At 33.8% G+C, this 60,899-nt stretch overlaps 3 protein-coding genes across 8 annotated transcripts; 1 reads left to right on the forward strand and 2 right to left on the reverse strand.

Annotated features, from left to right (window-relative positions):
- The first annotated feature begins 213 nt into the window (after positions 1 to 213).
- On the forward strand, positions 214 to 14,338 carry LOC18434851 (chromatin-remodeling complex subunit). Of its 3 annotated transcripts, none has more exons than XM_088873268.1 (5): positions 216 to 556; positions 5,357 to 5,552; positions 12,181 to 12,410; positions 12,839 to 12,906; positions 13,959 to 14,338. In XM_088873268.1, exons 3-5 carry the CDS (start codon positions 12,236 to 12,238, stop codon positions 14,088 to 14,090), a joined length of 375 nt encoding a protein of 124 aa, XP_088729394.1. In that variant the 5' UTR covers positions 216 to 556; positions 5,357 to 5,552; positions 12,181 to 12,235; the 3' UTR covers positions 14,091 to 14,338. The 3 variants fall into 3 exon arrangements, with proteins under 3 accessions (XP_006844977.1, XP_088729394.1, XP_020523137.1); XM_020667478.2 differs by having other exon boundaries at positions 355 to 556; positions 5,495 to 5,552; XM_006844914.4 differs by lacking the exon at positions 5,357 to 5,552 and having other exon boundaries at positions 214 to 556.
- A 3,672-nt stretch (positions 14,339 to 18,010) lies between these two features.
- LOC18434850 (serine/threonine/tyrosine-protein kinase HT1) lies at positions 18,011 to 26,022 on the reverse strand. 2 transcript variants are annotated; one of them, XM_020667526.2, is made up of 4 exons: positions 25,640 to 26,022; positions 24,538 to 24,993; positions 20,238 to 20,505; positions 18,011 to 18,457 (listed from the first exon to the last, which is right to left on the reverse strand). In XM_020667526.2, the coding sequence occupies exons 1-3, from the start codon at positions 26,000 to 26,002 to the stop codon at positions 20,260 to 20,262; spliced, it is 1,065 nt and encodes a 354-aa protein (XP_020523185.1). In that variant the 5' UTR covers positions 26,003 to 26,022; the 3' UTR covers positions 18,011 to 18,457; positions 20,238 to 20,259. The 2 variants fall into 2 exon arrangements, with proteins under 2 accessions (XP_020523185.1, XP_006844976.1); XM_006844913.4 differs by lacking the exon at positions 18,011 to 18,457 and adding an exon at positions 18,876 to 19,214.
- A 12,426-nt stretch (positions 26,023 to 38,448) lies between these two features.
- On the reverse strand, positions 38,449 to 44,559 carry LOC18434849 (uncharacterized). 3 transcript variants are annotated; one of them, XM_088873295.1, is made up of 6 exons: positions 44,295 to 44,462; positions 44,088 to 44,180; positions 40,706 to 40,902; positions 40,394 to 40,600; positions 39,407 to 39,487; positions 38,449 to 39,049 (listed from the first exon to the last, which is right to left on the reverse strand). In XM_088873295.1, the coding sequence occupies exons 3-6, from the start codon at positions 40,885 to 40,887 to the stop codon at positions 38,806 to 38,808; spliced, it is 714 nt and encodes a 237-aa protein (XP_088729421.1). In that variant the 5' UTR covers positions 40,888 to 40,902; positions 44,088 to 44,180; positions 44,295 to 44,462; the 3' UTR covers positions 38,449 to 38,805. The 3 variants fall into 3 exon arrangements, with proteins under 3 accessions (XP_088729421.1, XP_020523245.2, XP_088729422.1); XM_020667586.2 differs by lacking the exon at positions 44,088 to 44,180 and having other exon boundaries at positions 44,295 to 44,559; XM_088873296.1 differs by lacking the exons at positions 39,407 to 39,487; positions 44,088 to 44,180 and having other exon boundaries at positions 44,295 to 44,535.
- Between the last annotated feature and the right edge of the window lie 16,340 nt (positions 44,560 to 60,899).

The following is a 60,899-nucleotide window of genomic DNA, read 5'->3' on the forward strand; positions in this document are numbered from 1 at the left end:
TTGAAAACCTTTTGATTGATCATCTCGACATTGAGATGTATGACTATGAAAAATAAAATTTTTTAAAGTCTCAATAGTGTATTTTACGATATATTATCTCCACCATCTACTTTCAAAATTTTCATATGTTTATAATCTGCTTGATTTTAATCCTTTTTGAAATTTAAAATTTGATAGTTGATATAAAAATAGATTTTTGCCGACGAACATTTTACATCAAAATTATATAGCATGTTAAAATTTGAAGGTGCACCTTACCTGCGTCCCCCGCTAAGTCTCGCTCCTTCGATAACTTTGTTGGTGACTCTTTCTCTTGTTGTACCTTTTATGTGTGACCCTCTCCATGGAAAAGTCATTTGCTCTCTCTCATCTGTGCCCCAAAAACCAGTCCCCAAACGAAATAACCGCAAACCCTAGTTTCCATAGAATCGAAAGCTCCGAAATGCCCTAACCTGGCACGAATGGTCTCTGCAGCTCCATGACTTTGAAGAAACCCTAAACCCAAAATCTCCATTCTTGAAGGGAAAGAGGCATGAAGTAGAAAGAGAAAGAGAAGGTACTTTTTTCCCTCTCTATTTCCAATTATTCGAGCTCTGTTTTTCTGTTTGTCTATCTCAATGAGAAGGAGAGGCGTGCATTGTGTCTTTTTAATCATCGCTTGTGAGGTTCCTTCCTTTGTGAATTTATAATCTATATGTTGGATTTATTTGGCTTTGGATCTCTCTCATGGTTAGTGGTTTCATCTTCCATTGCAAGGTTATTGAAATATTTAATCTAACGTAGCTTATTCCTTTTTCTGTTTTTACCTTTCATTTAATTTATCCATACGAATTTATCTTCTTCTTCTTCTTGTTTTTTTTTTTTTTTTTCTGTTTTGCTATTTATTGGCTTTTTAATTGAATTGGATTATTGATATTGCAAATTCACATCAGGGGCAGGTGATTTTCTATTTTCATTAGTTGTTTCGGGTGTTTACTTCAATTTCCATGTGAAAAGTGAGATTTTTTTTGGGATTCTCTGCATGCTATTAGTTTCCCATCCTTTTTCTGATTTCTTAGAAGTTTTCTCTATATTCCAGGCTCTATGTTTTCTTTAATTGGTTTTATATGAAGGAGATAGTGTGTTCATCTGGTACATTTATCTGTTTGGTTGGGGTATTAGGAGAGTTATATGAGTCTAGGATCCTGTACCCAGTTGTTAAGTGTATAAAGAAAACTATGCTTTGGAACCAGTGGTTTAAAAAATGGATCGGTGCCTAGGATCGGGCACTCCAAAAACCCATCCGGATCGGTGAATAGGCGGTTCGCATTGGAAATCCGCCGAATCGGTCAGATTCGGCAATAAAAAAAAAAAAAACAATTATTAAAAATCATTATAAATATTGTTTTTTATGAATCCAATAAAAAATGGGGGTACTACATTATTAACTTTCATCTTTTTTCATCAATATGCCAATATTGAGATGTTTTTTCCCTGTATAAACTTAGGTTAACCATTAAATTTACATCACACAATCATAGAATTATCATGGATTAAGTATCTTATAATATCATCTAATTTAAAATATATTACTGACAACTTTAAGAAAAAATAGTACATTGCATCAAGGTTTAAAAAAACGGATCGGTGATTTTTTAAACACTGACCGAATTCAAAAAATAAGTACAAATCTACAATGTCTTATAATATCATCGAATTCAAAAAATCTTATTTACAACAATAAGAAAAACTATACATTACAAAATTTATAGTACAAATAAATTAATAAATAAAATACAAATATTTGATTACCAATATATAATTATTAATTATAACATTACAATAAAAATAAAAATAAAACCCCCTATAAATTTTAATATTATGAAATTAAAATATTTCAAAAAAAAATTATCCTAAAAATTGAAAAATAAAGATACCAAAATTCAACGAAAAAAAAAAAAAGCCTCTTGGCAATACGCACAACAGCTATAAAAAAAAAAAAAATTGGTAACAAAACTTTGAGTAAGCTTTAAACCTCTTTCAAACATTCAATATAATTATAAATTATATATTTACAAGTTTATTTTTTTAGGCAATGATGATTAAGTTTCAAAGTTTTAAATTCTACCTTGTATATATGGTTTTTCCAAATTTAGCTTTAAAAATAAGTAAATGATAAAATGTTGTCACATTCTATGTAACAATAATAATTTATTAAATAACATAGCAATTTAATATATTAAATTATGTGATATTTTAATATATTTATAACAATAAAAATTTCAATATAGCGATAACAATTTTAGCATAATTATAATAAATAATTATAGTTTGTTAAAATTTTTGACATAATTATATTCATTCAACATAATAATATTAATGTCATTTTAATATTCATATTCACTTAATTACAGTGACATAAGTTTAACATAATTATATTGAGTTATTAACATAAATAAAAAAAATTCATATAATTATATTAATTCTTGTAAATTTATTATGTGTAATTTGTTTTTTTGTATTTATGCGTAATTCAAACTTAGCTATATGTACTTTATTTTTGTAAATTATAAAAATAAAAATGGATATAATTAATTAAAAAAGGAAAATAATTTTTTTATTTTGTAGACTGTTTATTTTATAGATGATAGTTTCCTTATATAAGAGAGAGCTATTAATGAAAACGTCTCCTTTAATTGTAGACTCTATTGCCAAGGCAAAAAAATATCCCACATCGATAGATGGTGGGAAGAAATATGCTTATATAACTTAGAAATGTATAGCATTTGGTTGTCAATGTGACATGCGGGAGGTTGACCTTGCATGTGCATTGTACATGGTCATGTAGTTGGTCTTTTGTACCATCAGTTTTCAAAGTTGATGACGTCATCGCTCTGTTTTAAAAAAACTACGTGGGTTTCAAAAAAATTTGTTTGGCAGTTTTCAAAACCGATGATGTCATCAGGGCGAACCGGTGACGTGTCCGCTTTATTACGTCATCAGGGCGATATCTTGACAAAAACGGCCGGATCCCGTTTTATTAACAGATCCAAAACGGTGTCACCGATACCTGATCCGGATCGACGATTTTTTAAACACCGATTGGAATTATGGCTCGAAAGCAAAGAAGCAACAGCTAGCCTAGCGCAAAAGCCGTTGCACTAATGCGTATCCATTTTCTTGCAAGAAGCAACGGCTAGCCTAGCGAGAAAGCCGTTGCGTTTTTCTCTTAGGGAAAAATATTGTCATATTTTTGAAGAAAACTCATACACTGGGGCCAATGCAAGGGAAAACACATTCTGAAGAGGAGGGGGATGTGAAAGATATGTTGCTTACTTGACATTGATCTTGAATGGAGTATCAAATGTCTTCTTGTTTGTGAGATGCATTTGAGAGATCAGCCCTTACATATACCTTTTCGTGTGACGTGTTTGAATCTTTATCCTCAAGGCCCACGCACTGGCCATGATCTTGTTGAATCAAAACAGAGCTTATTTTACATTTTAGTATACTAACTAGTGGATAGTTGAAGGCATTAGAGGCTTGGCTGCATAGAAATACCATCTTTAATATCTCTGTTAAGAAGGCATTCTTAATTTCCATCTTGTTAAGGCTAGTGTCTTGCAACCAGTGTTTAAAAAATCGCCGATCCGATCCGGGATTGAGTGATTCGGATTGGGTATTGGTGACACCGTTTTGGATCCACTAATAAAATGGGTTCCGGCCGTTTTTGTCAAGAAATCGCCCTGATGATGTCATAAAGCAAACACGTCACCGCATAGGTTCGCTCTGATGATGTCATAAAGCGAACATGTCACCGGTTTGCCCTGATGATGTCATCGATTTTGAAAACTGCCAAACTATGTGGCCACGTACAATGCACAGGTAAGGTCAACCTCCCACGTGTCACATTGACAACCAAATGCTGTACATTTCTAAGTTATATAAGCATATTTCTTCCCACCATCTATCGATGTGGGATATTTCTTCTGCCTTGGCAATAGAGTCTACAATTAAAGGAGACGTTTTCATTAATAGCTCTCTCTTATATAAGGAAACTATCATCTATAAAATTAATGGTCTGCAAAATGAAAATTTTATTTTTCTTTTTTAATTAATTATATTCATTTTTAGTTTTATAATTTACAAAAATAAAGTACATATAACTAAGTTTGAATTACACATAAATACAAAAAACAAACCACACATAATAAATTTTCAAGAATTAATATAATTATACGATTTTTTTTATTTATGTTAATAACTCAATGTAATTATGTTAAACTTATGTCACTGTAATTAAGTGAATATGAATATTAAAATGACATTAATATTATTATGTTGAATGAATATAATAATGTCAAAATTTTTAAAAAACTATAATTATTTATTATAATTATGTTAAAATTGTTCTTGTTGTATTGAAATTTTTATTGTTTTGAATATCACGTAATATAATATATTAAATTGCTGTTTTATTTAATAAATTATTATTGTTACATAGAATGTGACAACATTCTATCATTTACTTATTTTTAATGGTAAATTTTGAAAAACCATATATACAAGGTAGAATTTAAAAATTTGAACCTTAATCATCATTGTCTAAAAAAATACACTTGTAAATATATCATTTATATTTGTATTGAATGTTTGAAAGATGTTTAAAGCTTACTCAAAGTTTTGTTATCATTTTTTTTTTTTGTTTTTTTTGTTTATAGCTGTTGTGCGTATTGCCAAGAGGCTTTTTTTTGCTTTGAAAATTGGTATCTTTATTTTCCAATTTTCAGGATAATTTTTTTTAAAAATATTTTAATTTCATAATATTAAAATTTATAGGGGGTTTTATTTTTATTCTTATTATAATGTTATAATTAATAATTATGTATTGATAATCAAATCTTGTATTTTATTTATTAATTTATTTGTATTATAAATTTTGCAATGTATTGTTTTTTCTTATTGTTGTAAATAAGATTTTTTGAATTTGATGATAGTATAAGACATTGTAGAATTGTTCTTATTTTTAAATAATGTCTTATTTTTTGAATTCGGTCAGTGTTTAAAAAATCACCGATCCGTTTTTTTAAACCATGATGTATTGTACTATTTTTTCTTACAGTTGTCAATAATATATTTTAAATTAGATGAAATTATAAGATACTTCATCCATGATAATTTTATGGTTGTGTGATGTTAATTTAATGGTTAACATAAGTTCATTGAGGGAAGGAACATTTCAATATTCGCATATTGATGAAAAAAATGAAAGTTAATAATGTAGTACCCCCATTTTTTATTGGATTCATAGAAAATAACATTTTTAATGTTTTTTAATAATTTTTTTTTTTATTGCCGAATTTGATCAATTTGGCAGATTCCTTATCCAAAACGCCAGTTCACTGATCCAGATGGGTTTTTGGGGTGCCCGATCCGGGGCATCAATCCGTTTTTTAAACCACTGCTTGCAACTAAACAAAGGAGAGAACTCATATAATACTTACTTTTGCACTAGGCATAAATGAGTCCTCTTAATCTGCGCATTACTCTTATTTGGAGTCCTCAATTATCAAGTAAGTATCATTCATAATTTCATAACCTTATAAATTCACATTCTCATTGTGTGTCTTAATGATTGTATGTGATATTGTATCCCATGTATTATTTTTACTCCTTTTTATCAGATATACCCTCTCTTTAGAGTTATCCAATTATAATTCTGTTCGCATATGTGGAGTTCTATCACTTGATGAGCATAAATACTAGTAGATCATACAAGTTCATTATATACAGTCACTGTTAAAGGAGAAAAAGAAATAAGCTTATTTTTTCATCCTCATGTTCCCAAATTGATGGCCTACAATTCATTCTTGAAGCTAACCCACTTCTTGAAAGTTGGCCGTATTGAATGGCTTCCTCCCTTGTTGGATAGTAATGATGAAATGAAAACTATATCTGGCTCTTACACCGATGTAAGATGGGTCCAAAGAGGACCTTGATAAATTTCATGTTTTGACTTAGAGATCTGAGAAATATGTCTTGTTTTCCTTTATTAATCAACTTCCAACCTCAGAACTCAGATGAGAAATATGACCAATATTTTTTACTTGGAATTTTCTAAGTGTGTACTCAAGGTTGGCATCAAGAAATCTTATTTTGCTTGTAGTTATTGTACTACTGAGCTTACTGCCATTATATACCATAGTTAGCAAGTCGGAGACTATCAATAAATCGGCTCACTAGAAAATCGGAAACAAATCGTTTTTATTTTAAAAAGTCGGATGAAAAAATCAGGTAAAAAATACAGATCGGCAAAAATAGTTCATATAAAAATATCGCTAATATATCGAATTAGGCCCAAAAAATCGGAGTAAAAAAATTGGATAAATTTATAATATTAGAAATTTTGAAATTCTAAAAAATAAAAATTATGTCAAAGCCATCAATAACTAATTCATAAATAAAAACTTTACTAGACTAATATAATTAAGTTAATTAATTTAGATGCCTCGTGACTCTCATCCAATTATCCAATATTAAATATATAATGAAGTAGTATATACCAAAAAAAATGTATCATATAAAATCTACTCATTAAATACTTTAAGAAACATCACACTTACTTATTACATACCAAAAACAAATATACTATATATGAATACTTTTAACTATGGTATGGTAACAAATATACTCTATAAATTTATTCATTAAATACTTAAAACATCACACCTACTTAGCAAGTACCAAAAAAATACACGATTTTTGTTTTCTCATTATAGGGATTTTACTATGGTATGGTGACCATGGTCACTCCATAACTAGGGTTAAAGTTTTATGAATTTCTTTAATTGAAAGGAGGCTCGTAGAAATTTGGGTTTCACATCTCAGTGTTTACGATTTAGAGAGAGAAGAAGGAAGAAGGAAGAGAAGAAAATAGGGCTGGGCTCATAGCGATTAGGGTTTATAGATAGAGAAGAAGGAAGAAGGAAGAGATCATCAGCTTCACAAACCCTAATGGAAGAGGCACTAAATGATTTTTGGAGAGAGAAAAGGAAGATAGGATGCTGATTTGGGATATAGTTTGAAGAGGGTTTTTCTCTTTCATTTGGGATGTTGTTCGAGAGAAAGACCTAACGATTTGTGAGGAGGCCCTAATTGATTTTTAGGGAGAGAAAAGGAAGAGGGTTTTTCATTTTCTTGGGGAAACAGCAAGCAGAGCTGAAGGATTAGGTTTGGGGAACTATTCCTATATGTAAAATTGCTTGCTCTTGTAAGTTTACAGTTTACACTATATTGTTTATCTTTGTTATCACATAATCAAAATAAAATATTGATTACTTGGTCTTGTAGTCACACTCTCTACTTCTCATTCATCAGTAAAAGACTATGTTTTGAGCTCTGATTTGTGCCATAAATAGTATTTTCATAAAAACAATTATCACAAATAATCACAGAAATCTGCATGTATATGATTTTCTTTCACAATGATTTACTGTACAAAATGATTTGCTAGAAACAATATTTCATTTACACAATGATTTTCCATAATAACAACTGAAATTTGCATCTATTTGTTTAAGTTTTTTTAAAAAGAGGGAAAAAAAAAATTTAATCTGCAATTGTCGCTTTGAAGAACACATAGTGGGTATAGCAATTTCTATTTTAGGTTTTATTTTTGAAATAAGAATATTTTTTTCAAAAGCATGAAAGTAGCAATGGCTGTAATAGGACAAAACAGGGAAAAAAAAGTATTTTTTTTAAAAAAATTATATGTAGAAAAGATACAATTTTTGGCCTGATTTAAATCGTATTATGAAAAAGCACGTTTTAAACGTTTTTATGAAAACTACGTGATTTTTTGCCGACCTTTTCAAAAAATCGCCGTATAAAACTGTTTCTATAAAAATGCTGTTTTTTTAAAAAAATTGGCGATTTAACTGTGATTTGCTAATGGTATATACTGGCTGTGCTTTCTTTTATTTGAGCATGCACTTTTTTACCCTAATATTATAAGGAAATGTATACAGTGACACCATTTACTTTTGATATAAGGATGTCACAATTATCATTGACTGTTAGATTTGAAATCAGGTGGTTGAGGATGTGTCATTGTTTGGGCAGAAAGTCTAAAATTGAATTTCTCGAATGTTGTGATGAACTTTCATTTATAGGATTCAATGTTCCAAAAAGCGGATCGCCTATTGCTTGGGCAGCCGCCTAGGCGGATCTGGGGGCCTAGGTGCATCGCCTAGGCCTAGGCACCCGCCCAACGCCCAGACTTGGGCGGCCCCCCAGGTCCAGCGCCCTGCCCAGAGGCGGAAATGCTTTCGGTGGGGGCATTTTTTGTCCATTTTTTTGATACTAAAGGGCCAAAATGGAGAACTTGTTGGAGTCCATTTTATAGAGAGAAATGTTTTTAGAAGATTTTGAGTCCTTAGAAGCATCTTTGAGGTGGAAGTTTGGAGATTGAGCAGTCAAACTCAAAGTAAGTAATTTTTTTATTGCTTATATAAATTGCATTATTTTGAGATGTATTATTTAGGATTTAATAGGAGTGGTGATCCCGGTTGGAAATATGGCTATAACCCAGATCCTAATGATAAAAATTGCATAAGATGCAATTTTTGTGAGAAGGATACAAAAGGCGGCATAAACCGGTTCAAGAAACATCTTGCAGGTATCAGGGGGATGTTGCCCCATGTAAAAAGACTCTTGATGCTGTTAAAGAGGAAATAATCAATTTTTTGAATATGGTAAAAATGAAAAAAGATGAGAGATTTGCCTCCATAGCGGAGATTATGTCTGGGGTTCGGGTCATTTATGATGATGATGATGATAGTGATGAGGATGGGATTGGAGAGAGATGTCAAGAAGTAGAAGTAGAACAATCCATTATTAGGGGAAAGGGAAAGGGAGTTGTAATTGCTTCTGGTTCTGGTTTTGGAAGTATGAAGCCTCGTGTTAGAGGCCCTATGGATAGTTTTTTGCCTCAGTCTGACCTTGAGGTTGCAGGAGAGAAAACAAAGAAGCAAACTACCATTGAAAATAAAATGAAGGTAGAGAGAGATAGAGCTGCTTAATATCTTGCTACATGGTTTTATAAGGCGAACATTCCTTTCAATACCGCTCACTTAAGCATCTTCTATGCCGCGGTAGAGGCAATTGGCCAATTTGGGCTTGGGATGAAACCCCCAACCCCATATGAGCTTTCAGAGCCTCTTTTGAAAAAGGCTGTGAGTGTCATGAAGGAAGCTGTAGAAGTTAAGAGGGGAGCTGTAGAAGTATGGTGTTTCTATTATGACTGATGCTTGGAGTGATAGGAAGAGAAGAAGTCAGATGAATTTGCTTGTGAATTGTCCTTTAGGGATTTTTTTTTTGAGGTCTATTGATGCCTTTGATCGTATCCATGATGCCCATTACATATTCCAAGTTTTAGAGAAGAAAATTAAAGAGGTTGGGGAGCATCATGTTGTACAGGTTGTCACAGACAATGCTGTTCTTAATGTTGCTGCAGCTAATTTGTTGCGCATAGCTTATCCTAGAATCTTTTTGACACCATGTGCAACACATTGTATAGACCTCATGCTTGAGGCTCTTGGTGGTTTAATCGAGATATCAGGTGCAGTGAAGAAGGCAAAGTCAATTACAAATTTCATTTATGGCCACCATCTCACCTTCAGCATGATACGTAGATTTACAAAGAAAAAAGAGATTGTGAGGCTTGGGGTCACGAGATTTGCGATCTGGTACTTATGCCTAGATAGCATACATTCGAGGAGAGTGCAGTTGAGGCAGATTGGAGAGCATGCAAGTAGTCCAAGGATCAGGTTGGGAAGAAGGTGAGAGATATTATCCTTTGTAAGGCTTTTTGGCGAGGGGTGAAGGGTGCTCTTAAGGTAGTTTTTCCTCTTGTCAAAGTCCTTCGCATGGTTTATAATGACAAGTCTTTTATGGGCTATATATACGAGTCTATGGAGAAATGCAAAAAAGATATGGCCCAAAATTTTGATGATGATGAGAATTGCTACAAGCCTGTTTGAGAGATTATTGATGAGAAGTGGGATAGGCAGCTACGTCGGCCATTGCATGCAGCTAGTTATTATTTGAACCCAGCTTTTTTCTATTTTGACAAGGATATACACACAAATGACTGGATTTAATGTGTGTAGATGTGCTAGTCCTTGATCCTGATATCCAGGATATTATATGCGCTGATAAGCTGATAAATTACAAGTGCTTATTAAAGTCTTTTGGGGCTCTAAGGGCGATGAGGCAAATGTCCAAAATTGATCTAGGTAGTAATAATATTCTTAAGTTCATCAAGTTCAAGTAATCAAATTTCATTTTTATAATTTTATTTTTTATTTATGATTTTATTTTATATCTTTGTAGCCAAATTGATGGAGCCAACATGGGTGTAGTTCTCCAAATTTACAAAAGTTGGCCATTCAGATCTTAAACCTAACTACTTCCTCATCTGGTTGTGGGTGCAATTGGAGTACTTTTGAAGGGGTAAGGCCGTAAGGGTAATTTGTATAATTGTATTAATAATACATGAACCATAGATTTTAATTAGTTTCATTTGATTTTGTTAAATTCATACAAAGAGAAGGAACATGTTTGAATCAAAGAGGCTCAATGACCTAGTCTATGTCAAGTATAATCGATTCTTGAAGGACAAGCTTGCTAAGAGAGATAAGAGAGACCCCCATCAGAGAAAAAAATATGGACAATGCTATGGAGTGGTTAGTTGATGATGATGAGGTCAAGGGGCATGAAGGATTGACATGAGATATGGATATGAATGCTTCTGAAACATCAGCTGACCCTTCTTGGGCCACTAGATCTTCTCCACAGAGAACGAGGGTGGAGGAGGAAGAAGAGGCAGATTAAGAAGAGACGGATGAGGACGACCAATATGTCGGGGAGGGTGACGACTCTGATGAATATGATGCCAATGCAGCTTACCCGAATTTTTCTGATGATGAATGATGAATGTCGAATAATTATTAAACTTTGAACTTTGATTGAACTATGAATGGTAAATTTTAATTGGATATGGATTATGGACCCACTTATAGTTATGCTTATGGAGTGTGTGCTAATGTGTAGTATATTTTGAATTCTGATATGCCCTAAATACCTAATTCTTATATTTTATACAATATATAATTGTAGAATCCTTTTTGGATTCAACTGGGCCGCCCAGGTTTTTGGCGCCCAGCTGGGCACCCTCCTAGGTGCTGGGCGACCTGGACCCCTTGGGCCGCCTAGGACCCGCCTAGCGCTTTTTGAAACACTGATTGGATTTCACATCTAGTGGCTAAAAGTGATTTTGACCTGCTTGTACTAAAAATAAATGGTTTCATAGTATACAATCCCATATCATAGTTGTTTCATACCCCTCGTAAAATAGAAAATACTCGCCTTCAATAAATCATTTGTCTATATCAATTCAGTTCACATAGGTAATGGCAATTGATTGGGTCTTGCTTGCTTATAGTGATGCCTACGATGGTTTCTCTAATATTTATTCCAGCGTTTCCTTGTCCAAACGCAATAACCTCTTTGCTGAACCAGGGATGGTTCCTTAAATCTAAAGGACTAGTATGTAAATCATGTTCCCTTGGTCAATTTTATATAATCAGGCATCGCGTTTACATGTGATACTTTGGTGCATGTTTGTCATTATGGCAATGATAGAGAGCTTGATATTATCAAATTCCAACTTTGAAAGAAAAAAGTATGAATGTATGATGTTGCATTATATCGGTCTTCTAATTCTTTCTTATATAATTATATTCAGTGGAATCAGAAATGTTTCACTTTTCCATTGTAAACAGTCCAAACGATGGTTTATTTGTAATTTTACATGTAACAATTAGCTATCAGTGGTGTTGCTTTCTATTTACATGAAGCTGAAAGTTACATTGACTTTTGTATATTGACTTTTAACATATGATTGAATAACTTTGTATATTGATTGTTTGACATATGATTGATTAATAAGTAGCTCATTTATGGTTCCTTTTATTTATTTTTTGATGGTGCAATTTTTCTTTACAAATCCTTTTTGATTTTGATTTCCTTTTTGATAGAGCCCTATATGTTCGTTATTTGGGATCCCGTTCTTTTGCACAATAAATATACTTTTGGCTTGCCATTAAATAGTACATCTTTTTTTCTCATTAAATTTTGTAGGAAAGAATTAGTTTCCTGTGAAGAGGAATTCAAAAGCTATTGATGCTCATATCCAATGGAACCGGAAGTCTTAGATGCAGATATTCTCTTACCCCCTGTTCTCCCTTTTAAGAGGGTGCAGATGTCCGATAAGTACCCAAAAGGAGCGAATAGAGGCAGGCAATGGAAACACCTGAAGCATATCCTTCAAGCTGAGAACTATCAAAACTATCCTCCAGATGAGCCCAACTGTTAGTGCTTTTGTAGCCTTAATGTTGGTGCAATTGTTAATTTTTTGCTTTGTGCTTTTCAAAGAGGAACTATGAATGACTGCCACTCTTTGAATTTTTAAAACAAGTTGGTGTGTAATTTTCTCATAATATATCAGTTTTTGGGTCCACATTCACAAATCTCGAAATTGGTGGACACAACTATGAACTGAATGATTTGGTAATGATTGTGGCAAACACATTATTGTTCATCATGAACTATTAAAAAGACAACCAGCAATAATTTCAAATTGGTATGTTTATTTTGAGGCCTGAATCCTCCAATCTCCTTTTTCAATAGAAATCCCTCTCTCTCTCGCACGCACATACACGTATTTTATTGTTCAAGGTAAATGATCTATATTATGTGAAAGGATGGGCTTGTAACTCAATTTCCTTTCTTTTTATAGATGTTAACATTGAGGCTCCACCTTCGATTTACCCTGCCAAGAAGTTTTGCGATATAACTGGATTTGAGGTGCATGTGCTATATCTTGTACTGTCTAATCGAAAATTTACTTATAGAGTTGTGTTTAACTGGTGATTCATCTTTATATTCTTTCACAAATATTATTTATCATCTTTATTATTTGCAGTCATGATTTTCTTTGGTTCTATCTCATTACACTGCCATACTTTGTACAGTTGTCTTTTCCTTTAAATACTCGAAAATGGGCAAGTTTTTTCTTATCATTGGTATTTCATTGATGCACCCAATGGAGGTTAAGATGCTCTTTCTTGTTGATTTAAACCAATTTTGGCATGGTGTGGGAGGTCTATTTCTCATAATTTTTCCATATCATTAGAATAAAATTGATTCCCTTGGTAGAGGACTTCTAAATACATGCACCTGTTCTATTTTATGACAAGATTGAAAAGGACTTAGGGAGTCACATTAAGCCCGATGGCACTTAACCTCAAACACTTCTAACCAAAAAAGGGTCCTCTTAAACATGTATGTCGTTTGCCTCCAAGTGGGTTTCTAAGCAGTGTCAATTTTAACATTAGTACTACATTCTCAATTTTGTTTTTAACATGAATACTATGAAAATGTCAACTAGTAATATTGGAGGACGGAGGGGGCCTTTTGCTTGCTGCCTTGCTGGGCATCTGTCCTCAAAGACTCCCCCATTATTGGGTGTGAGGAGTGTGTTAGAACTAATGTCCTTTTTCTTTTTCCTTTTTGACAAATGTGTTGAACAAATTTCTAGATATATCTATATATTTTTTCCAACCTGTCCTTATTGTTCTTGTAATTTTTCTTCCTCTTCTTTTTTGAAGAAGACATGATTGTAAAATATCCACCCCAGTCTAGTACAAAGTTGAGTAGGTGGGGTGTATTTCTCTCCCCCCCCCCCACTCTCTCTCTCTCAGCATTTCTCCAGACCAACCAGATCTGGACCATCTGTTGACCATGGTATTCTTATTTTGTGGACAATCTCTACTTCCATAGGTTACGAACGCCACTTTGGTGTACAGAAACCAAAAAAAGGTTTCATGGTTGATACTGAAATTGGTTTGTGATTGCAGACTCACTACACGGACCCAAAAACGAAGCTCCGCTATGTAAACACTGATGTGTTCAAGCGCATCAGATATCTGCCAAATGATTATGTCCAGAGGTATTTATCCATAAGGAATGCAGCCGTGGTTCTAAAGTAACCATCACTATATATGTATTTTTATATGATTATAGACTTGTCACAGAGATATGGTCATAAACACAGTGACAGCCTTGAATCAATGTTTAATCTAATGTTTACCCAAACTTGCCATGAGTCTAAATCCTGGAAGGGTCATGGGTGGTTGACTGGTTTAGACATGGTTCGGCTCATTTTTGAGAACGTATATATTTAGATGTAATGTATAGATTAACCCTGCCTGTATTTTGATATATTTAGATTGATTTCTTTTGTGTGTGTCTGAGAGGGAGGGAGAGGGAGACAGAGAGGGGGAGAGAGAGGCTTGCTGGAGTGGACTTGCTGGGTGGTCCAGTATTAGTAAGACTGGTATAGGTCTACATTCAGCTGTGGGAGATGTAGAGATGGACCAAAAATTAATTTGTTCTTGCAAGAATTATGAGAACAGCCGGTATGGTTCCTCTTTTCCCCAATGTGGGTTCCTTGTGGTTCTGCCGTCATGTTTATCGGGTGCAGTCTTTTTTTTGGGAATCTGATGCAGTCGTTTTGGAGCCATTTGATGCTTCCAAGAATTACGAAAGATCAGAAAAGTGATGGCCCATGCTCATTCGGCTATGACTGTTCTGATCTGTCGCAACCATCCAATATTTAATCGGGGGATAATTGGGTATATTGCTTGATGAGATATAATAAGTCAAGATAGTTTATCACTGCCCATGTTTTAACTTTGAACATGACATTGGCCAATTCTCTCTCGCACAAAAGGTTTCTGCTGATTGAAAATCAGGTTCGATATCTCTCCCTGTCAACAGCTTGCCTACGCCTCCCGCTGCCCCTGTTCTCCTCTCACGGAGGAAAAACACAAATGAATTGAAATATGGAATTGGCATTTGACAAATTCCAATCGCTTGAGAAAACCAATTTCAGAGCCGTGAAGTTGGGAATTCATATACAGATTTGAAATAGTATATTTTAATCTTGCAGGTGCTTGAATTCTTGAATCGGTTTTAAATAGTAAAAACAAAGTCCGTTGAACTATGCCTTTCGACCATACTTGAAATGTTCATTTTTGCAAAATCATGGATCTAAAGTGAAAATCCGTTTAGTATGATTAAGGATGCGTTTTAAATTCTAAATCCATCTGTAACATGGATTTTGAAGGGACTGTATTTCAGCGGTATAGTTATACTTTTCCCTTGAATTTACTGAGTTAGAAGTGATGGAGAACAGGGTGGAGGCAGGATACATGTATGTTCGTCAATTTTTGTTTTAAAATCTATGATGGAAAGTAAAGAGTGAGGAATGAAGATGTTACATTCACACACTCCGTTTAAAATAATAGACTTTGGCGATCAATCCAAACATATAGTCGTGTGGTGGTCATTCAAGGGTGTCGTTTGCATAAGGCATCAATCATAAACAATCCAATTAAGGCGCAAGTCCAAAGTTTAATGAAAGATGTAAAGAAATTTCAAAGATGACATGAAAAGAAATTTAAAACTCAAAAAAAGGTAACAGATCGACGAACTTAGGAAAATTCCTGGAGTGTATCATGAAAATTTCAAAGAGGATATGAAAAGCTACTTCACATCTATTTGGTATTGTACGTTTTCCAAAATAGAATGCTAAGTAACTCTTTCAAAAAAAAAAAAAGAAAAAGAAAAGGAAAAAGAAAAAGAAAAAGAAAAAAATGTTTGAGTACCTTTATTTTTGCTTAACATTCATAACTATTGGAGTCTAAGAATGGGTTGAATGATAGGTAGACAGGATGCTACAAGGTGATGTCCTTGAGTTCTATTCCTATCAAAAAGTTGGGGGACTTTTTTTTTGATGAACTAAATAAGAAAAAAAAAAAATTTGTGAGGGGAGAAGCATCAACCTTAAATAATCAAAATAAGGTGCACATCAACCTTATAATTTTCTGATGGGTTTTGAGGTGCGTCTTACTTGAATAGTATAAGGTAGACACCTTATAAAATATTTTTCCTTATGACCTTCGCCCTAACTATGGGCTTTCTTCGAAATACTCTTTCAATAGAAATGCTTGTGCATGCCAGTGCTTAACTATTCGGTTGAGTCCCGTTGCCGAGCTAAGTACGGGGCACAACTCAGGCATATTAAAAACACAAAAATTGAAAGTTATAATTCCGTTGGATAAATGTATAAAAATTAGGAAAAATATCCTATTATCATTTATTTTTAACTTCTATATCTCATCAGACTTAAAAATTGAAAATATTGTTTGTAAGCAAAAAGATTCTATCTTTTCTATCTTCCAACCCCTTCAACCCGTTTGACCATGTATTATTGACCTCAACAACTTATGAAATGACTCTATCTTTTTCTCTATAAAACTCTATCTCGCTCTTAAAACTCCATCTCTCTCTCACATCATCGTCTCCCTCTATCTCTCAAAACTCCATCTCTCTCGTAAAACTCCATCTCTTCTCATACCATCATATCTCTCTTTCAAAACTCCATTTCTCTCCTTAAAACTCAAACTCTATCTCTCTCTCTCTCTCTCTCTAAAACTCCATCTCTCACACACACATAAGAAGATGTGCTTGTGTTCGAGCTCTAAATCCCTTGGCTAGTAAACTCATCGAGAAGTGGAGAGAGAGAGATGGAGTTTTAGAGAGAGAAATGAAGTTTGAATAGGGTGTCATTTTAGTATTTGTTTGGGTAAAAATTTATGGTCAAAGGGGTCTACGGAGTTGTAAGATAGAAAAGATAGAGACCTTTTGTTTACAGGTAATATTTTTAATTATTGGGTCTCATGATATATGGAAGTTAAAAATAATAGATAAGGAGATATTTTCCCAAATTATATATGTAATTTTGATTTTTTTATAATGATTGGAGTTTTTTTTGTCATGTACCCCATTTTTATATTTTTTTCTTTTTCTCTGGATTTTTTTTGAAATATCTGTAACCCTAAATCAATTTTTCATGGGTGTGGTTTGTATAGAGGCTAGGCTCTAAACAATCAAATTAGAGCCTACTTTCAAACAGTATCGAGAAATATAATTTTAATATTAAAAATCTTTGGGATAGCCTTAACATATATTTTCATATTTATTTATAAAGTTTAAAGCTTCAAAAATAGCATAGATTGATAGATCTATGAAAACTTGAAAATCTTAAAACTTGATGGTCCAAAAATGAATTTCAAAATACATCGTTTCCAAAACTTGAAATCCATTTTTTTCTCATATCCATGTATCTTGATGTCGAAATGATCAATTAAAGACACTTAAGCATCAGAACAACAAATTTTTTGAGATAGACTCTAATTTGATTGTTTAGACCTCGGCTCTATATAAGCTTTTCCCATTTTTTCTAGATTCACGTTTTGGATGTTTTTGTTCTTTGAGTTTTTTGGGCGTTGTAAAGTACTCGCGCGGAGTACAGTGGAAGACCGAGTTATTAATTGGCCCAGGCTAGGGAATCCTGGTTTAAAGGTATTGGTTTTACAGTATACTATTGCTCGGAAGTCCATTAAAGCAGTAGAATTTCTTTTTGCATGATATCACTTGCGAATTCAGGAACTTCAAGATCTTTATTGAATAATTCGCAGGAAAATGATTTTTCAGGATCTTCCAAAGATATTCTCCACCCATTCGGGTGTGCCCGTAGCCCTTTTATTAGTCTGTTTGTTAACTCTCTTGTTATCGGTCACTTATCCAAGCACGCAGGCGGAAGGGGAAATGGAAACATTCTATGTAAGGGTGGCAATGGACCTGACTAGACTTGAGATCCGAGGGGTATACCCAACATCGGGTCCAAATTTGGACCCAAATGCCATTCTAGTCTGTGTTTGAGTTCAGCTGGACCCAACCCATACCCATAATCATAGGGTATATGATGGCAATCATGTGCCTTTAAACGCATGCTAAGTGTTCATTTGTGACAATATTTATATTATTGTTGGCAAAAAAAAAGGAAAGAAAAAAAAACTCATAGTTATAGGGTATATGATGGTAAAAAAAGTTCAATTTTTTTTTTTTGGACCCTTTGGGTCTAGGTACAGGTCCAAATTTTGGACCAGAATACTATTTGAGTCTGAGTCTAGTTGGACCCAATCCGTGCTTGACCCGTTGTCCACCCCAATGCTATGCTATCTTGGAGCCACCACCATTACTTGGACTATTTTGAACTGGCAGTGCACTGCTAGTAGGAGTGGGCTCAAGGCAAGGTGATCAGGGTGGCGGGGGCATCACAATGTCGCATATTATTGCGGTCCATTCCTACCATAGGTTGGAGGTCCCTTCCACACATAAGTACCCAAAAGAAATGGGTACTACGAGCACTCAACAACTCCCATAAACACATTTGGATCTGAAAGTTTTCAAGATCAGCTTTGGTGCTTTCATATCAATTCCATATGATCTGGAGGAAAAAACATAGAAAAAATTCTTTAAAAATTGCAAAGTTCCACTAAAATATTAGGAACAATGTAGATCATAACTTGGAGCATATAGGTAAGGTGCTATTTTGAAATTTCCACTTGAGAACGAGGAAGTGCCTAACAGAAATGTTTGAAACGACAATCTTCTTTCACATTTAAATTTACAAACACCTTTTTATTTTGCTTTTTGACTTCTTTGGCAGAAACAAGAACAAAAGGTACAAGGCAGAAACAAAAACAAAAGGAAAATCATCAGTGAAGTTTATGGTTACAATTGAATCAGTACAAAAGAGTGAACGACAAAAGCTCCATGCATAACAATGGTCACCCAATCCGACAATTGCAATCCATAAAATACTATGTGCACTCACCATCAATTTCATTTAATAAAAATGGATATTTGAAAGAAATAGCAGCGACATACTCCCATTAATGGGCAGTTGTGCTCCTCTTCATTTTCTTTTCAGCACTTTCCAAGAGTTTTCATGTTTCAAAACATGGACATCAGCCAGAAAGAGTGTACTCAATGACCTTATTCTAATATATAACAGTTAACATTATCGGATAAAAAAAGAAAAAAAAAACATCAGCCAGAAAGACTTTTACAATAACATGAGGAAAGGCAAAAAGGAAAAAATCACAGACAACTTTCAGATCCAGCTGCAATACAACTTACGGATCCAGCTGCAATACAATCCAAGAAGAACAGGATAACATATGGTACACACCAGCCGTACACTGAAAACATTCAGAATAAGAAGTGAATACTATGTACTAAAATTACATAAAAAAATAATATGCAACCTCTATATTTGGCATCAACAAGAATTGGCCATAAAATTATTGAAAAGAGAAGAAACTCAAAAGGAAAGGGCATATTAATTGGGTGCAGTTGGTATAAGACACTGTGCTGGGACTTGGCTAAGTTTAATGTGGGGATATTAAATTTTCTTAAAATTCCAAAAAAACCCATAAAAAATGTGGGATTGATGTATAATTTTTTGTGTAGGATTTATATGTTTTTGGCAAAGATTTGTGAGCTCGTTTTTTCCATAAATCCCTATTTTTTATATCTTCCCCGTTTTTCTTTTTTCTTTTTGTAAAATGCCCCCAACTATAAATACACCTTTTCAAAATCCATTGTTTCCAATACCTTTTTAAGTTTATCAGGGCTCCTTAAGGTCTTTTGTTTTTTGCTTTCTTTTGATTTTAATGCATTTTCTATTTTTTTGAATTTTTCCTATTTTTTCAATTTATTGAGGGCTTTTCAGCCTTGTTCAGCCTCGGCCGTGTCACTTGCCTTGGCCAGGTGATGATTTCCTTGGCAGCGCAGAGTCTCAAGACACTGGTATGAGGTGTCAAACCTTAAACAATCAAAGTAAGGCGCACTTCTATATCTCGCTAAAATGGAGTTCCGATACTGAAAACCCCTTACAATGGCCTAAAATTCTATTTTCACTGTAATTATGAAATTTAAAGCTCCAAAATGATGGAGATAGAGAAAATCAATAAACAATTGAATTTTTTGAGAATGAACAGTCTATAGATAACACAAGATGCACTATTTTTAGAACTTGAAATCCAATTTTTGTCATATTCATGCATCTTGAGGTCAAAGTGCTAAATTTTAGGATTTTTCGACATGAGAACAACCTTTTAGATGGATTTTTGGGTTGCATCTTACTTCAATAATATGACACAAAAGAAATAAGGGGTAAGAACAAACCGAACATGTATATAAATGTAATTAAAAAGACATACCTTTCACTAAAGTCATGGAAAGCTAGGCTGGTGAGGAAGCAGTCCTGTGTATAGCAATGCAACTAGGGAAACAGAGAGTCATTGTTTGGGGATCTGAGGATGCATATGAAAAGAAGGTAGGGTCTTGCTCAAGGGACTCGTTATAGCTCTCTAGGATTGATACAATCTCCTCAAAGTCGGGCCTCTTGTCAGGGTTCGATGACCAGCATCTTCTAATGAAACGGCCCAGAGCTAGTGGACAATTAGCAGGCAAAGGCGGGCGTGCATTCTGCACAAATGCTCAACCACAAAACCGAAATGGAAGAATTTATCAGGAGTGAAATGAAGCTCAAATTTGCTTTAAATTCACTGTTTCGATTGTCGCCATCTCACATTGCTAAAATGTTTTTTTTGTAAAAGTTCACTTGATTTCATGTTTATGTTGTTGATCTTTGTGTCAGAAAAACCGGCCGGTTAGATCAGAACCGCTAAGGAACCTGGTCAGGGCCGGTTTTGAGTGTCTACTAGCCGAGGGTACACCCCAAAAAATTGTTTGGCCCAAAACCAGCCGGTTAGTGGTCAAAATGGCCATTTTTAGTCAAACCGGCCAGTTTTATGATAACCGGACTGGTTAAACGAAGGGATGTTTTTACGAAATAATGGTAATATACCCATTACTGCCGTTATTTTGAAATCGGGGCCATTACTTGTAGCAGGCATTCTTGAATCCAAAATTTCACTTTTTTTTATTCATTTTGGTGCCTTTTTTTTTTGTGATGTATTGCTGCATATCACTATCTAGAATCTATAAAACAAGAAATTTGGATTGAAACATCGAAAAATAAAAAGTTTCTTGGATCGAAATGGCGGATTTTTTAGGTTTTGAAAATTTCCGCCATTCTTTCAATAATTTCTTTAATACCTATTGGTTCTTGAAGAAATTTAGTGGGTTTGATAGATAATCGAAGTATTTATCAGATTCATGTTTCAATTTGTTCAAAAAACCAAAGATCACGGGTTGATTTTGACCCGAAAAGTTGCTGCTCAAAGAACATGTGTTTGATCCAAAAACACATATTTTTTATCAATTTATTGGTCTTTTTTATCAAATTGAGTTGTGGATTTTGATCATCAAGGCTTAATCTCTCAAATAAAATAGGTATGTCTATTTATGATTGATTAAATGTTTTTATATGAATTTTTTATTGCACCATATCATAAAAATTTCATAGATATAAAATTTCTGCCATTTTTTCAATTAAATTAAAAATACTGAATATTTTTTGATGAAATTTAGTGTGTTTAAAAGATGATCAAAGCCTTTATAGTGCACGTATGTTGATTTGTTCGATTATCCAAACATTGAGGGTCATTTCTTGCTCGAAATGTTGCTCGATTTTAGGGGTTTTTGAAAAATTGATTTTTCTATAACAAATATTTTTCTTAATAAAATTATGTTTTTTTTATGAATATGGGAACTATTTTTCTATTTTGTTTAATAAAATTATTTTTAATAGAATTATGATTTTTAATAAAATTATGTTTTTTGATGAATATGGGAAGTGTTTTTCTATTTTGCTTAAAAAAATTATTCTTTTTGATAAAATTACTTTTTGATGAAATTGATTCTTCTTTTTGATAACTGCATGATACTGTCGCTCAATCTTTTGCTCGATTTTATTTAATTATATTTTTTTAAGTGAATGATTTAGTTATATTTGTAATATTTGTAATAATGGAAATGAGACATTTTGTTTTTCTAAGTGTATGCAAAAATTTTGGTTGCCTTATGTTCAATGAAACACTACACAATCGTCTTGTATGTTCTTGCTTCTTCTCTTTCCTTTCTTATTTTTTTCCATTTTCTATCAAGGTTTTTGGAATGTTATGGAAAGAGTCTTTAAAAGATTAGCCGGTTTTTAAAAAATTGGCCGAGTAACTAGCGATCGGTCACTGGACGATCCCGATTTGGCCCAATTCGACAGAGAAAGAGAGAGAGAGACTTTTACAAAAGTGGTCTTAATTTCAAATCATACCTCGCATTTGGCAAATATGAATTGGGTCATTAATATCAAAACACACCCAAGAAGTCTAGGTTAATCTATTGAATGGAACCCATCTTTGGAGGGTTGAACTTGAAAAGTACCTCTACTAGAATTGTTTTAATTTTTTTTTGGGTATTTTTGACCTATTTTAAAAAATAAAATCTACCTGACTGGTTAGTCCGGCTCCGGTTCTAACCGCTCCAGGCCCATGTCCAGTTAACCGTTCCGATTTTAAACACTGGTTGATCTACACCCCATTCTCTCTGTGCAAATAATGTCAGTCTAATTCGCATGCAATTGAATAGGCAGGCGGTTGTTTTTTCATATGAAACTTGGAGAACCCTATATGGTAGCCTAGCCGTGCAGGTAATTGAGAACTAATATTGATTATTGGTGAAACTTTTCTCTAAAGAGTATTAATGGATCTACATGTTAGGCACCTTAATGATTATCCATCATATTTTTCATATGCCTTCAGAGACTCTATCACAACTCTACAGAAAGGAACCAGTGGGCTATATGTGCCTGGCTGAACTAAGCGGGCTTGGCAGGTTCCGATCTGGCCCATGGGTTATCAAGCGATTATTTTCTGAAAAAAAGAAAAAGAAAAATAAAATAACCACTGGGAGCACTAGGGGTCTTTAGACCTGGTCCACCAACCCATGGTTCCGAGCCAGGGCTCCTGAGAAGGCTGGGGCATTACAATATTTTTTATTAGGGTTTTGTAATTTTTGTGCAAAATGTATTTTAATTTGTTATTCCTTCCTTTTTTTTGTTTTCTCTCTCTCTCTCTCTCTCTCTCTCTCTCTATATATATATTGCATGAGTTATGATTTTTAATGATGAGTAGGTTTTGCCTTGATATTATTTGTGATTTTTTTATTCAGAAATAAGATCAATGGAAAAAATCTATCGCTCACAAACCATTTTGTAATTTGTCTTTTCAGTTTTGTGCTTTATATCATTGCAATATTGATGTGTAGATTTTATCTTGAGTTTTTAATATTGTTTTAGGTTATTTTCTCGAGCATGAAACTCCACCTCATATTTGTTATCTTGTAGACTACATTAATTAGTTTATGCCCTCCAAGTTGTGAGTTGACTTTTTTTGTGGTAGTTGTTTGTTGTGAGATGTAATGGATATAGTAAGCTTTGGGATAAGTGTAATGGACAATTAATATTTGCTAGTTAAGGCTTCTAATTCATTCCTTTCATGGTACTTTTAGCTATGCAATTGACAATTTAAAGTCATGTATGTTTAAGTTTGATATGTAATTCTGTACAATAAAATTATACAAAAAAAACTACAAAACTATGTTTATTAAACAAAAAAAGATACTTCAAGACCCAAAAACCTGGGGGCGGGGACCCCTCCATTTTGCAGGCCACCTAGGTATCTGGGCGCCCGCCTAGGTCGTTGCCTCCACCTTTTTGAACGTTGGGACATAGTGTTGCCATCGTCAATACTTAACTAATCAAGACCTTGCCCTAATCTTGCTTTGTAGGTTTTTCCTCCACGGCTTTTCAAGAAATGCATTGATGAAAAACATATATAGTGACTACGTAAGCTAAATTCCATAAGAACATCTCCTTCCATTTCCATTTTTTCCTTTGTTATAGCACAAAGTTATACAAAAGCATGTATCTGTATTATTTGACAGTGCATGGACATCCTGAAGTCTAAACCATCGTGTCGTTTGGAAACTGCTCTATATATCGCACTCCTGCTCTAACTACCATTTCATGCTTCTGAGCTTTATATAAAATTCATTGTGGTGGATTATATATCAATAGGGAGAATAAATAAGGTAATTTACAACACAAGAAAAAGATTCTAAGTTATTTGGAGGTATTCATTGTTCTTTCCTTATTTAGAATTTATCTTCTTCAGTCTAATATTCAGTATAGCTGGTCTCAGGAAAAGAGGAAATGTAATCATTTTTGTTCAATAGTAACAAAGGATCAAGCTTTTCATTCCGGACTTTATGGGAAAGAAATTCCTGATATTCATGAGTATGCCCCTTATATGAGCAATATGTCAAATCGGACAGAGCGATTCACTCTTAGATCTTTTCACTTATCTCCTATATGATCTCAACTGTTCACTGAATAAGAGTCAATTTTTTTAAAGTGTTAGTGAGAATGGAGGTCATAACCTTGAACTGGGCTCAGGTGATACTTACCACCACAATCCCAACCCCATTCTCAAAAACCCATTAAAAGTTCGTTAATAAAAAACTAATTATCAAGAAAAATTAAAAAGAATATGGCCATACCTTTTGGGAAACTGCAAAAGCAGCCTGTACAGGAGTCATGTCATGGAACGGTGTTAATGATGTGAGAAGCTCCCAAACGACAATTCCAAAACTATACACATCAACCTTCCTTGTATGATTCTTTTCCTTGATCATTTCAGGTGCCATCCATCGATAAGTGCCCATGAATCCCTTCATGCTATCACATTCAGATTCTAAGCATGAAATTCCAAAATCTGCCACCTTTACACACATGTCATCCCCAAGCAATAAGTTCTCAGACTTGAGATCCCTGTGTAGTATCCCTTGAGAATGAAGATACTGCATTCCCCTTGCAATGTCAAGAGCAAATTTCAGGACAAGTTTCATGGGAAGTGAGTAGGGCTCTTGTTTGTGGAGAAACTTTCTCAATGAGCCCCCTGCCAAATACTCTGTGATTATGCAGAATACTGGTGGCTTCTTGCAAGCTGCAATAAACTACATGGGGCAAGTATAATGTGTACAAAATTAGAGTTTCAAACTGTTTTGAGTGATAAAAGAAAACGACTTCAAACCAAGTTGATAGCCCAAAAAACTGTAAAAAAAGATGACATTACACAAATTGGTAGTCCACGAAAAGTCATTTCATTTAGAAGTCGTGGGAAGAATTTCAATATGCAGTAGCACATCTCCTACTTTAATAAAGAATCATAAGATTAAAGGCTTTGAGATTGGTTTACACATGGGCTTCACAAAAGAATACAGGTCAGAAGAACTGTGTAATCCACTTTCAGCAAGGGAAAAAAAAGAAGAAGATAATATGCACTAGCCAAATATTGTATAAAGCTCAAGAAGGATTACAGTGCTAAAAACTACATACTGGCAACTAACCAGCTCACATTCAACAAACAAAAGACTTACATTACATGAACAAGCCAAACATTGTATAAAGCTTAAGATGAACAGCAATTTCTGAAACTGTATAGCGTGAATCCAATTTGAGCTAGCAAAGAGAAAAGGAACAGAACAAACATCCACTCTAAATAAGGCTATAAAAAAGAAGTTAACAATCCCCAGGAAATATTCTCTATTTCAATATAGAACTCTTGGACAAAAATATTTTAAAATTGGATAAGGAGCTTACGTTGATAATATTAGGATGGTTTTGTTGGAATAGCAGTGAAACCTCAGAGGCAAACTGCCGCTCCAAAGAAGCAGCCAACTTATCATCCTCAGCAGGCTGACTTAAAAGCTTTATAGCCACATCTTGTTGCTTGTATATGCCATGGTAAATCCTACTGTGTCTACCTGAAGCGAACCTGTTCCCTATGAGCAACTGAGACATATCAGCACTCCATTCCTCAGTTCTCTCTTCTTTTACCTCTCCTTCCTTCGGTGACACCAAATATTTAGACCAAGATATCAATCTCTTATACTCCTTCGATGACACGAGCCCTTTGGGCTTGCCACCATTCGAATTTGGCTTAAAACAGTACAGCTTCTTCATTGATGTGCAACCCAACTGTCTAAAAGCGATATCTGTGACATGTGAGCTCCAAATCGCCTTACAAATACAGAATTTGAGTGAACACCAGATCCAGACAGGGATCTTCGTGGAATGAACCAGAAGTATGGCAATTACTTTACAAAGTTGACCTCTTCAACTGCAAACCAAATATTGGTAATTGCCTCATAGCTCGTTTGACAAATTCATAATATCATTTACAAGACAAATGCTCCGCAATTTCAAACAGTTTTGTGCTGAGTTTCATGGGCAGATGACCATAATAACTGGTGGTAAACCAAATCTTGGAACTCTCAACAAGAAGAAGACCAAGCAGAAAGCTGAGAAAACACACACACACACAGACGCAGACGGACGCACGTGCACACACACACACACACACTATATATATATATATATATATATATACACACACACACACAATAATACAAAAATGGCTAGAAATAGCTCAAGAAACCCATATCTATGGAGATAAATCAGTTCTCTTATGTATGTACCCTGTATCCATCACCTTTGAACACTTTACAAATCAAATCAAATTGGCTGACAAATTACCTTATAATTTGGAAATCCATTCTTATACATATAAGTTCTCACAGATATCAAAGAGAAACTGCTAATCAATTGAAAATCCACAAATTCCCTTTCATTGGAAACCAGTGTTTGTGGATACACATATAAGTCCGAGTTTGGATGGCAAATCCTTTCAGGAATTACTATTCCAAAGGTCTCAACTTCATATACAAAAAGTAAGGACCTCATTTACATAATCCTCTAAAATCAAAAAAATATGACTATTCATTTTTTTTCCTTTTTTTTGTTGTTGTTTTGAACAATGAACTTCTATGTTGATGAAATCAAACTCAGGTTTGGATAACATCTTTGCTCTGAGTGTACAATTATAAAGTTTCAACGACACAGTCAAAAGGATCTGATCTCACATATCTTTTGGGAACTACCAATTGTTAGATTGCTATAATTTCGTCATATACAGATTCACATCATCAGCAAACCCACAGAATACAAACCATAAATAAGAAAGTTTAACCTCTGAGCACAATTCTACAAAGAATTGAAGAAAATCAGTTGTTCTCACTTAGAAATCCCTAATTTACTTTCATTCAGTATACTAGAGCCTCTACGCATTTGTAGAAACTGCAAATCTGAACTAAATCCACAAACTATGTGCCTGAACTTTGAAGATAACCAGACGCTCTCATAAAGAAAAAGCTAATACTCTTTTACCTGATTGCATCTTCATCTTCCTTTTGTACAACGAAGCCCTAAAATCAATTGAAATTCCTCTTTGTAAGGCTCTACCACAAAATTCCAAGACAATTTCTCCATTTTCACTGAAATTCAGCAGTTATTCGAGCTATATCATCCACAGTTTGTAAACTTTGAAACCCAAACTTAGAGAGAGAAAGCACAATTTTGAGAAGAAATAGTGGAGAAACTGAGGATCTGCGACTGAAGAGGAACCAAAAACACATCTATCAAAGAGATCCCCGAAACAAAAAATTGTCACTTTCTCCTGTATAACAGTAGAGAGAGGGATGATACATTTACGGAGAACTGACTTTGAGCGTTTTATCAAGTTAGGATATGTATATGCATTGTTGCAGAGAGAGAACAGAGGAAATGCAGAGGCATGTTTTAGAGAGAGATGATGAGTGATCACAGAGCATTGTCATTATATAAAATGATGTGAGAGAAAACGGATTTACCATGTGCGAGGATATGTAACAGGCGTTTAGAGAGAGAGAAGTGGGAGAAAACAGTACTTGATAATGGCATTGTTAGAGAGAGAGAGGAGCAAGGTAGTGGGATTTTTAGAGAGAGAGAGAGAGATGTAGAGGTAATTTTAGAGAGAGAAAAGATGGAGACGAGAGTTAGCCACTGCTGAGGCATTCGCTGTTGATGGGAAGTCCTTTTCTCGGGAACCAATCGATTGTGACTGCTGGTTATATCCACCACTGACTCTATTTCCATTAATACCCCTAATTCCGCATCGATATATCGAAGGTGCTGCTTACCTTTTGGGGTTTTTTTTTTTATTTAACCATTTCCAGTTGTTTTACAAATTTGGATAAAAGTGTGCGAGCTCCGCTATTCGAGCTTAAGGCATCTTGGTGAGTTTTGTATGAGGTGCCCATCTCACACCATAAAGGGAAATGTTTGTTTATATAGAGCCAAGGCTCTAAACAATCAAATTGGAACCTACTTTCAATTTTTTTTATTTTTAAAAGAGGCTGTTTAGATGCTCAAATATCTTCAAATTGATCATCTCGACATCAAGATGTATAGACATGAGAAAAAATAGATGGCAAGTTTTGAAAATAGTGTATTTTGTAACTCATTTTTAGACGGTCAATTTTCAAGATTTTCAATATCTACATTATTTTTGAAGCTTTAAACTTTATAAATAAATATGAAAATATACTTTAAGGCTATCATAAAGATTTCCAATATTAAAACCACATTTCTCGCCACTATTTGAAGTTAGGATCTAATTTGATTGTTTAGAGCCTAGGCTTTATACAAACCGCACCCTAGTATAAAATATATTATAAAGTAAGACAAATCTCTAAATTTTGTGAGAGGATATAGTTCTTGGGTTGAAAATTAAAAATCGATGTTGAACCTTTATTATCAAATTTAAGATATAAAAAATAATATATATTGAGCATATTTATAAACATTTAAAAATCTTGAAAAATAGACAATCTAAGTAACTTGTTATAACATATACTATTTTTAAAGTTCAAAATCTTTTTTATTTATATACCTACAGGTTGAGATGATCAATTAGAAATTTTTCCAACTTTGAAAAATTATTGTCTATTGGATTTTTGAGGTGCACCTTACTTTTATAGTATAAGGTCGGAACCTTAATAAGATCATTTACCTTAGGTACAAAAAGGTCACAATTACTCATAATCATCCGATATGAAATCTGATAGCTTGAGTGCTACAAAGTTCGAGAAAGTTTCTTTAGAATTTTACGCTTGGTCATTAGAGTTAATCCAGCCACCAATTTCACATCCTATAGTCAATATTAATTATGGTCCACCTTATACCAAAAGTAAATGATGTCACAGTGTACTTTTTCATATCTTATTTAGAGTTATTATTTGGGAACTTTAATTTCAGAAATGTATCTCCTTCAACCTAGCTATGCATTATCCGAAAAGAGATTTATTATCATTCTAGAGTGCATGAAGAAATAAGATTATGTACTATGTTTACCTTTGAACAAAGTCATAAACCACACCCTCAAATGTAAAATAGGGGGGCCAAGAGTGTCATTTCTGATGCAAGAAAAATTTTCTCAGATTTTGAACTCTGCGAATGGTGCACTTCCAACGATTCAAATTCATATTCATATTTGAGAGCTAATGGTGGTTGTTGTCTTAGAATTTCCTTTCCTTTATAATTTTTCTTCCTTTAACTGAGAAATAAGAAAATTTATGTTATGCATTGCTGCTGAATGGTTGCATTTTTATTTCTTTTAAGTGAGAAATAAGATTGGGTTGGACAAAGATCCCAATAATCATGACCATGATAACTCTTCATTTATGCTTTCTATACTGATAAACAACCACCAAGCATATAAAAAAACAATCATATGGGTTAATCTCCACTGTACATAATGGGGATAGGACAACGGATTGCCCTTGCTTTGTGTCGTACGCGCTACTATGGTGATTAGACCTTAAAAATATGAACATTCTAAAAAGTTAAATACTTTTATCGGGCAATATCATATCTCAAAGTATCTTTTAGGAATTTAAATTTTGGGGATGTAATTTCTTCACACTGATCCCATGTCATTATCTATTATAGTTAATAAATATTTATTTTTTATTAAAATTATATTTTATCTCAAATTAATTATCTAAATACTTATAGATAAAAAATACTTTGAAAAAAGTTTATAGAGAGTTGAGGCTCTAAATGATTAAATTAGAGCTCACATCAAAAATTTTACTAGAAAAGGTTGTTTTGATGTCAAAATATCCTCAAGTTAATCATCTCGACATCAAAATGCATAAACATGAGAAAGAAATAGATTTCAAGTTTTGTAAATAGTGCATCTTATAATGTATTTTTGGACTATCAATTTTCAAGATCTTCAAATTTTCGTCGATATGCTCGATCTAAACTATTTTTGAAGCTTCAATTTTATAATTAAAAGTGAAAATATATTTTAAGGCTATCAATTTTATAATTAAAAGTGAAAATATATTTTAAAGCTATCACAAAGATTTTAAATATTGAAACCACATTTATCGCCCCTATTTGTAGGTTTGTTTAGAGCGTTAGCACTATACAAATCGCACCCTTTTTAAATAGGTATAAGAGCAAATTTCTCTTTTTTTTACTTGGGGCTAATTTTCGAACCAGTAAGAATTTGCCACGATGGCGACTTTTACTGAAGGGATATATATAGTGCGCCCCACAGAGCATGTGGCATTGTCGGAGGACAACCGTAATCGTACTTCTTGGTATACGGCGTTATAACATCCCGTAAAATAAAATAAAACGGACTTAAAGCTTGGTTTTAAAGGAAAGGGAAATTTATGTTGAAAACCGTTTTGTTATGTGATATTTGAAAAGGATGGAGGAATTTACGTTAAAAACCCTTTATATGGTATTTAAAAATGGCTTTACAAGAGTACTCTTATGTTCAGCTCACTTTTTTTTTTTCCGTAATTTTCTTGGAGTAGTTTTCTGATTAAGACATTCAGGCTTCTTTTAAAGAAAAAAGCGGTTCGAATATTGGATGTTGAAACCTATCGTTCATCTAAAAAAATGGGTTTAGACATTTAATGTTCTAGATGTTTTTTTTTTTTTTTTCGGTGGTTCAGACATTGAATGCGTGAACTAGAATAATTTGGCAATGAAAAATGTTTAAAAAGAGAACTCGAACTTAAAATATAACTTATAATAAACCATTTTCAAATGGGGAATTTGTCTGAAAACACAGCGGTATTAGCTAGTTAACCTTTCACCAATATATTCTGATTTAATTTTAAAATTTCCATCTAAATATACATGATTTGAATTGGAATAGTAGAAATAAGATAGAATATTAAATACATGAAAAATGAATTCCTTTTTCAAAATGGTAAAAAAATATTTTTGATAAATTCCATTGTCAAAATACTATAAAATAAAAAAGGTTTGAGCCTCAATTTCCAAAAGGGAAGGAAACCCCAAATGATAACATGGTGGGAATATCCTCAACCATCAAGTTTCAAAAGTGAAAATAGTGGATTACCTTATACCTTAGAGATATGATTCCAGATAAAGAAACCCTAAAAAATATATGTGTGAGTGCATTGCACGTTGTAGACTTGTATTATGAATATGAACAAATCTTTCCTGTCATTTTATATGACTTGAGTAATTGGTCACCTAAGAGTCAAGATCACCTTTGTTCTATTGGATCTTCAACAAACATGCCCATGTGGAGCGTTGCCTTAGTATTTTATTGGGAAGTATTTTTATTACGTTTTTTATAGAAAAAAAAAGAAAATAAAGTTTTTTTTATTACATGATTAACGAGTAAGAATGGAACTTTAGATGTCATGTTATGGCCCGATGACATCTTTCATCCAAGATGATTAAGAGAATTGAGTCGGACGACTCATACATCCATTATGATATTTAAGGGTTAGGATCCAATTCAGATCTCAAATAACTAATAATATGTTTCGCGTTAGAATCCATGAATTTGAATTTGGACTTCAAGAACAATGCACATTGATGCTACTCAAGAACTAAAACAAACGGTTTAAAAAAAAAAAAAAAGAATTCATTTTTAAGGTTCAAAATACATAGTTCATGGTTTTTTTTTTTGGGGAAATTCATGATCGCAGTGGACTAAATGATGGGAATGAGAATTGGTCAAATGGATTCCAGATCCACCATGATCCGGATTGGGATATGAAAAGTACATATGGGATCCGGATCCAAGTCAAATCAGATCTAGATCCGATCAGATCCAAAATATTCAAATCCAAAACTAGATCCAAATAGTATACATGTGATTCAGATCTGGAACTGAACCCCGATTGGATCCAAAAAATTACTTTATATCTCTAAAATAATATATGACAAAAAATATACTATAACATATATGTAAATGTAAAATATTATATAATATTTTAATAACTGAGTTGGATGTGGATCGGATCCACTTGTCTCCAAATCTTAGATCAAAATCCGACATGTCGGATCCAAATCTTGTACCTATACCTGGATCAGGATAGGGTGCGAAATCTGGGTTTCAGATCCAAACCGAACGCTATTGTATGAATTGCATTTCTTTCATAGAAAATTCATCTCTATAATGGAATTTTGAAGGGAGGAGTCGCTATAATAATCACATCAGGACGCACCTAAATCCTACCCTATTTTGTTTCGTATAGGAAAATTATGTTGGTGATCCGGTTGACTCATGTGTCCACTTTAGTTATAGGGGATTTAGGACCAGAAACACCTCCCCAATTAATTTAAATCCATTTCCATGTCCGTTCCTTAAAGCTTCAATGTAGATGTGATGATCTTTCAAGAGTTAAAATGATCATAAAAAAATTGCAAAATACTTAAGGTTCAAAATTTACCTGTTTATTTATTTTTTCAGATTTGTGATTGTGGTGGTCTGGTAAAAAAAAGTAATTTTTATTACTTTTTTGGTTTTTATTTCTAACCAAGAAGTAATTTTTAACATAGTGCATTAACACTTTCAGAATAATGTTACTACATTTAGCTAACCAAGGAATAAACTTTTTATTTTTCTTGTTCATGTGGTTTTTAGTCTAGGATAGGTCATTTTTGTTGGATTTGGAGTTAGAGCAACTTGATATCAAGACTGCATTCATTCATGGAGAGTTAAAAGAACATATTTATATGACTTAATCAGAAGGGTTTGTTATTAAAAGAAATGATGACCATGTCTGCAAGCTGAAAAAGTCATTGTACGACCTAAAACAGTCTCTTAGGCAATGGTATCAGAGCCAGTTTAGAGTTGTCGGTATGATGGTAAAGGTTTCGAATGTAAAGCTCGAGGTGAAGAATTTGATGGCAAACATTATTTTCAGCAAGAACAATGAATAAATTTATTTGACAAAAGATGAAGAATCCATAAAGCTATTTAATGGATATTGGCATGGTGAGCATGTGATTTTGATATCAAGGTGAAGATTGTTGAATTTGGTGCTGTCCAAAATCACCCACATAAGGATATTCATATATTATGTGGGATTGAGATATTTTCATATTATGTGGGATTAAGATATTTCATTATTATGTGAGATTGATATTAATATTTGATAAGCTTCCTAAAAGAAATAGAAATCCAAAAAGGATTAGGACTCTTGGATATATCTTTTTGTTTTTTGAGATAAATGTAACATTTATAGGAAATTTCCTATTTAGTATGGGTTCTTGATCTTATATATATGAGATACAATTGCAAAGAATTTGTGTGCTCTATTTGGATCACCATATGGGAATGATGGTTTCTCTAAAGAGAGAGGGGGTAAGGCTTCCTGTGCATAAGATGCAATTTCATTTTAGAGAAAAAAGAGCTTCATTTGGACAAAAACATTATGATTGTACTTCTTAGACTCCTTAAGATTGAAATGCTTGTTTCTTATAGAGAAGCGTTTCACATTGGGATTTTGGGTGGTTTCTTTTTTAGTTAGAGAGAAAGTTTCTCATTGCTCCCGTGTTTCTATTTGGTATTGTCAGTTATAGTTGTCAGAAGTAAAGAGAAAGAAGGGAGTATGGTTTAAAAGGGTTTCCTTGATTTGGATTTAGAGAGATAACTCTAGTCCCAAAATCTTTGATGTAATTTTTTTTAGTATAGTGGATTTAAGTTTGCCGTACCTGTAGATGTAGCCCTTTTAGAGTGAATCACGTAAAACTTTGTGTTTTTGTGGTGTATGTTTCATGTTTTATTTCTCGTACTTTATTTGCCAAAAATCAACCGGTTAAGTTTAAAGATTCCGTATACAACGATTTTTAGGAGTAGAGAACTCATTGCTATTGTAATTTTGAGCTTTTCTCCATATTTAATGAACATAACTGTTAACATTTAAAAAAAAAAAATACATTTTTTCATTTCCAGGAAAGTATGCCGAATCATGTTCAATTAATTCTTTGAAAATAAGAATGATAAAGGAAACCATGATAAACATCCTGCCACCCCCCCCTAGAGACCTCTTAGATTAGGTTATGCCGTTTTTGAAAAGGCCGAAAACTTATTGGGTACGGTTTCTATAAGATTGCAACTTTAAATAATCCAATTAAGATGCATCTTAAAATTTTATCATAATATGTAATTTTTTTTGTAAATTTTTTTTAGTATTATCTTAAAATCTATTTTCATACCTACTTAAAAAAGTTTTAATTCTAAAAATGATTAAAATCAAGTAGATCTATAAATATATGAAAATCTTAAAAATAGACAATCTAGATAATATGTTCCAAGATGCACTATTTCCGTTTTTCAATTTTTTTTTTTTTTCATATTCATATATCTCGATGTCGAGATGATTGATTAGAGGGCTTGTTCAACATTGGTAGATTTTTGAAGTGCATCTGTGATTCTACATTTTAATATTGCAACCTTATATAAACTTTTCGCAAACTTATTTGGAAAGAAACTCCATATTGGTTCTTTATAAATTTATGACCTATATACAAAAGGGGTTATTAGAAGTGACATATACAAAGGTGGATATTCGAAGTGACGTGCTTGATATTTCTATCCATGTAGAAATAACAAAAGAAAATTATTATAAAAAGTTGGGTTACAATCACCTTAATTCATTAAAAATATGTTTTAAAACTCAATTGAGATCCTAATAGACTTGACAAAGTTTGTACAATCCAAATTTGAAGCCTTGTTGATTCCTACGTCGGAACCTAGTTTATTGAATATTGAATTGGGGTATGCTATTGGCATGCTTGATGTCGAATTTTTTGAACTTTAGGATACACTTCTAGTCGCTTGATTTATCAATTTTGTCACATCTAGCTGCTTGATTTAAAAATTTATAGCTAAGAAAATTGACCTTCTTAGGAAAATAGCAAATAGTTTTAATTCCACAACAAAAATAAAGGTGCAAATGGTAATTCAAGAGAAATACCATTTATTTTCAAGAGAGCACTAATTCAAAATGCAAATAAATAAATAAAGAAATAGTTTTCCTGCAATTGGGCAGACAATAATCGCTAGACCATAGGGAGTCACCACGTCACATTTAAATTTTTGGCAGTTGTTGCACGTGTTGACCCCACACCCACGATTGCCACGTTTTCCTTTATCGCATCACCTAAAATAAGACAAAAAGTATAACCTATAAACTATAATAAAAGATACCATCACCATGAATACATTTACATTTTAAGTAAAATTATATATACCCTTAATTTGTATGTTTTATGTATTTTTTTCAACATTATTAATCTCTATATCATTTTTTTTGCGACCACATCCAAGTTAAAAAGTTATCTTTTGGGGGCTAAAATACCCGCATTTTTTACCCATGTTTCTAAAACATAATGCTCGACATATGTCGGCAGGACACAATAATTGTCGGACACGCTTGTGTCGGTCTAATAAAACCGGCACAAAGTTGAGCATAGAGCCGGTCTAGCACAAAAGATGTGCCGGTTTGGCACAAAAAAATTGTGCCCATAGAGAGAGAGAGTGAGAAATTGGATATTTTGGTTTATAAAAGTCGGCTTTTGTATTTAGAGGGTGGCCAAAAGAAAAAAAAGAAAAAAAGAAAGATATTGGGTTAATAATGTTATATTGAAAGCGTTGAGGGGCAATTCTTAGAAAGTACACATTGGAGAGGTATTCATATTTTTCTGCCTTACAATCCGTTTAGGAAAAGTTGGACGGCATCGGAAGCGGTTCAACTGCCCTAACTGGTAAACCCACTGGTTAACCAGGTCTAATTGGGTAAGTTTTTCGGGGGTAAAAACAATGTTAAAAAAAATTTAAAAATACAAAAAATCCAATAGAATATAAAAAATATATTTAAAGCATGATTAAATATAGCATATCCAAATGAAGTTCAAAATTAATGAAAAATAAATTTTAAAGAATCGATTTGTAGCCAGAGGTATTTTTGAAAATTAAAAAAAAACAGAAAATTGTAAACATAAGTATTAATGGCTAAAACAATTTCCAATCTTTGTCAAAATGATGAAAAAAATTTTTAAAATACATTACGAACAAAATCCCTTATTTTTTGGGATTTTATATAATTTTTTATTTTTATTTATTTTTAAATACCCAAACCAACGAGTGCCCAGTTTCGATCTAATACGTATAGAGCCGAGGCTCTAATCAGTCAAATTGGAGCCTACTAAAAAATTTCACTAGAAGAGCTTGTTTTGATGCCCGAATATCTTCAAATTGATCATCTCGACATCAAGATGTATCGACATGAGAAAAAAATGGATTTCAAATTTGGAAATAATGTATTTTGTAAGGTATTTTTAGACGGTCAATTTTCAAAATTTTCAAGTGTTTATAGATCTCTGCATCTACATTATTTTTTAAGTTTTAAGCTTTCTAAATAAAGATAAAAACATATTTCAAGGCTATCAAAAAGATTTCTAATATTGATGAAATCACATTTTTCAACACTATCTGAAGGTAGGCTCTAATTTGATTGTTTAGAGCCTAGGCTCTATACGAACCGCACCCTAGAATTAGACCCGCACGACTTTTCCTACACTACCTCCAAGTTCCAATATGTTCCAATCTGTAGAGATGGGTTTATAAGGGAGTCAAAGAGCGAGACTCTAAATATAACATAGACATGCGAAGTCCCCAATCTAAACATAGGCTTCGTAATTAAAAGAAGGGTATGGTTTGTATTAGGCTGAGGCCCTGAACAGTGCATCTTTAAATAGTGTCGAAAGATGCTGTTTTACTATTGGAAATTTTTGTAATGGCTTTGAAAATTTAATTTTTATTTTTGACTATAAAATTGAAGCTTCAAAAACAATGTTGATCGAGCATATCTATGAACACTTAAAAATTTTAAAATTTGACGGTTTAGAAATGCATTATGAGATGCACTATTTTTAAGACTTGAAATCCATTGTTTCTCATGTTCATATATCTTGAGGTGGAGATGATCAATTTGAGGATTTTTGGGCATCGAAACAACCTCTTTTAGTGAATTTTTGAGGTGCGCTTTAATTTGCTTGTTTAGGGGCATCTCCCTTATATAAACTTTGTCCTTAATGGAACTCATTATAGTTTATATAAGGTCGCAAACTAAGACTACAAAAGTAAGATGTGCCATAAAAATTCAGTTTTCTAAAGTTGAAGAAAACTTTCCAATTGATCATCTCAACGTAGAGATATAAAGAGAAAAAGAATTTCAAAAGCCTAAAAATAACAAATTTTAACAAGTTATACTATCTATTTTCAAGATTTTTAAGTATTTATAGATATGCTTGATCTGTATTGTTTTAAGAATTTGAAAAAAGACCATTTAACTTTCTTGCATGGAGATCACAATTTATTAGCCATCAGATGTCAAATTAAATAACTTAATGTGTGTCACGAAGTTTGAGAAATTTCTTTTTGGAACTTTGAGTCTAGTCAATAACATGCTCACGATCACTCAATTTGAAATCCAAAGGACAAAAGTAATTATGACCTCCTCGTGCTAAATGATCTATTTGCATACTTTTTCATTTCATAATTAGGGTTCACCATGATTTTTCAAGCCATCATAAGATTTTTGACAAAAAAACTGTATCTTCTAAAGTTCCAGTAAATTTTAGAGGTGTGCCTTACTTATAAAGTATAGGGCAATGATTTCATGCAACGGTTGCATAGTAATATGATGTAACAACTTTCAAAAACCATGTTATGGCTATTTGTTTGATCCCAATTTTGAAATATACACTCTTGCATTCTAATGAACAATCACAAAAAAAAAAAAAATGAAAACACAATCTAGAAAGTATTTTTTTAGCCCAATTAACAAAGGCCGTTCATTTTGATGAGATGCTTAGATCTAGGTCTTAGAAGGATTTTTTCATTTCCAATTTTTTTGAATGGTTTTATTATCATTAGATGAACACTGTTAAAAAAGGAAAAAATGATTTTGAGTTTATAAAGGCCAAGATTTTGAAATTCACCAAATGAATGGTCTAGATTCGTTTTTGGAGAGGACTCATTTTGACCATATCTAGGGTTCAAATTGAATTTGTTTTTGGGGGGGATTGATTATTGAGATAAAAAAAGTATGTGTGCAAAATTTTGAGTCATACAAATACCACAAACATGATTTTTTAGAAGTGTTGTAGCATTATACTATGATACAACTGTTGTATTAGATCATTCCTCTAAAGTATAAGGTACCCATATTGTAATGTTTTGAGTCCAAGCACTAACAATAGTAAATTATAATACAAGCTGCTATTACCATACATATACCTTTTTAATGCCTTTGAAGTTCCTAGAGAGATGGGGTTGATACAAGGGTAAGAAAAACAGGCACATGAGAGAGAGTTCAAAAACACTAAAACCTAACATAGAAACACTCCTAACCTTCTACATAGAAGTAAGGAGGCCGAAGAGAGAGAGAGAGAGAGAGAGAGAGAGAGAGAGAGAGAGAGAGTCTAGAACTCTTAACTTTGACCATAGAAACACTCCTAACCTCCCTTCAAAGAAGAGGCAAAGCCTAAATGCTAAACCAGAGCCTAATACTTGTAAGAAGTCATTAACATTGTTATCCTTGTTTTGAGTCCAAGCACCAACAATAGTAATCCGACCTAGAAATCTCCAACATAGCATCCGGTGTCATCTTCTCAAATTCCTGGAGTCTCCATGGAGGCAAGTTGTTAGAGTTTAGGGTTGCATTTGGTGGGAGAGGGTCCTCCAATGGGTGGTCCTGTGATCTCATCCTCTTATAGAGCCTCATTGTGGCCGCAGCATCTTCGTAGGGATCGTTTACACCAGTTTGAATCTCGTACCTTTTAGAGAGAGAAAAATATTATGCTTCCACATGAAATTTTTTTTTTCTATGCTTTTTTATGGGGATTGTATATATAAACCATTTATCTTTGGTATTGAGATGTCATAATTATTACAACCATTCGATGTGAAATCTGATAGCTTAGGTATGTCATAAAATTCGAAAAAATTTATATAAAACTTTGAACGTGGTCAAAAAAATAAATTTAATTACCTTATTCCACATCCAATGATCAAGATTAATTGTGACCATCTCGTATCAGAGATAATTGGTCTCTTTATATACTTTCCCTTTTTTATGTGGTATGCAGACGAGGAAACAAATTAAATAAAAACAATTGCGATGGTATACTTACCCGAGGTACGCTTGTGTGAGGTATTTGAGCGTATTGCTGAGCTTGCTTGTCTTCAACAAGGGTGGGTACTTGGCAGTGTCCCTAATTTAAGAGGGAGAGGTTCACTTTTAAGGGTACATTTGGTTTATCTGAAAATGTTTCCACGAAAAACTTTTCATATGAAAATACTTTCTCATGGTAGGAAGCATGGAGGTTTTTCTTTTTACACCAATTTACCCAAAATAGTTTCCCATAAAATGGACCAACATGTATGAAAAAACCTCCATACCTCGTGATATGGGGAATTACTTATTCTCAGTGCATGTTTGTTTTGGCAGAATTTTTGGGGATTTGGAGACCTAAGTTCCACCAAATTGGCTTTGCACCCTGTGGAAGATCATTTCAAAAAGGGTGGCATTCCACGCTCAAGGTCTTTTGATATTGATTTTAGGAAGTCGCCCTTTGCTATGCCAAAGTAGGGAAGGGCCTTTTATATTTTGCGGAAGAAGGGGCTTCCGGTAGCCCCCTCTTTCACAACCAAACATGCCCTTGCAGATTTACTGTGGATTGAATGCTATGAAAGTATGTTTGGATGTACTCATTATTATTGATAGGTCCTTAGTTCAAAATTAATCATGATAGTGATTTATCTATTGTTTGGCAATGTCCACTGTAAAATTATTTGACCTAAATTTATAGGCAGTTTTTCATATAAGTGTATTGTTTTGAATAACTATTTTTACTTTATTAAAAGTAATTTGCTGACAATCATGCGTATTTAGCTAGCAATCGCTGAAATATAATTGCAAATCAAAGAAAAAGTGATTAGTTTTTAGGCGAGGATATTAATAAATAATTAAATAATGTTATACATAATACAAGAAACATACTAAACAAGTAACAAAATAATGTTATAAAGAGTAGAAGGATTTTAGATATGATAGTTAATTTCTAACAAAATTAATTGTTATCCAAACACGCCTTAGTGTATGAGAGAGAGAGAGATACCTAATAAGATGGTCCGGGTAATCTATCTCCAAACATTTAAGGTCATGATCTAGGCCATGACCCACAAGAACCCTTGCTCTCCCACCTCTAGAACGAGCCCTCCATGGTGCCTCCCCATTGTAAAGTATCTCCTCAACCGTCCTTTGCACTTGTTTTAATGGCATTGCCTCTCTCATGTGCTCCACCCTTATGCCAGTCATCTCATACCTACATCTCATGTCATTACCATCCATACATACATCATCATCCCTAATCATATGTCAAATTTTAAGATTTTGCATGAAATTTGAGATCATTCAAATAGGGGGTTACCTATAGTTGGTTATTGGGACATGTGGTTTGATGTATGTGTGGAATGTGATATTTTCATGCTCATCAATTATGCAAACCCTAGCACATAAATCAAGAGATCCATCACCGCCTCCTCCTACCATTTTGCAATCTAGGGCAGCCGCTTCCATACCTTGGCTTTGGCTACTATTCACCCGGTACATTTGAGCACGGAGCCCCTGAATTCAATCCCCACATTCAGTATAAATACAATAAATACAATAAATACATGATTTTTAAAATAAAGAATTAAATCTATCATTCATGATCTGTTTTCATAATTGGGGGTGGGGGAAGAATTAACTGTGATTGTTTCTAAAGTTTGTTTTTTTTTTTTTTAACCAGATTGAGACAAACATGTGTGCAAAATTTAAAATCATACAAATTACTCGAGCTCCAATGAGCATATGGCAAAGCCCATTGGCTTATGAAGTTCCTTTTCATATATTGAAGTTTTCAACTTGCAAGCTAATGGCGAGCCCATTGCCTCCTAGAAGTACTGTTAACCTTTCTATACAAACCACCTAAAACTGTTTGCTATGTGTCTCCCCACCTTTTATACGACTAATAGATATCAACTCTGAGTTCTAAGAACTTCTATTAGCATCATTTGAGAGTTAAAAAACAACGCAGACAAATAAGGTTCCCTTAAGGTCAATGAGCCTTGCCAAGGTAAATAAGGTTTCCTTCATTTTCAAGTTTATATAGTGTAAACTTAGATTTTGAATATGGTATTCTATTCGAAATATAACATGTTGATATTAGTGCCTCTCCCCACAAATTAGTAGGGAGGTTTGAACTTATGAGCATAGCATTCACCATATACATAAGTGTGCGACTTTCACTTTCAGCTAAACCATTCTAATGTGATGTGTATGAGGCAGTAACCTAGTGAATAATTCTATTTTCTTTCACAATATTTAGTGGAGTCAGTGGAGCAATATTCACCACATCCATCACTTCTGAAAATTTTGATTTTTATGTTCAATTAATTTTCAACTTTTGTTTCATAAAGCTTGAACTTCTCAAATATTTCGTTTATGTTTCTAATTAAATAAACATAGGTATATATTGAGAAATCATCTATGAAAGTGACAAACTATTTCTTCACACCACGGGTATGTATTTCTCTCATATCACAAATTAATATGTATTAATTTTAGTAACTTGGAACTTCTTTCTGCTTTAGGAAAGGGTTTTTTGTTATCTTTGATCATACACATACATCACATACAATAATTTTCAAAGCAGGAAGTAGGTTTAAAATACTCATCTTTCTCAAAGCATGATAATTAAATGACTTAATCTACCATACCATAAAGAAAATGAATCAATCATATACACAAAAAGAAGAAGTACTTTTTTCATTATGTGCGTTGAGTTTGAACATGCCTGTAGAGGCATATCCCATCCCTACAAAGACACCATTCTTTGATGAGATGAACTTGTCCGACTCAAAGACAAGTTTGATACTCCTCTTGTTCAACAGGTATGTAGACACTAGATTTTTTCGGACTTCAGGGGTGCCACACATTTAGAAGTATGAGAATTTTGCTGGATGTGAATTTCAATTTGACCATCCCCTTACCAACTTCTTTGGAGGAAGAAGAATTGGCCATGGCAATATCCTGCCCCACAAAGTCATAAGGTCTAAATATGTTTTGTTATTATAGACATGTCTGGTAGCTCTTAAGTCCACCCTCCATTTGATGGTGCTCCTTACAAAATTTACTTCAAAGAGCACGACTATAAATCTTTCCCGGGCAACATTGGTTTGAGCTATCTACTCCTTTCAAATTCAACAGGATTTATGCACATGATCGACTTTGCCACAAAAATAGCATACCATCGTGTTTCTTACGTTTATCCCAAGCTGCCTTTCCTTTTGGAGCTTTGGTGCCAGTGCCTGAATGAATCCAGAGCCAGAGAACTTTGAGCGGGGGATCAATAGTTGAAATCTTTGGAAGCGAAACGGAGGTAACCTTAGTCAGAACACTTTTCTTTTCTTCTTTCTTCTCTTCTTCTTTGTATTCAAATTTGACTTTTTTTTCTGCGCTTGGCCTTCGCTTTTTAGTACCTTCAACTATGTGAACTTTGATGACCATTTGAGATTTGCACATTTAAAATCCCTATGCCATTCTTGGTTTTCATGAGCACTCTAGGGAATGCCCAATTCTCATGAGAAATGGGCTCTACTTTTCATAGTTACATAAGTAATTATATGGAGGATGTCTTTTGGTATGATGCCCCAACAACTTCACATCATCTAGACAAATAAAATCATTAAGAGCAAACCTCAACTTCTCCATTCATTACAACCAATTGTACCATAGAGCCAGAGATGTGGAAGAAATTTAAAATTTTCCACTAATTAATATTTTGATGTTGACATAAATCAGACATCACACAAGTGATTGTTTTTCCCTTTGAACATAGTACTTGGGAAAAGCCTTCCATTAGTGGATCCGCTAAGTTTGGTTAGAACATCATGATATGACTCTATCATTAAGAAAAAGTCTCAACTAATTGTGCCTCAAGCAAATATATTCAGATTTTCTGAATAGATCTTGCTTTTCGCTCGGTATATTGCTGCCTCACAATTACAACGTAGAGAGACTGCATACATGGGCTCTAAACAAGTGGAATGTCTACCAACAAGATCGTTAGGTACTCAGCCTTTCTGCTAGTGGCTTCCAATTATCTTAACTCCGGTTCCATTGTGGATTAGAGATATAGGTTTACTTTTCGAAACCCCAAGTAATGGCACCCCACCTTATGCGAAGATCCATCTGCTAGTAGACATGGATTCATGAGAAATTGTAATACAATTTGCATCATTCTACTCTTCTATTACAGAGTGCTAGTCCACGTTAATTTATATGAAGCTGGCTAAGCCACATGAGCAAAAGAAAAGTAAATCATAGGTTGCAAAAGCTTGAGGTGAGCTCGTTCACCAAGGTAGAAAATCTACCGCGGTGAAAACATTTCCACCATGGTGAAAAGATTTGCTGCGTTTAGAGACTCACGGTCATGTTACACCCATATATATATTTTTTAATTTCTTCTTAAATCTTATATAAAATACATAGAGAAGATTTAATAGTGGGATTAGTTGTATCCTGGAAGTATGCTCGTCAAGACTCAATTATATATTAAGAATTCCAAATTGAAGGCATTTTATAGCCACTGGGGTTAGTTGTATCCTGGAGGTATTCTCGACAAGACTCGATTATATATTAAGAATTCCAAGTTGAGGGAGCCTCTTGCTCCATCGGTTGAAGCATAGGGTCGAACATCGAACTTGTTTTTAAAAACCTATATTCATATTCCAAAAGTTTGAGCTTTAAGCTCATTGTGAACGAACCGTGTGTTCAATTTAACTGAGAGTATGAGCTCCATGCTTGAGTTGAACACTGTTTTATTTCCTGTAATTGCAGTTCTTCAGAAGTAATTCTCACTGCGGTTGACAAATCAATTATCATGGGGTTAAAGCCTAATTGAACTTATAGGACTTCAAATTGAGCATGGATTTCAAATAAAAGCACAACACAAACATTGAAATCAAACTTACAGGACAATGTGCAGGATACATTTGGCAAATTTGTTTATGCTTTTTAAGGGCTTCGGAGCTCTCAAATGTTCTCAAGCAAATGTTGCAGCCTCCAGCGTTAAACACCTCCGCACATTGAACCTTTGGAAGACGTCCTGAGAGTCACCATATTTACCAAAAGGTGTCAACATTTTCTTTTGGGTGGAGAAAGAGAGAGAGATCATTTTACAGAGAGAGAGATAGACCAATGACATGCTCTCTTAGTGAGTCGAGGGATCTGAAGTGCTTTCCACAAATGTCACACTCAGGTTCATGAACTGAGTGGTATGACGCCCTCATGTGCTCGATTAAATGCTCCATTTTGTTGTATTGTCGATAGCATGCAGGGCATTTGTATCTGCAAGAAGGTTACAATTACTCTTACTATATAAAGTCTCACAGTTCGAGGTGTGTTACAACGGTCTCCAATGGTCATGCGCATACTTGCATAAATTATCACAACTTTGCATCTACATCGACTAGACTGTGGCTCAAATCGAGAATTTTTTTTTGGTAATTCAGTGGGAAACACAACCCCCTTACCAGTTTTTTCAAGTTGTTTAGGAGTTAGCTTTTAATGGTGTAATTGGGGGGAATAGAAACTACAACGTGGTGACTAAGGTATGTGGTCCAAATCAATTTATTGACCAAGGAAGTCTTTACCAAGGCATGGGAAAATATAAGAGTGAGGTCCTAAATAATCAGATTAAGACGCATCTAAAAAATTCACTAAAAGATGTTGTTGCGACACTAAAAAAACCCTCGATTCAATCATCTCGACCTCTAGATGTATGGACATGAGGAAAAATATATTTCAAGTCGTGAAAATAGTGCCATCAATTTTCAAGTTTTCCAAATGTGCATAGATATGTTCAATCTTTACTATTTGAATGTTTAAAATTTATAGTTAGAGATAAAAATAGACTTTCATGCCATGCCATCACAAAGATTTCTGATACTGAAAAAATATATTTTGCTACTATTTCAAGACACACCTTACTTTGATTACTTGAGGCCTAAACTATACACAAATCGCACCCATATATATATATATATATATATATATATATATATATATATATATATATATATATATATATATATATATATATATATATATATATATATATATATATATATATATAGAGAGAGAGAGAGAGAGAGAGAGAGAGAGAGAGATTGTGAAGTTCACGGAGTAGCCTATGCCCTATTACACTAAAAATAAAAAAAAGCTAAATAGTGGAAAGGACTAGAAAAAAATTGATTAATAAAAGAAAAATCACATAAAATATCAGAAAAAATTCCCCAAAAATAAAAATAGAAAACTCACCATTTCAGTAAAATAGGTATAAAAAAAAGCATAAAAGCTAAATACAAGTCAATTAGAATTGATCTAGTCAAAGATGAATCAATTATAAATGAAATACAATGAATTATATACATGGAGAGTTTGGGCTCTTTTTCTGCATGACAGTCCAAGCCTAAATAACTCGGGCGAGGCCGGATTGACTCACCCTGAGTAGTAAAAAACTGCTCAAAGGCCTTTACAATATCTTTAAGATATCAGCATTGGATTTGATGGAAAAGGTGCACCAAAGTTAAACTGTGATTGCACAAAAACAGTACATACGTATGAAGGCCTTGTTTTACCTTCACAATAGAAATGATTGGGGATTCCAATCAATCTATGATGCTCATGCACCCAAACTTGCCATGAAAATGCAAATATCAGGTTTATAAGCAAATATGAGAGCCAAATATAAAGAGCAACACTGGAATTTTACACAGACTACCAAGAATTAAGGAGTAGTTTTGCCCAATACCTAGAACCCTCTTGACTTGATTTGGTGTCCATTGCTAGGTTTTGGTGAAGTGGGTATTGCTGCCAAGGCACATTGGAGTGAGGAGGTCCTATTTAAATAGCGAGAAGCAGGAAATATGTTATTGCAAAACCCTCATTATGTTAAGCTTGCTATAATTTATGCTCACAAGAACAATTAGTTATAAACTTTTACTTGTGTAAGTTTGATTTTGTGTATGATCTGATAAACGGCTTGTGTGGTATCGAGCTTGCTTTTTTCACATTAAAAAACCACTAATTATTTCAAAAACGGGTAGGAGCTACTATTCCCCACTGATCTACCCAAAAAAAAAAAAGAGAAGTAAAAGAAAGAAAGCAGCTCAGGTAGTATGTGTTGTGAAGTTATGCTTGTGAACTAGAGGAAGTGCTAATTAATCCCAAAGCGTTACAAGAATGGGTCAAGGGTGGTCCATGGTCCACATATTTTCAAAATGCTAACATGGTGACTTGGTTCATATATTTTCAAAAAGCTCACATGATAATGTCATGTGGATATACATCTCTAGGAATCTTCTAGCAGCAAAGCCTGCCTCTCTCTCTTGGATGGTTGAACATAGGCACACTCTCTAGCATGTCAATATGCAGCCCAACTTTGTGTGTGCGTATCTAACTCATGCATGTGCCTGCTGGTCTTCCTAATATTTAAACCTAAATCAAACTTTATCTACTTAATGCACACATATGTCTGTGTGTTTATACATGAGAGTGAGTACATGTGAGATGTGGGTAAGCATATCTATACCATGTAAACCATGAAATGATTTGATTGAGGCGAAACATACTTAAATGAAGAACATGAAAAGCATACAATATGAGAGTTTGTACTTGGTACAAGAAGGTCACAATTACTTTTTGCATGTTAGATGTGAAATATAATAGTTGGATATGCTATTGACCATGTTCAAAGTCTAAAATTGTTTTTTAGAACTTTATAATACATTTTTAGCACCTGATTTCACATCTAACAGCTAAAGGGAGGATCGGTTGCAACCTTCTTGTACAATAGGTAAAAGGTTTCACAGTATACCATCTCTAAAGATAATATTAACAAGTGCAATATGATTAAGGAGGACAAGAACATAAGTGTAGCTTACTTCTAGTTAGAAAAGTTGCGACATATTCTTCTTACAGTGAACACTTTCCATTATTTTGTATTTGGATTGATGTCAATTTTTCCAACTAAAAGGCTATGAGGTCATTTATTCACTCCACAGCTCTCTCTCAAAGGTTTGATGGTTCCTTATCATCCCTTTTGTCTCTTTCCAAGAGTTTTATTCCCACTTGACCAAAAAAGTGTGTTTGGTTTGTCTTTTTGAGCTTTAGTGAATCTTTAATAACCACAAAATTTGAGGTTTTTCTAGCCCAAATGATCACTAAGGAACTTACAAAGTGCATTTTTAGAGGAGTTTGGGAGCTAGGATGGTCCAAAACATGCAACCTCACTTGGTTGACTTCTTTCCTTTCTTTTGTATGAGGAACATCTTTGACTTTGTTGTTGAACTACAATTGGTCAGACATGCTGCTTTAAATATACCAAGACTAGAGAAAGAAAATGACATGCTGACTTAAGGCTTTCCCTTTTCTTGAACCTTCTTCTTGAGAGATCGAATTGTATTCTTTCTTTTTCTCTTTTTTTTTCTTTTTTTTTTTTTTTCAGTTCCAATGGAATTTTGCTTCCGTCTCAAATTTGGATGAGATACTGCTTGTCTGACAAACTTGGGCTGATTAAGTATTTTTTGTATTTGATTTAAGACAATTTTAATCAATTTTTATGGGACATTCTCTTATTGTGGTTAAGGGTGGCAACGGCCTGGCCCAGGGTGGCCCTATAGAGCTTGGGCCAGGCTGGGCCAAAAACAAATGAAAAAAATGAACAGAAAAAATAAGAAAAGAGAGAGGGCTGGGCCAAGCCAAACCGAGCCAGCACTAACCCTAGCTTCACCCTCAGGCCACAGGTTGTGGCCTAAGCCCTATTTAGGGCCCGGCCGACCGCCCATCGCCAGCCCTAATTGTGGTGGTACTACTTAGTTCGAATTTGTAAGAATTAAAAAACAATTCATATGTGTAATATTTGGATGCACATAACTATATGGGGGGGGTGGTTAAAAACATAATTTTCAAGTATAATAAATGAAAGAATCACTTTGCATTGTAGGTAAGCAAATGCAAAACGAATATTATTGCCTTGCGACCTGTTATCCAAAAAAAAAAAAAAAAAAAAAGAAGAAAAAAAAGAGCACCGAGTGTTACTTGCAACTATGTATGAATTCTATGGTGAATCTGATACTTATGTTGGCCTTCTTGCTCCGTGGCCCTAATTAGTAGCGTCTTAGGGGACCATCCCCCTATTCGGATTCAAGGGTGTGAGTCCCCAAATGGGTATTTTGGTTATATAGTTAATATATTTTTGGGGTTAAGTTGGGGTTTGAGAAAGCAGGCAAGGTATTAATGTATTTTTGGCTCAAAATGAAAGAGATTTATTGGGAGAGAACTGGCTTTGAATTTCTTCATAGATTCATCTTTTAGCGGCTCAAAAGACGGTGTTTAAATGATGATACATGAAGAAGTAAAATGAACAAATACTAAAAAAAAGTTTATAAAATACCTTTTTAAATTAAAAAAATTGTTTGCATATTCATGATAGCCATGGTCGAAATTATCAACCTCTAGGATGCAAAATCCATCTCTAAGATAAATTTTGGAAGGGAATGAACTGATAGGAATAGTTGATCAGTTGATGCAAACTAAGCTTTTAATTCTTTTTCAAAATCAACACCTTAACTCATAAAAAAACTCAATAAAATAACAATCCTTAAAGGAAAAATAGTAGAGAACGAAAAAACTAGTAAACCAGCAGGAGTGTGCCTCCACATTTTATTAATTGAAAGTTCAACAAAAAGTAACCAATCTACCTCACAACCCTATAATAACAAGTATTTTACTCTTAAGACTCAGTAAGAGAAATGATCCTATAGGACCCTCTCCCATCCATGTGTACAGGACCCTAAAGAGTCATTATTCAATTTGTCATGGATCTATAGAAAAAGTCAAGTCCCACATCCATGTGATAACTTTTTAAAAAATCCGTGACAATTTTAATGATGATCTTTTAAAGTCCTATACACATAGGTGGGGAAAGGTCCTATAGGATCATTATTCTAATCCTACTTTCTTTCTCCTAGATCCTCCTTTCTAGGTTTTTCTCTTACGCACACACATCCCTACAGAAGCCATTTAATTTGGGAGAACAATGAAATGAAGAAGGAAAAACCTAATGTCTAACCCATCCTTCTTTACTAAAATCATAGAACCCATACGATTCACACAATATAGGACCCCATAGAACCCCACATGATCTAGTCACAGTAAACAAGTTTACTACAAAAATAGAAAACTAATGAACAAAAAATTTGAAAATCGAAGTTAATCCTCACAAATAAAAAGCAAACACCTACAAAAAATAATAAATAAAATTTCATTGTAAGACCATGAAATAATTTTAAAAAAACAAAAACCCAAATAATAAAAAAAATAAAAATTTACCCAAGTCCATGAAAACCAATTTTTAAAAATAAGTAAACGTCTTGGATGCGATTTGCATCAGTTTATGTACTACTTCTAATAAAACGTGGATCAATTGAGTCAACTTGGAAATAACTAGAAGTAGAACAATGTGATCACGGTGTATATAAATTAAAATTTCCTTGTTTTCTTTACTCTTACACCGGCAAGACCACTCATAATGTCCAATTACAAATAAATAACTCTTGAAACAACTACAGAAAAGAAGAGAAATACGATTATCACTTGCTAGCACTATTGAATACAATTCTTTAATCAAAATTTTAGCTCTTTGCTTTAAGAGAATAAAAGAGTTCAACATAAAAATAAAATTTAAAGAAGTAACATTACTGAATATTACCTCAATCGAGTTTAGTATATCCCAAGCCGAGTTTTCTCCTTCCGATGGTGCTTGGGATCTATGATCAGTCTTTTGATTCTCTTTTTTATGGTAGATCCCTCTCAAAGGTATATATGAATATCGATCTAGAACCAACTACCTAAGACCTCAATGCCTTAGTCTTACTCAAACCCCATTTGTTTAATCTTTAGAGAGATGAGAGATAGAAATCAAAGAGAGAGAAAGAGAAAGAGAGATTTACTAGCTAGGGGATACTTCCGTTTGTTACCCACAAATAAAGAACGATCTTCGCTTGGATGTGCCCCTTTAGAAACCCGAGAGAGAGAGAGAGACTAGGTAGGGGCATGCCCCTTTACTTTGCTTGAGAGAGAGAGAATTCTTAGAAAGATAAGAGAGAAGAGGTGTAGAGATTTGGTAAGTGGGAAGAATCCATGTTTATAGATTTTTTATGCTTTAGGGTTTGCTTCAATTTGTAGGGTCAAATCTTGATCGTCGATCTAAGGAGACTTATGGGGTGAGAGATTTGAGCCATTTGTTCTTTAGATCTACCATTAAGATTCAAGGAATGTGCTAGAACTTTATCCTCTATTTTTTAAACATATTCCCATCAAATATTTAAATAAGAAAAATATTACTCGTACTTTCTCATGTAATAAATATTTATTCCTTATTCTTTCAATAAAGCAATGTTGATACACAAGACATTCCATTCTTGTTTCAATCAAAATCTCTACAAACACTTTCCATAAATTTTTAGTTTAATTGATTGCCTTGATTCACAAGATTAGAAAATAAAAAAGTACCGCCACTAAGTAGAGTGTGCCACCCATGGGGCCCCTATGTGGGCCTCACACACATCACAATGGTGGATTTGATGGGCCCCCATGGACCCCTTCAAATATTTATGAATTAAAATGATTTTTGGAAATACGCTTTTGTTTCTCTTTGATTATTTAAACTATTGAAAATTGATTTTATTTTATTCTATAAATTCAAATGTCAAAAAATAAAATATCAGAAGATTCATAAAAATTCAAATAAACATTATAAAAATAATATAATATAATATAAAAGTAATTAATTTTGATGGGATCATATCCGTCTAGGTCTAGGAATTTATCAATACACTAGAGTACTCCACCTTTAACTACGGATCACGATGCACCTAGCTTTCTCAAACTGACCCAGCAGTTCCCATGACCCACAACCCACTGCAGGGGCTCATGATTGGACCATCAAAGTCAGCCAATAGGCTAGTGGATGCAATCCCAATATGTAGATTTCAGGTTCTCCTTGAGAGACAAAAATCATGGTCTCCAAGACCATGATGTAACCACGACTCAATGGTGCATAGGAGCAATCTCTCGCATATATACACACTTCACCTTCAATGGTGGATCATTATCTCAATACAGTTATCTATGTACATATTGCACAATGATACAACGATGAGGTTTTAACCTTGTCTCTATAAGCTATTCATCACACACAAGGGTCATGCAGTCATTTGGCTCTCATCTGGGTATACTCCGACCTCATCAAGGGCTAACCGACTAAACCTTCTTCGGTTTTATCTCTATGCCTGAGTACCTTGGGTTTTTTCAACTCCGCTGGCCTAGTACGTCGAGCCTAACCCGAGTATCGACAAGTTGTACTTGCCTAGTATGGTCCAAACGAGGATCACACTCATGCTGAGTTTATATTTCACTATATACAATGCTTATACAAGCTCTCATAAGGCAATTAAAGGCCACATAAACTCAAAATCTTTCACTTGGCCTTTGGAGGCCTTACAATCTCTCTTCCTCACATTCTCACCCCCCCCCAATTGCAATATCTCTCTCAAGCATGTTTTCATTATTCTCTCTTATTATATCAATCCTTTCACAAAGGATTTATGGAAGTAGTGCTTCTTCTCTTTGTTGCTTGGATTTTATCCCTAACATGGTCGTAGTTAGTCTTTCATGTCGCATTGCAAATTATGGATTTATTGTCGTAGAAGATCATCACGTACCCTCATCGCATGGAGTCGTATCTTCAGGCGCTTAAAGCAGTTTTTCAATTAAGCTGCTCCCTTCTATAGCCATACAACTAGCGCCACACATCCGGGTTCTATGAGTGAACTACAATATGTTGTTCCAGCTGGTCCGTCGAACATAAGCACGTGCTCCCACTGGAATATTGATTTTATCTGGATTTTTCATAGCAGGATACCTGTATATCTGAATATCCAAGCATCTAAAAATAATCGTGGGATTGTTAACAACTCTCACTCAAACATAATATATAAAAATATTGTCTCAGCATTTTCATGCATGTGTCATGAGGTAGTACAACCAGTCTCATACCAAATAATAACCCAATGCCCGTTTGGCATCACAATATGCAAAACCTTCTTAAACTACAAAGGTTCAGCCACACTAGTCTTCTTGGTAATATACTCATACAAACCAAGTTATCTAATCCACACAACACATGTCAAGGAGACCTAACATGACGTCCATCCTATGACATACTCTACAGTTCATAGTCTTAGGTAATCGAGGGTACCAAAGAACTCAAAATCAGGTCACATAATCGGTACTATGAAAACATAGGTCAAAACATGTGGGAATTTTAAAACAGTGTATAGAATAATGATACATTTTCACATGTACATCAAATATTTTTAAGACCTATTGTTTTTTCTTATATCAAAAACCTCTTGACATGGTATATTTTCACAAACAATAATTAGAAAATAATATAGTTGTTTTAAACGATTTTTCTTAAATACTTAGTGGACCACATAAGACTATGGGGTTTTCTCAAAACCATGTCCATAGACTTGAGGTTTTTCACAAATGTTCCAATTTAATTCTAAATACAAGCTTTGTCTTCATAAATCGTTTTTACTACATTCATCTTTAATTACATATTAAGTCATGTTTATAGCCACAAAACAAATCATAGAGTATATCTTACAATTTTATTCAAAATAAAGCATGGCTAAAGAATGGTTATCAAGACCTAACAAAACACTTATTTTTGGCAAATATGGAGACTTTATCATGATATTGTCATCATGTGCAACACATCATATTACTGAACATTATTGAGAGGATGATCACTAAGATCGAGTTCCATTGGAACACCCTTTTTGTGCTTACATATTTGAATGAGCCATACACATATCTTGTGTTTCATACTTAGGCTCAAAGTCATTGATCAAACAACATCTCCAGGTGTATAACTTCTTTAAGTAGTTCATACTCAAGTACAATGAGGCACAAAAACATATGATATTAAAAAAAATTCGGCTCTTTCCAATTTGTTAGCATCTATCACCTAATGTCCAGACACTCTATACATACTCATAAATAAATGGGCAAAATATAATCAAATAAGTATTTAAAACATAAAATAAAAGGTTTTTGAATCATCTTTTCTTATATGACCTTACCATATAATGTGAGATAGATTTTATACATCAAAACTATGTAGTATGGTACCTGGGTTTTTTTTATTCTTTGCTTTTTACTTGCTGACGAGCTTTGTGAACTTGGAAGAGCATATAAGTGATGAAGAAATACTTGGTCATCATCTTTTACCATTGATGGAGCATCCACCTCTTTGGCCTTTGGATTCTTCCATACATATTATATAAAGAAATATTATTCTTCATCCCATGACTCCAAAGATCACAAATTTAATTCTTCCATTGATCTTTAGAGTTTTTATGCTGCCATTAAATCTCTTGGTTTATTCATTGTGAAGAAAGAAACCAAGATGCTTTTACATGTATTGTGTTTCTTCTTCTTTCAGTAATTTCTAGATTGAACACTCTTCACGTAGAGTGTCATACCTCGCCAACCTTGTTTTACCTCTCTCTGAAGTTTTACTGTTATAAATCATACTCATGGCACATTATAAAAACTTTTGAATGAGCCCTAAAAGAGCTTCAATTATAAGGAGTCTAAAGATGTGCCTCAACATGCCATATCTTTTAATTTATTGCAGAATAGAAGATGAACATCCCATGATACAAATACATCTTTTAACTCATAAGGTGTTTATCTTTGAAAAAATTTTAGCATTGAAATAGACTCAAAAATAAAAAATAGTGCTAAGTTTCATCCCTAAATCACATCATTTAGTGAGCCTTCGATTTAGTGACATTCACGTCATACTACATTTTTCATAGCAGAAAATTATGTTGCGCACCTCTCAATAAAATAATTGTTCTTCTCAATCCAGGAAGGATTTCTTCCTAATTTTTTTTTTTTTGAGAACTAAACTCAAAATCAAAGCATAGTATCATGGTGTGAATCTCAAATAATATTTTTTTTAAAGAAATAAATAAGTGACATTTATGTCACAAAATATATCATACTGTAGAGTTCCACGATGAACACTCTCTAATAAAATAGCTTTTCTACTCCACTCTCACGGAGTTTCCATTTCAAACCTATTTCGTTTGAAAGTAGTCACAGAATGGTAACACATATGTTTCTATAGGTCTCATATCACTATGTTATGTAGGCTTGATAAAAGAAAAAAAATCTAATTGTATTTAAATACTTTTGTAAAACAAAAATACTAACATGTTCATCCGTGCAATCGGCATAAAATAAGTCAAAGAATATTCTCGAAATTACTTGGTTGAGCAAATTATACACGCCATCTCTAGGTTTTTGACAAAAGCAAGGACTTAGGCTGGGACTTGTTGCGGTCTCGAGACAGAGTCTCCAACTCGGTGGCATAAGACCACCTCACTCAGCATGCAATTCTTAATAAAAATTATATCAAAAATCTTTGGCTCAGGTAGACTTACTTTTAAGCTTTGGGGTTAGTCATCTGGACCTGGCACCCTGCCATGACGAGTCTGACGCTTGATTTCCAAAGGAAAATACAAGAGCTTTGGTGTGTGTGTGAGAGAGAAAGGGGGTTGAGAATTTCTCTGACTTGGATTTGAAACTCGAATTTTGGATCTTATCCATATTCAGGTATGAATCCCATGTTTGGATCCGAAATTTGGATCTGGATCCAAAATTTGGATCCAAATAGTAATTAGGGTCGGATTCGAGTATAGGTATTGGATCTGGATGTGACCCGGTTTTTTAAATAATAAATATTATTATATTTATATATACATATATATATATGTTATAATTTATGGGAAAATATTTATATAAGGTGTCAACCTTATATTGTATGAGTAAAATACACCTAAAAAGCTTTGAATTTCATAATTAGAGGCGACAATAGATTTGCATATCATCGAAAGGCTTTGTGACATCGAAATTGCATTTTCGGCATATTTTTGAAGTGCACCTTACTTCAATAGTATAAGGTTGACACCTTATAGAAACCTCACCCTATCTATATATGTACATATATATTTTGTTTTTAGTAGCGCTTTAAAAGCCCTCTGACACACCTGGCATTTTTTGAACACATCACCGTCCATCTAAATGGACGGTCTACAGCTACAAGCAGTTCCACTTTTTTTTACGCTAGTATATTAGGAAAGTATAGAATGAGACCATTTACTTTTTATACAAGGTAGTCACAATGATCTTGACTATTGGATGTAAAGTTGGGTGGCTGCAATTATTCCATTGACCAAGCTCAAACTTCAAAAGAACTTTTTTCGAACTTTGTGACATATCCAAGCTATCAAATTTTACATCAAATGGTTGTAAGGAATTGTGACCACCTTGTATAGGAAATGGTCTCATTGTATACATTCCCTATATATAAAATATGATATTGTATACCATGAGACCATTTATCTTTAGTACAAAGAGGTCACAACTAATACTAGCCATTGGATATTCAATTAGATGGCTTGGGATATGTCACGAAGTTTAAGAAATTTTTTGTTAAGCTTTCAGTTTAGTCACAAGTACACTTATATCCATTTGATTTGAAATTTGATGGACAAGAATAGTTGTAACCTCTTTGTACCAAAAGTAAATGGTCTCTTTGTATACTTTTCAATATAATAAATATAATTATTTTAGGGAAAAATTTATATAGAGCCGAGGCTCTAAACTATCAAATTAGAGCCCACCTCAAAAATTTCACTAGAAGAAGTTGTTTTGATGCCCAAATATCCTCAAATTGATCACCTTAACATCAAGATGTTTGGATATGAGAAAAAAATGGATTTCAAGCTTTGCATATAGTGGATTTTGTAACGCATTCTTATACTGTCAATTTTCAAGATTTTCAAGTTTTCATAGATCTGTTGATCTACATTATTTTTGAAACTTTAAACTTTATAAATAAAGATGCAAGTATATTTTAAGGCCATCACAAAGATTTCAAATATTAAAACCACATTTTTCGATACTATTTGAAGGTAGGCTCTAATTTGATTGTTTATAGCATAGGCTCTATACAAACCGCACCCATTATTTAAACTTTTTTAATTATATTTAACCTTAAAATATACAAAATTGGAATTAACCTGAGTCCAGATTCGGATTTGGATCCTATATATAGTTTTGGATCTAGATCTAGATCCAAATATTATACTTTCGAATCTAAATCCAAATCTGGGTGGATGCGAACCCAATCCAAAAATTCTCGGCCCTAGAGAGAGAGAGAGAGAGAGAGAGAGATCAAGGGCATCTGTATATTTAAGGTGACATCAATCAAGGTTCAAAGCAAAGAAGAAATGATTTGAAGATCAACATCTTACGCAAAGTGTATCCAATAATTCAGTCGTGAAAGAGAAAGAGTAGTAGTCTTTGGAATAAAGAACATTTTCAAAGTCAAGGTCTCGAAATAAATAAGAGAGTGGGCATGCGAATTCCATAAAGTTCCTACGTACTATGTTATCCATGCCCCTTGGAATCCAAAGTTTAATAATCTGTTCCTCTCTCTCTTTCTCTCTCCAAAATTTCAAACAGAAGGCAGAATGGAAAATTCACCCTCCATTCCCACGGTTAACTTGTTAAAAAAAAAAGAAAAAAGAGTGGTTTGGATAGAGCTGAGGCTCTGAACAATCAAAGTAAAACACACCTTCAAATAGTATTGAGAAATGTGGTTTTAATACTAAAAATCTTTGTGATAGCCTCAAAATATATTTTCATCTTTAATTATAAAATTGATCGCGGTTTGTATGGAGCCGAGGCTCTAAACAATCAAAATATAGCATACCTTCAAATAGTATTGGGAAATATGATTTCAATACTGGAAATCTTTGTAATAGACATAAAATATATTTTCATATTTAATTACAAAATTTAATGTTTCAAAAATAGTGTAGATCGAGTAAATCTATGAAAACTTGAAAATCATGAACATTGATGGTCTAAAATGCATTACAAGATGCACTATTTTCAAAACTTGAAATCTATTTTTTTCTCATGTCCATACGTCTTGATGTGAAGATGATCAATTTGAGGATATTTGAACATCAAAATAACATGTTCTAGTGAAATTTTTGAGGTGAGCGCTAATTTGATTGTGCAGAGCCTTGGCTCTATATAAGCTTTTTCAGAAAATTTAAAGCTTAAAAAGTAGTGTAGATTGAGCTAATCTATGAAAACTTGAAATTGACATTAAAAACAATGCGTGCACCTATTTTCAAAACTTGAAATCCATTTTTTCTTAATGTCCATGTATCTTGATGTCGAGATGATCGATTTGAGGATGTTGGGCATCAAAACAACTTTCAGTGAATTTTTTGAGGCGGGCTCTAATTTGATTGTTTAGGGCCTCGGCTCTACATAAACTTTTTCCAAAATAAAAAAAGAAGCAGAATGAGAAATAAACTCGACCGAGTCAGCATTGTGTAGGCAATCGGAAAGCTAATTCCGGACTTTGAACCTGTTTATGAGGAATAAAAAAATAAAACATGCCTAAGGAAAACAAAACTGAAAATAAAGAGTACTATTCAATTCATCTCTTATAACAACAGTGTGATTTTTCATCACCATTCGGTATTCACAGTCAATAAGAAAAAATGGAGAGGAGCTTTTCCATCACATGAGCCTGCTATTGTCCACTTGAAAGGAGAAAGAGGTCATCTCCATGGTCTGTTTTTGGTTATATTCCTTGGAAATAATGTGTACCATGCTATCAGGGTTACACATTATTTAAAAAACCTCGGGTTAGCACATAATTGTACGGTCTGACCAAAAAATCGGTCATCCTGGGTTGATTATGTCAATATATCAAAAATCATCTGGCTGTAAAAGAGAATCGGTGATTTCTATAGTAAAATGAAACGGTAGTAAACAATGGTTTAAAAAACGGATCGGTGACCAGGATCGGGTTTCCAAAAAACCGATTCGGATCGGTGAATCGGTGATCCGGATCGGGAATCGGGTGAATCGGTCAGAATAAAGCTTCAAAAAAATCCGAAAAAATTATTAAAATTCATTATGAATATTGCTTTTTAGGAATTCAATAAGAAATGAGAGTACTCCATTAAGAATTTTCATGTTTTTGAATGAATATGCGAATATTGATATGTTCTTTCCCTGCATGAACCGCCATTCAACATTTAATTTACATCACACAAAAGGATAAACATAGAATTATCATGGAATAAGTATATCAACATACATGGACTACAATAAAGCATAAAATTAGTAACATAAGATCTAAAAATAAAATGATAGATAACGTTGTTGTTCTTCTTGGTCACGCTGGTGCCATTGATTGAATTCGTTTGACAATTCATTGATTCGATCTAAAAACGAATCATCGATATTAGCGGGCGTCTGATTATTCCCAAATCCCTGAGTGTTAGTGTTTTGTTGTGTTCCCAATCCAAAATCCCCGAAGCTTGTCCATCATTCATACTCACCTGCACTGTCGTGCTCATCCCTACACTGTTGCTGTTGGGACTCGATATGTGAATAATATGGCTGGGATAGGGTGGCCTCAGAATCATCATCTCTCTCATTTTCTCTTAGAGCCCCTTCCCACTCTCCCTCATTAGGTGCAATATCATCGACATATTGTGGATACATTGGCTGGCTGCTTCCTCTTTCATGCTGCTCATCACTTTCTTCAATATCTTCATCACCGATAGCCTCAAGGAACGCTCTCTTGTGCAACACTGGCTCCTCCTCTTCTACTACCTATTGGTCTGCTGTGTCTGTGACAAATATTGTGTCTAAATCTATCGGCCTATAGTCTTCAAGCTTCCTTCTTATTTGTCGCTCTCTGAGGTTTAAATTATAATGAACGTAGACTAGTTTATGAAGCTTCTCAGAAGCGAGTCGATTCCTCCTAGTAGTGTGCAACCATTGGAACGTACTCCAGTTGCGCTCACAGCCAGTGGCAGAACATGTCTGGGAGAGCACCTTGATTGCTATCTTCTTTAGGTGAGGTGCATCAGTACCATATATCTCCCACCATTCAGCTGAATTAAAATGTAAAAAGCATTGTAAGGGCAAGAACAATTCATAAGATTAAATATATGAATGAACAAAATATTAGCGAGGGGATAACCTGGATCCATCATAGTTCGAGAATTTCTGGCAAGTCTAGTTCCGAAGGATCCTATAGCATCCATATACATAGCAAGCTAAAACAAATATATTACGTTTTAGTGCATTATTCCGCACAAATATAACAACTCAATGAAGTTCTTACCCAAATATTAAATAATACCTCTTGTATTGCTGCTACTTGGTTTCGATGGCTTCTCTCCAACCTTGCAATAATGTATCTGACCCCTTCTATAATCTTGTGGGGTTGTTCAGGTGTCAAATAGAAAAATTTTGGGTTGAAGTAGTAACCTAAAAAATATATAGGTAGAAAAATGTAATTTACAATTTCATAAAAAATTGATTTAAACTGAAACATTGTAATGATATCAATATATATTTACCAGCATAATGGACGTCCAAATTTGGTGTTCCACCTCTTTTCTATAATCTCGATCACTTTGCTAGCAAAATTACACTTCTCCCCAATAGCTGATTTCGCCCTCTCAATACCTTCATAAAGGATACCCATGGTAGCTTTCTTGTCAGCATCCACCATTCTTAACACCGTGACCAAAGGGGCAGTGGCCTCTACAACATTGGAACATCGAGAGCAGAACAACCTATTTGAGATTATGTTGTCCACTTTTATACCGGTAGTGGACTTCGAGAGGCGGTCATTTAACCACTCTTCACAAGTAAACAATCTCTTTAATGCACCTTTAGATTCTCGAATGGAGTCCACAGCTAAGTAATCGGTCGCAAAGCGGGTTATGACAGGCTTGATTATCTCTTTTTTCTTCGAGTGTTCTCTAAACAGAAATAATATTTTAGAGTGGTTGTATATAAATCTCGACACCAACCTTGCTTCATCTAGAGTCTCCTTTACAATTTTGATCTCACCGATCTCCTCTAACATAACATCGATGCTGTGTGCAGCACACATGGTCCATACTAGATGCTTCCTCTTATCCATCAACTTGCTGCCTGCAGAAACACATGCACGCGCATTGTCCGTAATAAACTGGACTACATGCTTATCTCCCACCTCTTCCACTATCTGATCATATAGTCGTACGTAGAAGTTTGCATCCTTCTTCGTCCCTGATACGTCTTTGCTAGACAAAAAAGCTGTACCTTTTGGGGAATAGGCCAAGAAGTTTAAAAACTCCTTTTTGCTAACTTTATTCAACCAACCATCACTCATGAGAGTAATTCCTGTCCTTGGCCAACTCTGTTTATATTCTTCAATCCACTTTTTAACTTCCTCTACCTCTTCATCTAATATTGGCCCACTGAGCTCATATGCCGTAGGGGGTTTTACCCCGGGCCCGACTCTCTGGATTGCACTAATCATAGGTGAAAAATAT

Source organism: Amborella trichopoda, chromosome 1 (genome assembly GCF_054954075.1).
Source record: "Amborella trichopoda isolate Santa Cruz 75 chromosome 1, AtrichopodaSantaCruz75HAP2 v2.0, whole genome shotgun sequence".
In the NCBI taxonomy this organism is placed as follows: domain Eukaryota; kingdom Viridiplantae; phylum Streptophyta; class Magnoliopsida; order Amborellales; family Amborellaceae; genus Amborella; species Amborella trichopoda.

Excerpts from the sequence above, each read along its gene's own strand:
- LOC18434851 (XM_006844914.4), top strand. The coding sequence starts at position 12,236 with ATGGAACCGGAAGTCTTAGATGCAGATATTCTCTTACCCCCTGTTCTC. Across the intron at positions 12,411-12,838 it reads TCCTCCAGATGAGCCCAACT|ATGTTAACATTGAGGCTCCA; the intron begins GTTAGTGCTTTT and ends TTCTTTTTATAG. Across the intron at positions 12,907-13,958 it reads GCGATATAACTGGATTTGAG|ACTCACTACACGGACCCAAA; the intron begins GTGCATGTGCTA and ends TTGTGATTGCAG.
- LOC18434850 (XM_020667526.2), bottom strand. The coding sequence starts at position 26,002 with ATGAAGAAGCTGTACTGTTTTAAGCCAAATTCGAATGGTGGCAAGCCC. Across the intron at positions 24,994-25,639 it reads ACCATCCTAATATTATCAAC|TTTATTGCAGCTTGCAAGAA; the intron begins GTAAGCTCCTTA and ends TGCCCCATGTAG. Across the intron at positions 20,506-24,537 it reads CTTTTGCAGTTTCCCAAAAG|AATGCACGCCCGCCTTTGCC; the intron begins GTATGGCCATAT and ends GCATTTGTGCAG.
- LOC18434849 (XM_020667586.2), bottom strand. The coding sequence starts at position 44,315 with ATGTATCCTGCACATTGTCCT. Across the intron at positions 40,903-44,294 it reads TGTATCCTGCACATTGTCCT|GGGCTCCGTGCTCAAATGTA; the intron begins GTAAGTTTGATT and ends GATTGAATTCAG. Across the intron at positions 39,488-40,393 it reads TACCCGGACCATCTTATTAG|GGACACTGCCAAGTACCCAC; the intron begins GTATCTCTCTCT and ends CTCTTAAATTAG.